At 36.6% G+C, this 59197-nt stretch overlaps 1 protein-coding gene across 3 annotated transcripts; it reads right to left on the reverse strand.

Moving 5' to 3' along the window:
- Positions 1-6821: 6821 nt before the first annotated feature.
- Cep70 (centrosomal protein 70) lies at positions 6822-57753 on the reverse strand. Of its 3 annotated transcripts, none has more exons than XM_026385046.2 (18): positions 57675-57753; positions 55804-55906; positions 49618-49740; positions 45828-45918; positions 45590-45690; positions 45017-45197; positions 39064-39233; positions 34062-34118; positions 31822-31909; positions 31546-31634; positions 29409-29483; positions 23285-23390; positions 17365-17535; positions 12460-12606; positions 12179-12347; positions 11903-12017; positions 10535-10614; positions 6822-7505 (listed from the first exon to the last, which is right to left on the reverse strand). In XM_026385046.2, the coding sequence occupies exons 4-18, from the start codon at positions 45870-45872 to the stop codon at positions 7444-7446; spliced, it is 1656 nt and encodes a 551-aa protein (XP_026240831.2). In that variant the 5' UTR covers positions 45873-45918; positions 49618-49740; positions 55804-55906; positions 57675-57753; the 3' UTR covers positions 6822-7443. The 3 variants fall into 3 exon arrangements, with proteins under 3 accessions (XP_026240831.2, XP_026240828.2, XP_077649785.1); XM_026385043.2 differs by having other exon boundaries at positions 45590-45713; XM_077793659.1 differs by lacking the exon at positions 57675-57753 and adding an exon at positions 57493-57647 and having other exon boundaries at positions 45590-45713.
- Positions 57754-59197: the final 1444 nt, after the last annotated feature.

Below are 59197 nucleotides of genomic sequence, written 5' to 3' on the forward strand. Positions count from 1 at the left end.
GGAGCTTTTTGTATCTCAGACAAGTTTGGGAATTCTGTTCCACCATTCCAAGAGATGGGGAGTTTACTTAAATAACATATTAAAAGCAAAATATGTAAATTGTCTACTTAAACAAGTACCTCTTATGCATTTCAAACTCTGTAAGACCACATAGACTTGCCCTGATATTCTTAGAGCAGTTGTCAAGGTCACATCCTCTTCTCTGTTAACTCAGGCAATGTTCTAAACAGGAGGTCACATAATTTATAAGTAATATGATAAACTATTTTTTATAAAAATCAAAGCCTACCCCTTAATTTGCCTTTTAAACCTAATCTGATTTCAGCTACATTATCCTGAGCAGATGGTCTGTTAACTGAGTCATCCAAACACTATGCCCCTCAAACTTCTCTCCTCCACTAAGCCAGCCCATGCTGAAAGGGCCTCTTACCATTTTTCATTGTAACAGTAAACTAAAAATGTTTACTAAGTATCTTATTAAGCAACTGTCAGTGAAACTGTTTCAGTTTCATTGAAACTGAACTTTAAGCTACTTGGTTTTTCACCCTCTTCTTAAGACTGTTAAGTAGATATACAATAAAAATTGGTTTCCGCTGAGATTTCTATTTTTGAATGACAGATTTTCATAATGAGAAACGATGTCGATGCTGTCTACTTCATGACATTGTAATTGTTCCCTAAATAAACAAGCATCTTGAAAATGGTAAAGCACCAAGTCGTATAAGGGAATGTATCATTACATGTTAAATATTAGAATCACTAAAGCAACTACTGATCAAGGTGGCAGAGAAATGAAAGCTTACTCTTCTTCCTAACAGGTAAAATTCCGCATGATGATCAGAAAAGCAAAGCAGTACAGAATCAATGATGAGTTAAAGGAAACCAGAATTGTTAGCTTATGTCAGACAGGAGGCAAGTCTATGGGCCCTATGTGAGAGGGTAAAGAGCCTGAAAAGTTATGTCTCATCAGAAGACAGAGGCCAATTAGCACAGGAACTTGGTGTAGAAATCCCCAAGACTAAAAAATTGGTTTAGAACCTGGAGTCCTGATAAGATCATATTAAGTCAACCACAAAACTGGTCCTTAAGGTTGCCCTTCACTTCCAGGGAGACTGATACAGCAGATTTGTCACTAAAAGGAAGCTCACAAGCAAAAATTATGAAACAAAACATGGATAAAACTAGTAACTGGACACAAGAAGGAAAATGTCATTAGGGCAGAAGTGGCTATAGGGGAGCAAAAATACCTGAAGTTGGTAAACATAAGTCTTGATTACTTTTTTTTTTTAAAAAGTGTTAATCAGCTCTTAAAAAGCTCATCTAGGCACAGAGCTGGGGTTTCAGCCCATGATTGCCCAGTGGAGCATGTGGCCAAGCCACTCACTTCATTGTTTGGACATGATAATAAGAGGCTGGGGTCTCAGTACCCCCTTCAAGGACACATTCCCAAACTGGAAGACTAAGAGGTAGAGCCCAGTGGGAAATTCCAGCATCTCCCAAATAGTGCCACAGGCCTGGGACCACACCTTTTACACGTGGACCTTTGGGACTTTTATACAAACTATAGCAGTAAGCAACCAAAGACTTTTTTTTTAGTTCCACTGTTTTCTAACACCTGGCTGGTAATTTAGTGTCCAAATCCTTATTTAGGGAGCTAAAGGGATTTATAATTGGTTCTAAAAATATAAAACCAAGTGTGGGTTAGATACTGACTTATTACCTTCAGCTTCAAATCAAAGTCTCTGTCCAGGGTCTTTCTGCTGGGCTTTTCCAAAAGCAATGGAAGGACACTGTGAGGCTGGAGCAGCTCCTCTGCCGAGGTAGGTTCTCCAGGGTTCTGCCGACCTAGGAGCATGTTCTCGTTCACCTCATTACCCCTCACAGTTCAGCCCTGGTTCCTGCCCTCATGTTCCACCACCACTTGCAAGTTTCTTGGCCAAGAGGGCTACATGCTCCTGTGACAGCTCCACCTCTCCGCTGTGGTTTAAACTGGCCTGGTGAGGAGGTGCTTATCCTTTTTTTTGTACCCTCTCCCTTGGCCCTATGGAGTGGTCTACTTTCCAAAGATGCTACAGTGTGTCCAAGAGTATTCTCTTACCTCTTTTTAAATAGTTAGCCACCTTTTAGTAAATTTTTCATGTTTAGTTACCTGTGCAATGTGGTTTCTCTCAACTGACAATATGTTAAAATTTTTAACCAAGAACATAAAGTAACAGAAAACCCACCAAGTTAAAATATAAAACTTCCAAATCAATAGTGAAAAAGCAAAATTAACCCCCTCCCCAATAGTGGGGAGGAAAGCACAGAAAATGTGAGAGAATATAAAAAAGATGGCCAAAGGGCTTCTATAAATATCTGTAATCACAATACACTGTTAAAATCTAGAATATCGGGGGCTGGGGTTGTGGCTCAGTGGTAGAGCACTTACCTAGCATGTCAGAGGCACTGGGTTTGATTCTCAGCACCACATAAATAAAATATTGTGTCCTAAAACTAAAAAAAACAAAAAACATTTTTTATAAAATCTAGAATACCAAAGAGCATGAAAGTAAAAGGCATAGCTATATATGCTGTTTCCAAAAGCTCAAACATACAAATGTATAAGTAAAAAGATACACCCAAGAATACTTACTGTTCATATAAACAGAAATCTTAACAAATATTACATTAAGAAAAAGCTGCTTCCTATCACTTCAACACTATTGTAGCCCATGTTAAAAAAAAGTCAAAACTGTTAAATATTTGTATTTAAATATTGCCAAATCACATCACCAACAAGGCTTGTTCAGTGCCCAGCCCATGTGGCTACACAGGCCTTTCCCCCTCTGATCCAGCAATTTAAATTCTAAAAACTCTAGAAAAGTTACATATAAATACAGGTGATGATATGAACATTAGATGCAAAATAAATTGCTAGAATTAGAATTCTTTTTTTAAGCAAGGTTGATGGATACAAATTTTTTTTAAATCAATTTTAGTTCTCTATTCCCTCACCAATGAAAAAATGAAAATGGTAATTTATAAATGCATAAGACTTCAAGTACTATTCATATAACCACCTCTATATGAAAATTATGCAACTTTTAAAATAAATTCAGAGACTAAACAAATGGAAAGCTATGCCATGTTTGAAGACCCAACAGTGTAGATGCCTATTCTCCCATGCTAATTTGTTTTTAATGAAAGCTCATTAAAAATCCAAAAGGTTGTATGTGGGTAGCTTTGTAGATTCAATGTACATAGAAATCCAAGGGCTGGGAAGTCTTCAGCAGTATGACAAAGTTTACTTTAAAGCCATATAATAACTAAAACAAGGTGGTAGTAGTACAGGAAGACACAAATGGACCAAAACAACAGAAAAGCCCAATAACAGTAGTTGTAGTAGTAGTAGTCTATGACAGAGGCACCACTATGAACAATGGGAAAGGTCAGACTTGTCACTAAATGGTGCTGGCACAACTGGATATGCATTTGGTAAAATATGAACTAGTCTTTTACTCTTGCCACATTCAAATATTAATCAACTTTAGGTTTAAATGTGAAAGGAAAACTTATGCTGTAATATGGAAGAATAACTTCACAATTTAAGACCAGGGCAAATTTTCATAAGCCACAAAGAACACTACCTATAAAGACCATATCTTTCTCTACATTAAAATTAATGTTGCTGAGTACTCCTAAGTTCAATTCCCAGTATCGCCTACTCCCCAAATTGTTATTCTGTGCATTGAAAGAAACCAGAAATGAAAAGACAGGCCTCAGAATGGAAGAAGACATTTATACACACATAACTGCCTGATGGCTCATGTCCAGAATAATAGCTCTTTACAATTTACTCAGAAAAACATAATCTAATAGTTAAATGGGCTAAAGGCACAAATGCTTCGAAAAGAAATAGAAATGTCCAATAAGTAAATAAAAGATACTCAACTTCTAATCAGGGATACAAAAATACAATAGTTCTCCAACTATACTGGCAAAAAGGATGTTGAAAATAGGGATTTTCATACATTGCTCATGAGGAGTATAAATTGGTACAATCACTTTGGAAAACAGTTTGGCATTTTCTTCTAAAGTTACACCTTCTCTATCAAAGTCATCTTCTATAACTCTAAAGACTCCATTCATATTGATATCCACAGAAATGGTATTGCCTCAGGTTATACAGTACTTAGCACATGTGGCTACACATTACAAGCAATTTCCCCCAAGATCCCAGCAATTTTAGTTGGATGTATACTCTAGAAAGCTTGCATAAAAGGGTACAAGGATGTAGACTCATAGCAGCACTGCTCAGAATAGCTAAGAAGTGGAAACCACCAAAAGTCAACCACCAGTATAACAGAAAAATGAGTCAGAGAATACTCATAGGTAGAATAATTCTATAGCAATCAAAACACGACTGAACCTAGCATACAACACAGATGCACTGTACAATCATAATACTGAAGAAATATTAAGAGGACAATTGTGATTTTTATAAAAACTAAATTACATTGATTTAGGTATCACATAGAAATGGTAAAACTAGTTTTATAAGACCAAAGAGGTGATTAACATTAAAGTCAGGATAATGGTGATCTCCATAGGAAGGGACATTTAAGGTGGGTTGAGAGGGCTATCTGGAGTGCTAGAGCTGTTTTACTTTTTGGTTGTCATATGGGTATTCACTTTATATCATTCATTATCCTTGACATTTATGATATTTTATAATTAAAAAGGTCAGTAAAAATGAAAAGGAAGATAAAGGAGAAGAAATACCTAGTAAGAAAAAATATATATTCAAGGCAATAAACATGAGTAGCAACAGGAGGTATATTAGGATGATAAAATAATTTAACAAGTTTATAGACATTTTAGTAACTCCTAGAAGCTAACAAACCAGACCAAAAAAAAACTGTTAGAAATGTAGTAAATATCACAATAGCACAACATGTATATAACAGATTAGATTTTTTTTTAAAGAATATATGGAGCATTATGAAAATCTGTCTAAAGTCAAAAACCTCAAATCCTAAAAATTTAATACCAAAAAGATATTCTGACTATAATGCAGTAAAATCGGGGGGGGGGGTCTGGGTAGATTCAGTGGTAGAAACCATGCTTATTATGTGCAAGGTGCTAGATTTGATCCCTAGCATCAAAATAAAAATAAAAACTTTTAAGAACAACCCTAGAAATTCTACATATTTTCAGACTTCAAGTTATACTTCCAACTTCTGCTTCTAGCCAGGATGGAGTAATATAAACCAAATTTACCTTTCTACCTACAATAACCAAACCCAAACAAAATATATGAAAAAGCATTGAATGTCAGGAATATGTCCATATGAACATGAATGTTCACAGCAGTTTTATATTAGTAGTCAAAAATTGGAAATAACCCAAATTTCCATCATTAAGTGAATGAACAAATGGTTGACAGAATACTACATAGTGATAAGGAATGAACTACTAATATAAGCAAAAAAAAAAATCTCAAAATAATTATGCTGAAAGATGCCAGACTAAGAGTATGTAAGATTCTATTTATATAAAAATCTATAAAATGCAAACTCATTTATAGTGATGGAAAGCTGACCAACTAATTCCTGGAGATTGGAGGAATTGGGAAGGATTAGCAAGGATAGTAAGAAAATTTTGGAGTGCTAGGTATATATATCATTTTGATTGTGGTGGTGATTTCACAAATATATATGCACATCAAAACTTGCCAAATTTACACTTTAAAGTTTCTACCACTGAGGCTCTGGGTTCAATCCCCAGGACCACATAAAAAAACTAAATAAAGGTACTGTGAACATCTACAACTAAAAATTTTTTTAAAAAACAGTTTATATGTCAATTACACATCAATAAAACTTAAAATCAATTTTGGTATTTTAAAGTTTATATTTAAATATTGCTAAATAATTAACTTTGCTATTTATAGTTTAAATAATTAAAAAATGGATAAAGTAGATACAATAAGAGAGGGCCTAAAACTATTCCTATTAGTGTCACTATCCCTTCCCAGTGGTCCTTGAGGCACTTCCAAATAAAAACCATAGGCTTCTAGAGAAAATTTTGAAAACTTATGTTTTAAACTAAGTTATTCACAGGCTCTTAAATCAGGTGCCAGATTAAAATGATTTATTATCCTGGCATGGTGGTACACACCAGTAATCCCAGCTTCTCAGGAGGTTGGAGTAGGAGAATGGCAAATTAGAAGACAGTCTAGGCAACTTAGTGAGAAACAAACAAAAAAATGGCTCATGGCAATTTCTTTGAATAATCAATTCAGAGTATTTATATCATTGAATATCCAAATACTTTTCTACTTAGCCTCAAGACATGTTCTACGAATTCTGGATAGTTTTAATTTTAGAAGAATCTAAGTTATTGTCTATGCCTGACCCCTAAGCCTAATGTCACAACACCAGGGATTTGGATGCTGTCTATGGACATTTTCTCTCCATTCCACTCTGCTGCTTCCTGAATATGTTTTATAATAATATACCAAGCAACAAAAATAACAGAAATCCTCCTAGGCCTGCTGCTTGTGGAGAGGAGATGGAGGGTAAGTGGAAGTGGCCCACACTCATGGATGTGATGCAGAACACTGGCCCCTGAAGCAAAGCAGGTTGAAAGTTGGGAATAGAGAATAAGCAGAAAGCACAAGAACAATACTCTTATGTAAAATGCAGCAAAGGTGAAGGAGTTGCCCAAGGAAGGCTGAGCTTATGAAAATGAATGACTCATTATTTGTGAGTAATACAAATAAGTCACTGAGGACACTTATGTTTGGAAATTCTTTACAAAAATTTTATTTGAGATCTCATGTCCTTATAAAAAGTACATTACATTAAAATTTTAAAAAATACTTTTTTAAAAAAATGTGAGGGACTTCTATTGACTCACCTATTTTATTTTACCCCCATGATTTACTTCCTATTCTAACACTGAGATATAACATTTTTTTCTTCCTTTTCTTCCTCCTGCTTTGAAAGGGCAACTATCATGAGGGATATCTTAGTAAAATGCAAATTAATCATTTCCAGGAGAGCAGTAGCTTCCTACTGGCTGGCCTTAGAAAGCAAATGGTATTCCTTTTGCCCTCAACCAAAGGTCATTAAACCTTCAACTTAATTGAAACTTTTCTATTTGCAATTTCTCTTCCTGGGTGTCTCTTTTACTTACAAACTCTACCTTAAAATAACCTTAAATTTTAAGCATCAAGTGTTTCTAAGAAATGATTAAAGGATCTCAAATTAAGTTACTGCTTTAATAACTTAGCAGCTATTTTCTATGAAAGAATCTTAGTACTGGAGAATGACCCAATATTAAGATGATTTCTGAGAGCAAATACATTTTATAACCCTTATGACAAAATAAGATCAATTCTACAAAATACTTAGAATGCTAAGAATGCAATTTACACAGTAAAAATGATTTGATTTGTTTTCAGTAAGAAAGTACTTTTAATTTCTTTACTGCAGGTACAATGGCATCCAAGTCATCAATTTCTGTAACAGAAAAACAATAATAATAAAAAAGCAGAGTAACTTTCTAGTGATCAGTTCAGGGGAAATGAGAACTCTATGCAGAAACAAACCTCAAGCAAAAAGACAATACTGGTGCTTTCATGCACATCATGGTGACACATTATCACTGATTCAGAGACAGATGCTAAACAGTGCATCTGTTTATAAAAGCTACCACATGCTCACTCTCTGACTCTGGCTCTTGCTAACACATCCAACTGGTCACATTTATGATGTGTAGTGCCTCTTTAGACCTAATTACACAGTGAAATCCCAGGTAGCAGCATTTCTGTACTAGGGTCTTCATCTGAAGTCCTAGGAAATTCTTCTCATAAAACACAGTGCCCTTGGGCTAAGGTTGTGGCTCAGTGGGATAGCACTAGCCTAGTAGTTGTGAGGTACTGAATTCAAGTCTCAGCACCACATAAAAAATAAAGATATTGTGTCCATTTATAATTAAAGATATTAAACACACACACACACAGAGACACAATGTTCCTCTGATTCTCTTAGGAAGAGCTCTCATTAGTGGATCACTCATAGGCCTACCTTTTGAGCTGAACGGGTGTGCCTAATAAGAGGTGTGAAGGTCCAGAGAGAGAGAACCTCAGGTGCCAGGTGTGGGAGTCCTTAGCTGGTCTGGCTTCCCAGATAAACCAGTTCAGTTTCTTCTCTGACAGATTTTTCTAAATTTGATTCCTCTTTCTTAACCTATATTATTCCAGCCAGCTGAAGTTAGAATTCATTCTCTTAAGCTCCTAGCTATGGAGAAAGCAAAGTCCCTTTTTCTCATTATCCAGACTTCAGCCTTCCTTAAAGTAAGCCCTAACGGCAGGTTTATAGATACCCACTACTTTTTTCTGACTTATTCTGCCATGAATTCTTGGAATCCAACTCTCTTTCTCTCCATTGTTTAGCTAGATTTTGGTTGCTCTTGCTTTAGCCTTAACACCTGACCCATGCTGACCCACTGTCATGAGTTCCATAAGCTTCTGACTTCAGTCAGAATCCCTGTCTGGGCTCACAAAGCATCAAGCATACAGGAAGGGGGACAGTGTAATCCAGCCTGCTGCAGAGAATTTGATTCACACCTTACATTGTGGTAAATAAAGGTCCAAAAATCAAGTTATTCCCATCCATTCTGAAATCATCTCTCTTTTCTCATTAAATGAGAAACCTGCCTTATAAATGAACCTCATAGACAAAGACCTTGGTTGATATGGAAATTTTCTCAGCCAATTATACCACTTACATAAGCATAGAAACTAAAATTTATTGAAGGGTAGTCTCCCTATCTGATATCCAATATACCACATACTTAATGACATTTAGTAATTTAAAATCCAGTCACATTTTGCCAAACTTCCCCAATGTTAAATATTTAACTCCAGAATTTCAACTTCAAACCAAATACAAAATTCCTCTGCAAGAACCTTGAACTTTCTTGCAAATATATGTACTATGTTAAATGTAATAACATCTGAGACAAAGGTAATAAAGGGTCTTATTTCAAGTGTTGCAAGCACACCCACTAAAATATTTATTAATTTGCAAAGTAGTACTTATTAATTAATAAGAACATCACTGTTGAATTTAATGGCCCTCCTGAAGCAAGTAGAATCATTGCAGGAAACCAGTCTCTTCAGGATTCTAGACAACACACTTGTACAATTTCATAACCCATCTTTTAAAAAATTTTTTTTAGTTGTAAATGGACACAATATTTTTATTTTATTTTATTTATTTTTATGTGGTGCTGAGGATTGAACCCAGTGTACCTTAAGCATGCTAGACGAGTGCTTTACCACTGAGCCATAACCTCATCCTCATGACTCATCTGAAGTTTAGCTTTCAAGTAATATTTTCACTTGCTAGGAGCTTCAAAGCATATAGAGAATGCCTAAAGGACACTCATTCTTTGTTTCCCTTGAGTCCACAGTCCACATAATACCATTCACAAAACTTCCTTTATGTTCTCTAGGCTACACACTGCAGTAAGATATTTCTTTTATTTATTCATTTTCTTACCAAATCTGAATTTAATCATTTCCTAATCTTCCTACCAAGTCTCATTTCTGCTTCTGAAAATTGAGGAATCATTCTTTAAAATCCTTTCAAATGAGCTAAACAAAAAATCTGCTAGTGAATAAATCACTTTAAACTTTGAAAATTGTTAAGATAAATTAACTTTACAGCCATGTTAAAATAAGAGTCTCTTTTGCCTATGATCCCTAAACAAATACATTTTTTCCCCTTTAACAGATACTGCTACTAATGAAGCTCTCAATCTGACCAACAGTACAGATGTCGTACTTAAGTCTCTTCCTTTCTATAGATGTTCACTACTTTACATTACTTCATATCATCTGAGAAGAAAACTTTGTGTACTCTTAACACACAATAGGCTGTGCCACCTTTAAAACAAACAAAAAGAGGGGGAGGAGGAAAGGCCTTTCAAGATCATAAATTCTGCCATATGCAGTGGTGCACACCTGTAATCCCAGTGACTTGGGAGGCTGAGGCAGGAGGACCATGAGTTCAAAGCCAGCCTCGGCAACTCAGCAAGGCCCTAAGCAACTTAGCGAGACCCCCATCTCAAAATAAAAATTAAAAAGGGCTGGGGATGTGGCTCAGTGTTTAAGCATCCCTGGGTTCAATCCCCTGTGAGGGGCGGGGGGGAAATAATAAATTCTGCTAAGATTTCTTATTAGGCAATGGCAGAGCCAGGGTTAAACTGGGCCTGGCCAGAGTAATGCCATTTTTTATAACATCCCAAAACAAGGCAGTTCTAATCTCCTTAAATGCTCTGTGCTGCTCTATTCTGTGGACTAATTCCAACTGACTCTAACTTCAAGTAAGGAACATGTTTCCACAACTATTAGTGGTTTACAGACACTTCTATCAAACATTCAAGGTAAAAACACCAATCCAGTAACTAAGGAACACTTTTCTCTCAAACCCACTGACATCTTAAAGACTCAAAATGTAACTATTACCAACGGAGTTCTTACCTAGGATTTCAAGTAGATCATTAGTAAATGCCTGAAATGCTGGGAAAAATTCCTCATGTTCTTCCAATTTGTTGATAATGCTGTTTAAAAAATGCAAAGTTATGTCAAATTTCCAACTTTGGGTTCTTAACATCTGATTGCAAGCCAATGGTTGCAAAAAGAACATCTTCAAAGTGGAAAGAGACTATCCTAATTTAAATATAAACTTAATAATCATTCACTACAATATTTTCTATTTTTGCTTTTCGTTGACCTAATATCAATGTCCTTTAAGAAAACATCATCTGTTTAATTACATCATATTCTTGACATGGCAAACTTTCCATTTAGCTCAAGCCTTCTTTAGAGAACCATGCTTTTATTGCATTTTCTAACAGGTTTTTATGCTCAGTATCCTATTAAACATGAAGATAAAAGTATCAGTAGTGAGTAAAACCATGGGTAGAGAGAAAAAGACAAATAATGGGATATATGTTCCTTTTAAAAGCATTAAATATCAAAAACTCAAGTGTCAGATTTTATAAGGGTTCTTCCTGGAAAACATACAGGACATAAGAAATACGTGGAATATGTTGTTTCCTTTTCAATCTGTTGCAGTTTAAAATTGGGGGTGAAGGCTAGGAAAAGTTGTCTTAAGCTACATCTCAATTTTGGAGGGGTATTATTGGGGATTAACCCAGGGTCTCATGCATGCTAAGCACACAACCCACCACTGAGCTACATCCCCAATCCCTCAGTATTTTTTAAAAACAGTAGGTTTTATATTAGCAATGCCCAGTCTTTTAAAAAAATACTTCACATTTACTGTCTAATCAAATAATTAATAAATAACCTGTTAGTAATTATTTGGTGGTATTTGGTAGTATCCTAAAAACAAGACTTGTTGATATGATCTAACTATGATCATGGTAGAACTCACTGGATCTATCATAAACAATAGGTATTCAACTTTAAAACCTTCATTTTCATCTGCTTCTTTAAATTAAGCCAAGACATCAATTCTGTAGGCAGTATTCAAGAATTTACACAAATCCTTTATAACAAAAGAAACTACATGGTATTACAGATTTTAATAGTTTCTACAGTGGCTAAAACGGTTTGAATTTTTCCACATACAACTTTCCCTGGGAACAGGCTTATGCTGAAGAGTTTCTTACCCAACCTATGTAAACTTACAGGCCCAGCAACTTATTTCTGTCTTGAAAATACTTGGCATTTTCTCCATCCCTAAAGGTGTGGGCTATTTTAGGTTGTCAAGTTACTTAACAAGTGCCATTCCAAATAGGGAAGGTAAATAAGTTAGGAACTTTTGAATGTCTTTAATTTCATCACTCCAAGAATTCTGGATGATACTCCTCAAAGAAATACCTTTGGAAGTCTTCAGGTCCTAACACCTGCTTAACCTGCTCATTCACATCCTCATTAATCATCCTGCACAATTTTTCAACTGTGCTCACCAGCACATACATTGAGGATGAACTGTCTGCAAAGAGAAAAACATAGGATATATAAAAAGAGGTTTTCCAAAATCATTACATCCATCAAATATTTTATACTTTAGTTATCCTTGATTCTTTAACCTATTTTTTAATTTCTTAGGAAAAAATTATCAAGTAGGGGCCAAAAGTGAAAAAGGGTCATCACCTAATTCTAAGAGTTCCTGGAGGTTTCTCATAGCGTTGTTCATTTCTCCAAGCCTACTATAAACTTCATTCATTCGGGGATAAACTCCATTTAAAGAAGGCACATCAAATAATTTTTGGAAGTGAGCAACGATAGCTTGCAAAGTTTGCAAGTTTGGCATATTGCTGTCCTGTCCAAAAGAAGGTGTGGAAAAGATCATTCATGTCTGGAAATATTCTAAATATTTAATAAAAAAAATTAAAAACTTAAAAATGTGAACATTTATATAAGTTAAGCATTACCTTTTCCTTATTTTCCACTTCTTCCAACATTGTATCCACCATAAACAACAGATCTTCAACTTTAATACTTTCATTTTCATCCTGTTTCTTTAAATTATGCCAAGGTATCAATTCTGTAGATAGCATTTTCAAGGACTTATACAAATCCTTTATGACAAAAGAAACGACATGGTAGTATTGATTTCAATAATTTCTACAATAACACTAATAAAACAATCCAGGCAGTTTAAAAAATAGACATGTAACCATCATCAGTATTTAGAAATAATTTTAAAAATTTTGTTAAAATTAAGTTTCTCCAGAAAAATGTAGGATTTATTTAATAAAAACAAAGTACACACTGATTATTCCAAATATGGATGCCCTAAGCAATTATATGTTATTTATGATCACTATATTTTTACATGGTTACCTTGAATTACTGGTACATAAAACCCGAATATAAGGATAAACGTATTCTTTGAGTCCCACTCCCCACCAGTGCTGGTGACTGAATCCAGGGCTTTATGTATGCTAGGAAGCACTCTACCACCAACTTATATCCCCAGCCCACATTCTGAATTTTTATAATAGCTTTGAGATGAATTAATATACCAAAAATTAATCAAGTATACAATCAGTTTTAGTATTTTCAGAAATATACAAACCTCACCACTATCTAACTTCAGAACTTGTTTATCATCCCAAAAGTAATCCCATATCCACTCATAGTCCTTCCCCATGCTCCCCTGCCCCCCAGCCTCCAGGAACCACTAAACCACTTTGTTTCTTTGATCTGCCATTTCACCAAACAGAACCACACAAATGACCATTTGGGACTGATTTCTTACATTAAGTATATCGTTTCTGAGACTCATCCATATTGTAATGTATGTCTCCAGATAAGAGTTCCTCTGACATTAAAAACTTGATTCTACTTCATCTTAATAACACCTTAACTTTCTTGGTATAGACATATTGCCCTAGTCTATTTACACTATGCACAAAACGCAAAGCCACTGGAAGTTTAGAGCTCTACGACTGACCAACTGACAAATATTTACCAAGTATCTAGTTTGTGCACAACATAATGCTTGACCCTTTAGAACAATGCTTTATGGGAAAAAAAATGAGCAAGAGTAATTTTAATCGTCTGGCAATCATATTAAGGAAAGTAAAAAGAAACGGGTAACACTAACTTTAGTTAATATATTTCTATAATGGTAGAATGCTTGTCTATAATGCATAAGGCCCTGGGTTTGATCCTCAGCACAATGTATTTAATTCAGTATATCCCCAAAATAATATGTAATATTTTCGAATTTTTTCCATAATCTTCTATATCTGGTGTGCATTTTACACTTTTCAATGGGGGAACTACCCACATTTCAATTGATCAACAACCACATGTGGCTACCATATTGAAGAGTGAAGTTCTAGAATACACAAGTACAAGAAATTCCTCCTTTTTCTTATTTCTTATTCTAGTCCTCCACTTATTTAGCACTCCTCCATTAAGATACAGACCTCACATACCGTTACTTTTCATTTTGCAGTATGGCAGCTATCTATTTTAGCAATTCACAGCAATAAATTCAGTGTCAAATGAATGTTTTAAGTAAGAAGTGCCACTAAAATTTGAAAAAAAATCAGCAAGTAGCAACATAATGATAATGGGATAATTCAGTTAACAGGTACATTTATGAAGAAGCAGTTTATGATAAAAAGAATACCCAATTTAAAAATTTCTGTTTGAGAATAAACTAGTTTTACAAAACTAAGATGATGCTCTGGTCTCCTTTGCAGTCATTATGAATAGTTGTAGCATAGTTCGTCAAGTAAGCCAGGAAAAAATACTAAGAGGAACTCCTAGGTTCTTTGCTTAGCTATAGGATGTAGAAATACTTCAAGGTCTTGCCCGTCATGTATGACTAGCTTCTTGAATCACTGAGGAATGGGAAACTAACAGCACACAAGTATTCTGGGTGAGAAAAGCTACTGCGCCTGGAGCTCCCTTTTTCAGAGAGGTAAGAAGTAAAAGACAGGAAGAGGCAGTAGCTGGCCCGGTGTGTTTCCCAGCTTGCCCACCCACTCCTGCTCCAGCTGTTAACATGTACTTTTTAAAAATTGTGGTAAGACATACATGCATAATGTTTAATATCTTAGCCACTTTCAACATTAAGTTTAATGTTATTAAATACATTGTACAACCATCACCTCTGTCCATCCCCACAACTCCTTTCATCTTGTAAAACAAACTATTCCATTCCATAACTCCCCATTCTGCCATCCCAAAGCAATCATCATTGTTTTCTGTCTCTGTGATTTTGACTAAGTATCTCATATAAATAGATTCATACAGTATTTGTCTTTTCATAACTAGCTTCTTCTATAATATCTTCATAATACTCATGTTGTGGTATGAATTTCTTTGCTTTTTATGACTGAATACTTAATGGATTAGTAAGAAAACCCACTAAGAAAAAGAAACTGTTATACATGGTTGATGGAAATGTAATATAATACCGCCATTATGGAGACGATTAAAAAAAACTAGCAATATTAACTGTTGTATATAATGAAACTGGAAACCTTATGTTAAGTGAGATAAGCCAGCCACAGAAAGAAAAATACTGCATGTTCTTGTTGATCAACAAGTAGAATCTAAAATGTCATCTCACAGAAACACAATGGTGGTTACCAGAGCCTGGGAAGGGTCTGGAGAGGGTATGGAGAAAGGATGGTTAACAGAAACAGAGGGTGCAGTTGGATAGGAGGATAACTTCTAATGCTGTCTAGCACAGGAGGATAACTAAGTTGACAACAATTAATAGTATATTTTAAAATGGCTAGTAGAGAGGATTTTGTATGTTCCTAAAAACAAAAATTTTAAGTGGTTGATGTGATGGATATACCAGTTACCTTAATCTGAATGCTACACATTGTATACATGTACTGAAATATCACCCTATATCCGATACATAGGTATAGCTATGTGTCAGTTAAAAATAAAACAAAAATTATATTCTCTAGTAATATATAACACATTTGTCTTATCCATTTATCCCTCAAACCATGCTTCTCTTTTAAGCCAATCAAGCCCAAGGATAAAAACCAATCTGGGAAGATTGTTTCCCAAACTAAGAGATTGCTACATTATAAAGAACTCTTCACATGAGGCCTCAAAGAATCTCACGTAGTTTCTCAATTTGGGTACTTGAACCAAGTAAAAAATGTCAGAAGCACTGCCTAAAAAATCTATGAATTACTTCAATGTCAGAAGTAACAATTCTAGCCAACTGCCTCTTGGGTGTCCTCAGAGTATTCAATTTATAAAACTAATTCTTGCTCCTTCCACTGGAAAAACTGGAATAATAAGAACGTGTTACCACTGCAAAGGCTTTCTTGGGTGCTGGCTGCAGTCAGAGTGATCTCCTCATTCTCTGGACTCCAGAGTACAAGTCACGTGTATTATTCACGTGCACTTTGCCATCTGTCTTTACAGCATACTTTTCTTCTAATGACACCATGAATGGTTATTTAAATCTCAGATTTTTGAGTATATTTTCTCTCTCCAACTTGTCTGAATCTCATATTCACCTTTTCTAATAACTCCAACAATGCTCTGGACATTAAATAATCAATATATGTCTCTTAATTTGATCCCTTTGCCTCCTTTCTTGTTTTCTCCCTTTGCTGGAAAGGCTGAGGCTTTTTCTACTCCATTTCTGTTGAGGAGCTGGCACTGTTATATGCTATTGGGAAGTCCATCTGATGGGCAATGACTGGGAAGTGCCATGGTGTTCACAGTTTATCACTAATTATTTCACCCTCTTATGAGAAACAGACTAGATGCATATAAAGTAAGCATATTAACCCAGTACAGGATATCCTTAACCAAAACATTTATGTGTTGTATAGTTCTGAGCTGAAAGGGAAAAAGAAATTGGGCTGAATGTGAAAATTCTTTTATCAGTTATATATAGGCATATTTTTATTAAAAATTTTTAATATTTACTACTGTCACCCTCCATACATATTGTTGTCTTGGAATATATTCAGCTTTATTATTCGGATAAATATTAATTGAGCACTCATTATGTGTCATGAGGATCCTTGGGCAATATCAAGAAACAAATAAGAAAACTTTCTGTTCTCATGAAGCTTACACATACTTAACACATATTTTCTGCATTATTTATACTTCATGGTATTAAGGCTTCTGCTGACAAATACCGTGAAGCATATCTTCATTTCCCGAGGGAGTGCTATGTATGATATTAGTTAATGAGAAATCTAAATTTAAAGGGCACAGAAATTAAATACTAGTAACTTCAAGGCCATTCACCTTTCAATAAAAATCAAAACTGGAAATACCTCAAATTATGCAATAAAGAATACACAAATACTATGAAGTGAATATATTTTAATCTTCATGGATCATCAGAACAGCTGAGAGGAGGGCTGGCTGCTAGTTGACTATTACCTGCTCTAGAGAATAAATCAAAGATAAGCTAGCTCTGAGAAAAGGAAAAAAATTATGAAGAGAAGGAAAATATTTTCAACTAAAATGCAATTAAGACATTACATTTGAAGACAAATAGGCCAAGAAAATCTGTAATGTAGAGATACCAACAAGAGGGAGATGAGGGTGGAACAAGAAAGGAAGATCCAGAAATGATCCACGATCTTCAATGAGGCAATGGGCCTAAAAATCTTTGGTAGAACTTTAGAGGAAGAAAACATAACAGTAGTGACATCATCAAATTGATAGTACTTAAAATAACTTTGTAGATAGTAAAATTCCAGTATTAGATAAGCTTTTCCAGATTTATTGTTAAATTAACATCAAAAGCCAAGTCTGATTAATAAATCTATAAAGTCCCATCGATTTTACAAGCACACAAAAAACATTCAACCCCTTACCTTTAGAGATGTCAGTTCATCAGCCCACATTTCTATTATAGGAACAAGATGCTCAAATCCACAATCTTGAATAAGATCTTTATTAAAATTTTGGGCTCCTCCTTTGCTCTGTTTATAAATTATTACTGGAGTTCTTGGATTGTGAATAATTGAATTGATGCTACACAACACCTTTTTTTAAAATAAAAAGTGTTTTTAGTCATACAAAAGGGTAAAGGGGTACCTTATATGCCAATGTAACGTGATTTTTCAGAGCTAATTTTACGTATTATAAAAATCTTTAGTGAGATTGACACTTGCAAAATTTTGGTTATATGATTAATCATGATAATGAGATTACTGTATAAGTTGTGAGGAGAACCAAAAACTTCACAGAAAAACAAGAATAAATTTTAAAATGAATAAGACTTGAAAAGAATTATAAATGAACCTAGATGCCCTTCAATGGATGAATGGATTAAAAAAATGTGGCATTTATACACAATGGAATATTACTCAGCAGTAAAAAATAACAAAATCATGGCATTTGCAGGGAAATGGATGGCATTAGAACAGATTATGCTAAGTGAAGTTAGCCAATCCCTAAAAAACAAAGGCCGAATGTCTTCTCTGATATAAGGGGGGGTGACTCAAAATGGGATAGGGAGGAAGAGCATGAGAAGATTACCACTAAATAAGGAAGAGAGCTGGGAGGGAAAGGGAGGGAGAAGGGGAATTGCACGGAAGATGGAAGGAGACCTCATCATTATACAGATTACATATATGATGATGTGGGGGGGGGAAAGAAGTGTGTCACATTAAATTGGGTAGAGAGAAGTGATAGGAGGAGAGGGGAGGGGAAGGGGGGATAGCAAGGACAGCAGAATAAAATAGACACTAGTATTGCTGTACATATATACATGACTGTATAACCAATGTGATTCTGCAATCTGTACACTCAGAAAAATGAGAAATTAAACCCCATTTGATTCAAATGTATGATTGTACTGTCATGTGTAATTAATTAAAACAAATTTAAAAAAGAGTTATAAATGACTTCTTATAATCCACATAAAGAATAACCATCCAGACATCATTAGCTACCGCATCTACATTTCCCTATTTCTGTCTCCTATTTAAGCTAAGCAAGATGTTCAAAGAGGCTTTTCCTATTGCTTCAAAACTTCAGATAAATTCAAAATGAGACAGTCACATTCTAGACACACCATACACGTCTTGCTAAGACTCGATCAAAACCCTAGATAGTAACAAGCCTATCCAAGAAAACATGAGAAATTAGATAGGTCTTATTGTGAAATTAAAAGATTATGTCTTGTGTGAGTATGAATGTGTCACAATGATGCTTATTATGTGTCACAATGATGCTTATTATGAATAATTATAATTCAGGAATAAAAATTAAAATATGTAGAATGGGTAGCAGGTGCTATTTATTGTTCTTTTCTAGCCATAGGAAGCTACAATAAACAGGTTTTCTGAGAATTTGACTTCTGGTATTTATTTAAAAGAGCTTTATTTTATTACTTGAGGATAGTGTATTTCAATATTTCACTTTTGTTATATTTAAACTCATCAGAACATTCTAATTAAAAAAAATTAGCATTCTTCCACTAAATTATTTTTCATATTTTTTTAGTTGTCGATAGAACTTTATATGTGGTGCTGAGAATTGAACCCAGTGCCTCACACATGCTAAGCAAATGCTCTACCACTGAACTACAACCACAGCTTCTCGTCCACTAAATTATTAATGAGAGAAGGACTTGTTTCTATTTCTCCTCTCTCATACCACAGATCAGGAAGGCTGTCGCCTTGGGAGTTGAACTCCCAAAAGAGATCGGGGAGCAGATACTACCTGAACCTCAGCATACATACTTTATCTCAAATTGTTGAAAAAATGACAATATCTCTTTTCTGTATATTTTTGCAGTTCTCCCATCAGAAAGTGGAGTCTGTTTTCTACCCCTTGAATTTGGGCTGGTCTTGGGCCTTGCCTTGACCCACAGATGTACTGAGGAAAAATGTTATGCCAATTCAGAGCCCATTTTTTTTTTTTAAAGAGAGGAGAGGGGGAGAGGGAGAGGGAGAGGGAGAGAGAGAGAGAGAGAGAGAGAGAGAGAGAGAGAGAGAGAGAATTTATTTATTTATTTTAGTTTTTTTCGGCGGACACAACATCTCTGTTTGTACGTGGTGCTGAGGATCGAACCCGGGCCGCACGCATGCCAGGCGAGCTCGCTACCGCTTGAGCCACATCCCCAGCCCCAGAGCCCATTTTTAAGAGGCATAGTTTTGCCTGTTTGCTCTGTTTGCATTCTGCTACTGCCATATAGCCAAGTCCAGGCAGGGCCAATAGATAATGACCAACACATGGCCCAGTCATCCTCATTACTAAGACAACATTCTCTGAACTCCCAGAAGCAGAACTGCTGTATTGGCTTGTATTTCACAGCAGATGCATAGCCAGTATCATTTATATATTCATATATATATATATATATATATATATATATACACACACACACACACATATACATACATTATATATATATATATATATATATATATATATACACACACACATATGTGCACAGTCTTCATATAAATTTGGTTCATTACATATAGTTTACATATACACACACATATATTCACTGTAATAAGATTTATTTGTAAGGAATTGGGTCATAGGATTATTAAGTCTGATAAATTCCAAGATAGGTACTTAGCAAGTAGAAACTCAGAAGTGCTAAGGTGCAGCTGCAGTCCCTAGTAATTGCAGAGGTGATGTTTCAGGTCAAGTACAAAGCAGGGGGAACAATATGATGCCCACTCACATCATAAAGGACAATCTGCTTTACTTGGTCTACCAATTCAAATGTTAATCTTATCAAGAAATACACTCAACAGACACACAAAAATGTTTAACCAAATATCTGGGTGCCTTGTTGCCCAGTCAAGTTGACATAGAAAAACTAACCTTCACAGTCACCCACAAAATCACTTCCTAGGTTCAATGATGTTAACATCAATTTGCCATATTTGCTCACTATTTTAAGATGAACGATTTAAAGAAAAAACAGACATTATAACTCTTCACCTCAAATAATAAAGCATGAGTCTCTTAAAGTAGGCATATTCTACAAAACTGTGGTACTATTTATCATATCTAAGAAAATTAACAATTCCCTAATATTACTGATGCCTATATTGAATTGTAAATATCTTATTGTACCTACTATTTGACCATACCCTCTCCCCATAAATGATAAATTCTACCTTAAATATCATACAAGAGGAGGCAAGGGAGACTTCCAAACAGCATATTTAAAAAGCTAGACAGGTGTTGTAACACTGAGGATGGAGCTCAGTGTTACAGCACCTGTCTAGCATGTGTGAAGCCTTAAGGTTCAATCCCTAGCAACACATACACAGGTAAGCAAAGAAATCACTTTCCTTAGACGTGTTCAAGCTACAAATAATAGGTATCCTGATAATATGACTTCAGAGGCTTATTTTAAAGTTTCTTTATAGTTAAAGATAGTGTTTTTAAATTTTTCACTTTTATTATATTTAGATTTTCATTTTAATAGAAAAATATATTAATTTCTCTCCACTGAATTTTTATAGACGCACATTCTTTCTTATGACTTAACACCTTCTGATGATTGGCAGCAAAAGATACGTTAACAATGAGGAAACCGCAAACTGGCAATTCCCATTTCCAGAGATGAGAATTTTTTTTTCCCCTTATAGTATTGGGAATTATCCCAAGGGACTCCACCACTGAGCTACATCCCATCCTTTTTTGGGGGGTGGGGAACATGGTCTCAGGAGCTTGCTGAGGCTGGCCTCAACTTTCCAATCCATCCTGCCTTAGCCTCCCACGTTGCTGGGATTGCAGGCTTGTGCCACCATACCCAGCTACAGAGATGAGAATTTTAAAAAGAAAATCAATATAGGTGTTACATTCTTCAGAGTTTGCAGCTACTGATAAGCTCTTGATATTGATTGTTTTACATTGATTTTTTTTAAAAAAAACTTTAAGGGTAATCATTAAAGAAAGAAAGAATCAGCATAATAAACTTCCTAATTACTTGAAGGTAAATAACAAAGAAATTTCAACCAATCTAGTAAATACTAGGAAAAGGAAACAAACCAAAAAAATAGAACCAAAATCCAAGTAAACAGAAAAGCATCAAGAATAAAAGCAAAAATATGAATTCATCTCAATGCCCATGAATAATTTAACTGCCCTTTTCTTTTAAATATTTTTTAATTACACATTGACACAATATATTTTGTTTATTTATTTTTATGTGTGCTGAGGATAGAACCCAGGGTCTCTCACATGTGGGGCAAGAACTCTACCACTAAGCCACAACCCCAGCCCCTGCCTTTTTCTTAAAAAAAAAAAAATCCTCTCAAATTAAATCTAAGGGACAAACGAAAGAAATCCAGTTATTGGCTGATAGCAATATCTAAAATAAAACAGTTTTCAGAAATATGCTTGGATCCCATTTACAATAGCAATAAAGTTATTAAACCCAGATCATAAACCTAATAAAAAATACACAAGTATATGAAATTTAAAGTATATAAAACTTTATTGAAGGTTGAAAAGGAAAACGAAAATGAAATTAGAGACATATTTCTGAATGGGATAATTCAAAACTGTAAAGGTATCATTTCTCCAAACATTAATCCAATTTCAGCTCATCCCAATAGGATTTTTTAATCTGAAAAACTGTTCATTCAGAAAGGCAATGTGCTAAATTTTTATATAGCCAAGAAAATTTGGGGGGCAGGTGGGGAGATGATGACGGGATGCTTTCCCCCCAAAATTTCAAGACACTATAAAATATAAAAATTAAAAGAATATGGAGGGGCTGGGGTTGTGGCTCGCAGTAGAGCACTTGCCTAGCACATGAAAGGCCCTGGGTTTGATCCTCAGCACCACATAAAAATAAATACATAAATAAAATAAAGGTATTGTGTCCAACTATAACTAAAAAATAAAATATTTTTTAAAAAGAATATGAAAGTAGTATAGGAATGAAATAGATCAGAGAATCTAAAAATCTATGCATATACATCAATATATTATAAGCATCAATAAAGCAGAGAAAAAAAAAAGTTGCCTATCAAAAGACTGTGAAGTCAAATGCCCACAGAAGCCAAGTAGCAGCATAAATGAGTCAAACAAGGAAGAGTGGGAACTGTGGATAACAGAAGAGCATATGTCCACATCTGACAGGGAAAAGACATAATTCTTCAGATAATGTACATTAAAAATCTCTTAATGTATGAAATATTGGTAATTAATTCAAAATTTTAAAACCCTATGTTGGCCCAATAAAATAAAAGTACAGACCCAGTTCTGTCAATAAAATAAAACAGATTTAATTGTTCATCTATTCAATAATGATCTATAGAACCAGTAAAATGAGATTCCCTACATCATATCAATAGAAAATTAAATTTCATGTGAACTAAATATCCAAAACAAAACCACACAAGGACCTTACCCTAAGGAAATAAATTACCTATGTAAGAATAAAAGCAACAAAAATAAAAATTGCTTAAAGTGTGAGAGCAAAGGATTATAAAATCTTTTAAAAGTCTTAATTGATGTTTTTGTCCTTATTCCTTAAACAGTGCAGTATAACAACTATTTACCTTGATTACATTGTATTAGGTATTATAAGTAATGGATAGAAAACATGCATAGGTTATATACAAATAATATGCTATCTTAAGAGCCTTAGCATCTGCTCATTTTGATATCCATAGGTATCCTGGAATGAATCCCCATGGATACCACAAGATGACTATACAAGTATTCATATCAAGTGATCATTTATTACTCTGCAACTGAAACCAAGGTTCATTACAAACATCAGTCTTTTTGTTAGCTATGCAATACCTGAAAGTATCTCTGGTCAATTAGGGCCTGTTGATGGTTTTCTTTGATGGGTTCATCTTTTTTCTCTGTGTCCTCAGAGTTTTTAGGACTGATAACCTCCTGTAATCTAAAGAGAGAAAATAATCAAGATAATACAAAATGCCTTCCTGGACATTAGATTAAGACAACAATGATCCATCCAACTGGCTTGTCAAAGTCTTACATCATTTTACTTATATGTGATGTATGCATGTGCGTGTGTACATTGAAGTTTTTAAAAACTTAAGTCATGTTGCCATTGGAAAATGAGAAGGTCCTCCCAACAGAACACAAATTAGAAGGAATCCCTGCATGTGCATGTGTACATTGAAGTTTTTAAAAACTTAAGTCATGTTGCCATTGGAAAATGAGAAGGTCCTCCAACAGAACACAAATTAGAAGGAATCCCTGAAAATAGAAGGGATCCGACTGAAGAAGAAAATTCTAATCACTCTCCCAACACAAATAAAAAACACCAGGGGAAAAAACTACAGCAAAAGATGAAAGCAATTTCCATCCAAGGTGCTCCAAAATTAGAGGCCATAGGTAGAGAAATCAGTCTGAGTAGGCAATTGGTTTGGGCACAGAGCAGGAACATCTAGACAATTTGGCCCCTCTCTACATGTTCCACTTGTGCTAAAGAACAGACAGTAGTGATGCTCAGGCCTGGAAAGAGCATGGAGACCTAAGAGACAGATGGCTACAAGATCTCTGGGGAAAGGAGAGACTGACTAGGAACCTCACCAGTCACAAACCTTTTCCCTTCTTAAAATATCTACAAAGGCCAGCTGAGGTAGATATTGCTTCTCATCCCCCATCATGCCTTTGAAAATAGTAGTTTCTTACCAGATCTGCTTCAAATCAATCTTTTCAATTTGAATATGCTATCAGTTTCCTGCTGGGATCCCAAACCATTAAATTAATTCTATGGCTTATTAACAAATTCTGACCTGCTATTTGTACAAAATAGTCAAATTCTATTTTGTGCTTTGTGAACTAAATCTAATCTCTTTGGTTTAGCATTCAAAATTCCTCATGCTCTGAAGTTTTAACCCAGTATTCCTGACTCTCTGATGATTTTACTTCTCCCCTACAATTTCCTACTCCAGTGACATGTAACACCCATGATCTTTACTCAGTTGCTATTCTCTGCTCAATGATGAATAGATGCCCAAACCAAATATACAGAATTAGCTCTAATAGTTGGCCACCTTCCCTACCACATACCAGGCTCTCACAGTCCACTTTCCATCCGACTCCACCTCTAATTATCACATTCACACAGTCTGCAGTTCTGACTAAAGGCAGTGCAATGAGCACAGTATCTAGAATACAAAAAGATACAGAAAAGCTAATATGTCCTCTACAGGAAAGACAAGTAAACTATCTGAATTTAAATGTTAAGCTGAACATTGTCATCTGAGTGTAGGGTTATGAAATTGTATGCAAATCTGATAAATAACTACTACACTATGAATATACAACATTATAGCTGTCAATGCAGCGACCAAAATACGTAAATGAGTGTTTAAAAAACAAAAGAAAAAGTGGGTCACTACAACATGGCACCACTGCCAAACTCTGAAGGCAACTGTTTCTTTGGTGAGGAGCCCAAATCAGGCCCAGACCCAAATACTATGTGTTATCTTTAGGCCCAGCAATAAGCAATCACAAAGGCTTTGCCTGGAGGCCTCATGAGGAACAGCAAGTTTCCTCACACCAGACCAGCTGCACACTGAAATCTGTGGAGGCAGTTACTTTTAAGGACTAACCCCCTCCCTCTAATGCTAGCCATATTCACATGCATTTCTGCTTTCTTAGCCCAGCACCCATGTTAGGGGCCCCTTTACTGCGAGGACTTTACTGAGGCATTTTTCAGGTGCTTTTTCCATCATCTCCTTACTGGTGAGGGGCCTTATCTAAACATCCCCCCCCAATACTTTTACCCTCCCTGCCCCATAAAACATCAGGGTTCTTGGCAGTGAGATAGTTAGGCCCCATCTGGCTGCATGTCACTAACCAACCCACCCAGTACATTTCATAAGGAAAACAAAAAAAGAACATTGGGGAGCCAGCCTTTTTCTTTTGGCCTCTTGCTTCTATCACAGGATGGGCACTACCTTAATTGTTAATTTCAGTGTGCCTCACCAGCGACCACTCTGATGTCTGTCAATGCTAGACTAGCTAGGGGGAAACGGTCAGAATACAGCTAAACAAACTAGGTATTGAAAAATAAAGGAAATTAGTGTAGTACATCTGGTTGTCTTGCTCTGGTAGACCTATTTCATCCCTTAAGGAACATAATTTTAAAACAAACTGTCCATAATATTAACTCTCCTGTAAGAAGAAATCATGTTCTCCCATGTTAGATTGTTAAACTAACCTTCAATATCAAATGGAGGTGTTAAGAGTAACTACAACTCTTAAAAATACAAAAGAAAAAAAACACAACTGAAATATTCTGTGCTCATGAAAGGGAAAAGACTCCTCTATTCCTTTTTCTCATAGCACTTCCTTTGGAAAACTTGTAATTATGTTTTCTCTGTCTCTTTAAGATGTATTTAAATCTTTTCCAGAGCTAAATAAACCTTTTCCCAGTTCTGTATCTCCAGGTTTTTTTTTTTTTTTTTTTTTTTAAGGAACCCTGGAACCATGCTGAAAATGTGACTATCAAGGAAGATGGTCACATCTTCTAACACTATCAGAATTTAGTCTAGGGCACTGGTGCCAAGCTGTTAACCTCTTGATTGTCATAAGAACACCAGAAATTTTATTTTTCCCTTGGTTAAAGATAGCATGTATGTAATGAATTCTACCTGTCTGGCTATATAGGAGGATTTCTTTCTGTCTGTAAACCTGTTTAGCACACTGCCTATAATGCACATCCCTGTCTGGCTGAAAGCTTACCCAGTAATAAAACTGTCTTTTGTACATCTGTGGAAGGAATTCACTAGGTTGACAGCAGACTATTATTTCCCAAATATTAATAGTACTTTGAAATAATTCTACCTTTGGCACAACAGAAAATAAAAATCTTTTCATGAGCTGGGTATTTGCCTAACATGGTAGGGCACTTGCCTAACATGCATGGGACCCTGGGTTCAAGCCCTGGGTTCAATCCCTAGTACTACAAAAACAAAATCAAAAGATTTTCTTTATTTAGCTTGGTTCTAATTATTAGTGTGGTGATTCAAGAGTGAGACCTGGAGAAAGAATGATTAAGGATACGATTTCTCTTTTTTTGCCTACCATCTGTGTAATGTGGGCAAATTATCTAACACTCCCAATTCTCTGTATCGACATCTAGATAAAAAGTTCCAAACTAAAATATTTTTAAAATATTATAAAAATCCCTAAACATTTCTTCAAAATTCAACCAAAAAATATAGCAGGAATTAGTTCTGAATCCTAATTCTTAAAATAATTTTTATTTATTTATTTTTAATTTGTTCTACTTAGTTGTACATGACAGCAAAATGCATTTCAATTCATCATACACAAATGGAGCTCAACATTTCAATTCTCTGGTTATACATGATATAGAGACACAACATTTGTGCAATCATACATGAACCTAGGGTAATGATGTCCATCTCATTCCACCATCTTTCCTATCCTTACAACTGAATCATAATTATAAAAGACAAAAAATGGTAAGTCAATCTAAAGACCAGAACCCAAGTGAACAACAAAAATATATATAGTTGATTCTCATTATTTGGGGCAGTTATGGTCTATAAAATCACTGTGAATACTGAATTAGAGTACTAAACCACTGCTCCTAGGGGAAATACACTGTCATGCTTCTGGCAAGTCTCTAGTCACATTTTCCTCACTGTTCCATTTTGTCTCACTGTCCCAGATATGAAACATATATAAAATATACAATATATAATTATGACATTATATAAGAATATAATTTAAATTATCATGTCAACATATAATATCCAGATTATGGTTTCCAACCTGTTTTAATGTACTTGTGTCGATTTCATTGAAATATCTGCAGAACTGAAAACTAGGGACATAATAGGTCAACAGATCAATATATAACCATGTTTTATGCGAGTCTCTACTTAAAGACACTTTGAAGTACACTGCTGATTCACTAATGAACTTGTCAATAGTACTCCTTAACTCCTGCCTTGAACAAAACTTAACGTGTATTTTTTTCATAAGGCATACCACAGCCTTCCTGGGTACAGGAGCGCTATGCTTGGTGAGGTACCTTAGAGAAATCACCAACAAAAAGCATAAATATGGGGGGGGGTACTAAACAGCAAAAGACCCTTCTTTTCAGTATGGGGGTTGAAACAAGAGGAGAGAGCATCAACTTGGTCAATAGTTGAGAATATATGTTGATTCAAAATTTCTTGCCATTGAGCATGCCCATGTGCGACTGAAATGCCGTGAGGACTGATCCGAGGTTATAATTTTGGCAGGCAAATTCACACATGAAATCTGAATAATGAGGACTGATCTTTATGTACACATAAAAACATGTATGTTTATGTTTATCTTCACTAATATGATTGCTTTGGAGTCAATAGGTTTCCTCATTCTGACTTTATCTCCTACAGCTTCCCCTTTCCCAGTTGTTTGTCTCCTAATTTCCTCACCACTTAATGGCACTAACAACTAACTAGTTATTCAGGCCTAAAACTTAGAAGACTTTTGCTTCTTCTCTTTTCCTGCTCAACGCCTTATATCCCATCCATCACTAAGTTGTCAGTTCTACTTTCAATATTCTCCAATTCCAAAACTTCTCAGCACTTCCACCACTGACCATGTCACCACAACCACCACCTGTCCAAACTCACACAACAGCTACACTCCCACTATCTTACATGTAAGTATTTATATTGAAATTGTCATATTTATTTCATTAATCATCTCCCTTTATGTCATCTCCACAAGGGCAGGGATATTCTTCCATTTGGTTTACCACAGCAACCCGAGACTAGAATGCCAAGCAAATAATAGGAAATACTATAGGCACCTGAAATGTCAAGCAATGGTAGGAAGGAAATGAATATGCATTAAATAATGAAGGCATTCTTTCCAAACCTTCCACTTCTCTTTTAGTTTTGCTTCACTACTATCTTAATTTTAACTCAATATGTAATTCCTGGATGCATGTGCTTTCCTTTTACGGTGATGTTTGTTGCCACAGAAGAAAAAATAGTTGTCAGTAAAAATTAAATCAACACTTGCTAACACAACTAACTTAATACATTTGATGAATATATTCAACTCAGTTTTCAAAATATTTCTTATATATAGATTTCTTCTCCTCCAACAAAATGTGTCCCAAACTACTTTCTCAATCCCTTGACTCAAAGGGTACTGATGGACAAGCTTCAGAAAATACCATTACTCTTTAAAATCAGATATTAAAATACCTCTGAGTTCTTGCTTTTCAAAGCTAGAGTGGGTAAGAATGGCTTACTGCATGCCTTTTGGTACTTTTAAAGTGATAACACTCCCTTTAAATTTTTCAGATCATGACTAGTAATAACAAAAATCAGGAACTTGTCATCTCTACTTTTATTGATTCTCTAGCAATTCTTCCATTTCTGAAGACAATATTCTATTTACAATCTTTGTACTTTATTACATTAGGCAACTTACCTTTTTACTTTTTATCACATAAGATGGATATACAGCTAAATCCAATATAGGAGAAATTGCTTTTGAACTGTGGAACCAGAAAAGCTTTTTTTGGTAGGGGTAGTGGGGAGGGGTTACCAGGGATTGAACCCAGGGATACTTTACCACTGAGCCACATCCTTAGTCCTTTTTTTGAGACAGATACTATGTTGCTTACAGTCTCTTTAAATTGCTGAGACTGGCCTCGAACTTGCAATCCTCATGCCTCAGCCTCGCAAGTTGTTTAAATTGTTAACTTTAAACAAATCCCAAGCTACTAGGATTCCAGGTATGTGCCTCCATGTGGAAATATGCATTTTTAAGTATCATGTCCCCCATAAGCCTGGTAATTCCAACCCAAGGCCACATGAAGTAATAATGAGATAAGTAACATAGATAAATAGGAACAAAATACAAAACCCTAATAAAAGCTATAATTTTGGTGAAATATAATTACTTGATGCTTTTCTTAAGGGCTTTTTCCAGTTTCTTCACTTGCTGTTTTTGAAGTTTTAATTCCTCTTGTGTGGGCCTGTTGAAAATAAATCACGTTGAATGCATTCAATTAAGTGAATAAAACAATAAAAGTACTTAACAATAGAGGATATCCTGTTACTTGTCACAAGTTCATGAAAATTCTTTAAATATTCTGACTGCTAATAAGGTGTTTAGTGGACATGTGGATTTCTTCTATATAATTCCTATTCAAAACCATTTACTTGTTTAATTTATTGTTTTTGTAGTGAAATATTTCAAATATACAGATGTTAGAGATTACAACAAATCCTAGTATATTCACCAGCTTTACCAAATTTGAATATTAGTATATTTATTCCAAATCATTAAAAATGTATTTAAGAATTCCATGCGTCCCTCATTAATGTCATTCTTCTTCCCACACCACTATCCTAAATTTACTGTTCCTTATTCCAAAGCATTATTCTTAAAATCTTTACTATATATTTATGTAACCATAAATATACGTATTACCTAGCAGTTTTTCAGACTTTATATAAATGACTTACATGTAAACCATTAATAGTTTTTCTCCATTAAAGTTTAAGCTTTAAAGTTTGGCAATGAAGCTCAGAGATAAGATACTTTGCCTAGCATGCACAAGGCCTGGGTTTCATCCCCAGCACTGCAATAAATCAAGTGTAAGCTTTATGAGATCAAGGGATTTGTTTGGTCATTGTTTAATCCCAGAGCTTGGAGAATTGCCTAACTTATTAAGAGTATTCAACAAATATTTGCTGAATAAAAATAGAGTGTCAACAATGTTCACTCTGTATAACTGTCAACAGATGGTGGTTTCTCTTTGTAATTATACTGCATATAGCTTTCTGTTGTGATACAAGAACTATTTACTTTTCTTCTCTTTCCACAATAAGAAATCACAAGATATTCAAGTAATTTGGGAATGAGAAACCCACTGGTATAAAACTTTGAACATTTCAAAATCACTAAGTTAAAATGTTTTCACTATATATATATAATACACACACACACACACACACACACACACAGTGTAAGTATTTGAGGTGATGGATAGGTTAGCTTCTACCTTGTATTCATAAAAATCACATTACTTTGTACCCCAAAGATAAATACAACTATAATTTGTCAGTTAATAATTTAAACAATTTAAAAATGTGAAAAATCATGCTCACTGGAAGATAAAAAGAAGAATATTATATGGCTCCATTTACAGAATGTTAGGAAATATAAACATATGGGGGAAGTAAGAAAATGGGAAGCTGACATCATGTCAGAATATGAAATTCAGAGAGGTCTCCACTTATGATGATTGTTTCACAAAAATACATGTAACCCAAAACCCCATTCCCACCTCCTCCAGCCACAGCCTACCACTTCAGTTACTACTCAGGTAATCCTATCAGGGGATTAATTCACTGATTGTGCAACCCAATCAGTTCTTCTCTGAACCTGTCTTGCATTGTCTCACATGTGAGCTTTGGGGGGACACCTCATCTAAACATAACAGGGACACAAATAACCATGAATATGAGTGTGAAGCACTGTTATGGTTTAGATGAGGTGTCCCCCCAAAGCTCACATGTGAGACAATGCAAGAAGGTTCAGAGAAGAACTGATTGGGTTGCACAATCAGTGAATTAATCCCCTGATAGGGATTACCTGAGTAGTAACTGAAGTGGTAGGCTGTGGCTGGAGGAGGTGGGAATTGGGGTTTTGGGTTACATGTATTTTTGTCTGACAAGTGGAGACCTCTCTGCTTCCTGACATGATGTCAGCTTCCCTCCACCACATTCTCCCACCATGATGCTCTGCATCACCTCGGTCTCTGAGGAATGGAGCCAGCTTTCTATGGACTAAGACCTCTGAAACTGTGAGCCCCTTAAACAAACTTTCCTCCTCTACAATTGTCAGTTGGGTTCTTTAATCACAGAAGCAAAAAAAGCTGCCTAAAATAAGCACTCAGGATTGGTTGTAGGGTAAAGGGGTTAGAATCGTTTAACATAACAAGTTCCAGTATGTATTTACTTGTTAAAGGATAAAGAAACATTGCTTTAAAAAAAAATTTAAAAAAGAAACATTACTTGAGTTTCTCTCACCTGCCTTCCAAATCTTTTTGGAGATTCAGCTTTTCACTTGTAAGTGCATCAATCTTAGATTTTGCATCCTGGAGTTGATTCTGTAATGACTGCAACACATTTCATACAAAAATAATTAACTTTCGGGTGATTATTTTACTTTATAAGAAAATATTTGGGGCTGGATATCTAGCTCAATTGGTAGAGTGCTTGCCTCACATTACAAGGCCATGGGTTCAATCCCCAGCACCACAAAAAAAAATTTTTTTAAGTATTTATTAGTTATAGTCCCCATACCACTAGAAGACATTTATAAGGCGGTGATGCACCCATATTTTGATAATCATTTTCTTCACTTGACTGACTTTCATCTTCTTTATAGTGCCTGTGAAAAGATACATGTATATTTTTTATGAAAAAATCTTAAAAACATTTTGCTAATAAAAATTAAACCAATCTAATAAGAGCTTAATAATCTAACCATGATTTAATCCAAATTTCCTATTTGTTCACATAAGGAATGGCATTAGAACACATTACTTATGAACATAATAGTACATATCTATTAATTATCCCTTTACTTAGAGTATATGAGAACCAGAACTTTTTATTGTTTACCACTGGATCTCACTGCCTAGAAGATTATGGGACAAAAGAAGAGCTGAAAAGACACTTATTGAATGAATAAACAAAACAATGCAGAACATTAAAGAAATGTTCTTCTTTAAAATGCATTCTCCACATACTCTTTTTATCTTTCTAGTACCTGAAGCTCAAATAATCTACCTTAAAAAACAACAACATAGAACACAGATGGACAAGACCAGACTTTAGTCTTGATTCAAACCTCGGCACTATTATTAACCAATAGTTTCATCTGAATAGATCAATCTCTCAGAATTTAGTCTTATCTGTAAAAAAGGAAGTTGTCATATCTACCTCAAGATTAATGTGAATACAAGATATTAAAACGCAAATAAAATGTACTAAAGCATTCTATGATCCACAAAGTGCTAACAAATCACTAACAATCTTGATGAGCTAATACTGTACTCTCCTATAAAGTAACCTCTAGCTAACATGTGGCCAATGAGCACTTGAAATATTGCTAGTTGAAGTGAAAAACTAATTTTCATTACACTTTAAATTAAAAAACTGAATCAGTGTATTTTTCTGTAAAATACAACTTCATTGTTTAGGACAAGATTTCACTTTAACTGTCTACTTCCAGTCTGCATTTGGCCTCAAGAATGAAATACTGATTCATTCCAGAGTCTCCAGCCTCCCAGTCTGCCTTGAAAATTTCAAATATGCCAGTATCATAATTGTGTGGGTTGTGCTGGAGTTAAAGGGTAGGTAAGATTTAGAAAAGCACAAAGAAAAAAGGTAAAGGCATTTTAGACTGTTTGGATTCTATGAGTAAAAAGGGTATAAATGTAAACCACATCTGCTTTGGAAAGGCTTCTCTGGTCACTCCAATCAAAATTGATTCTGCTCCTAAATTCCTATAGTACTTACTGTCTATACAACCTTTAGAAATTATTCATTATGACATTATGTATTAGTGCTTAAGTCTCATGTTATTTTCATTAGAGTTTACATTTTATCTTCCTTATTAGACTGTAAACTCTAGAAGGACCATTATAAAAAACTGTCCAATCTCTGTAAAATCTATACAACACTGTGTCTACCACTGAAATGACGAAGTCAGAAATCCCTGAGCACTTGACAAGATATTTTCTGACTAGAGTGATTCACTTTTAGCCTTAGTTGCTTTTATCCTTCTCTTCTTCGATTGTTCCTTTCTTCTTTCTTTTCCCTTTCTTCCACTGCCCCCAGCTATTTCTGAAAAGTCATTCTTAGGGCAAGAATAGTCAAGTATATGCTTCATGGAAGCAAAAAATGTATCTGATTTGTTATCCTGGGATCCTAAGTGCCTAAAATAGAACATGACACCAAGTGGATGCTCAAGTAAATGTCTATTTGTTGAAAGAACTGCTCCATTTATAAACAATGAACAGAATAGCTACTGTTCATTAAAGCATTTTAGATTACATGGTCTTAGATATTCTTCAGCTATTTTAGGTTAACCAAAGACTATTTACTCTTACTTCTTTATTCAGAAGTGACGTGTGCTTTAATCTATATGGTTTTCACTGACATTTTTTACCTTTATCTCATAAATGTGATCCTAATTAGGTTACATTTTGGTAGGCGGCTCATTTACTTCTATGTATTTTATGAATATACTGGTAACTTTTGAGTGAGCTAGGTGACGTCAATAGAACAAATTATAATACTGCGACAAAATAAGAGGAAATGCCATTTCTGCTGTTAACTAATACTTTGATGGTTATTGAATATATGTATATTAATATATTTTAACATAGGTAGTAAAATACAATATTTAAAAAAACTTCTTAGTGACATTAGGTAGATTTCTGTAGGATATTTAAAGTTTCAAAAGGCTATAGAAACTTTTGGTATGATTCATTACTGGAGAGTAACTTCAAAAGTTGTAACAGGATTATTCATACCTTCGTGTATAGATTTTTCTTATTTTAGATTCATAGTAGTCAATTAGGCAAAGCAACCTAGAAAATAAAATCTATATTGAATTATTTTCAAAATGCAGTATGATATCTACTATTTTCAACATAATTTCAAATTACAGTGATAAAATAAATACAGATTATCTGGCAGGATTTTAAGTTTAAATGACTCCTGTCAGAATCAAATATTATTCTAAGTCATATTTTATATTAATTTTAATAGATGTTTAAATAGCCATAAATAGTATACTTTAACCTATTAAATTATATTCTCCTTGTTCTAACAAGTCTACCTCTAGCAATCTTGCCCACAAAACATTTGCCCAAGGATGCAACTCAGCATGAACAAAGTTATCCACTATATGATTTATAAGAGTGAAAAAAAGAAAATCTACTAGGCCTTCAACAGGAAAAAGATTAAACAGTGGCACATCCATACTATAAGAAATAATGTGGCACTGGGAGTAATGATGTAAATTTGCATCATGTCCTAATAAGAACTGATGAGGGAAAAATATTGTACAACCAAATGTATAATATTACTCTATTTGGTCTAGAAAATAGAGAAAGAAATTATATATAAATTTATGCATGTCGGGGCTGGGGATGAGGCTCAAGTGGTAGCGCTCTCGCCTGGCATGTGTGCGGCCCGGGTTCGATCCTCAGCACCACATACAAACAAAGATGTTGTGTCTGCCAAAAACTAAAAAAAATAAATATTAAAAAATTCTCTCTCTCTCTTTCTTAAGAAAAAATTATGCATGTATTGAAAAAAGAACTCTGGGTCCTTTATTGGGAGATGATATTGCAAGCCAGGGGACTTACTGGTTTTCACATCAAAAAGCTGGAGAGGGATTGGAATGCTAATAGTTCATCCATTAACACGACAATACTACACAATGATCAACACATATCATGTTCACCATGCTTGAGACCTCTTACATTACTTGCCATTTCCAAGTAAATTCACTTTCCTTCTTGTGTATTACTCTAACTGAAAAATCCTTTCTCTTACCTCTATTAAAATTCTACAGTTCCTAATTGTCTAGCTGCAAGCCGGCCATCTTCATGAAGCCTCTCTGGGGCCTCTACCTTTTACTCCTCTCTGTCACACTCAGCATCCCATTTGCCCCACACATATAGTACCTACCACTGTCTGCCTTATATTTACTTACATACCTATCTACTCAACTAGACCATTGGCTCACTGAATGCAGAAATCATGGCTTCATTCATCTGTGTTTGCTCTATGTTAGACTAGTGCCTTTATACCTTTTGACAATAGCAATATTTTTAATAAGGTTAACTCAATTTTTAATTTCAATGTCTCAAACTGAAGATTTGCTTCATTAAAAGTCAAACATAAGGCTGGGAGTGTAGAGTTCTGGGGTAGAACATTTACCCAGCATGCAAAAGGCCCCAAGTCTAATCCCTAGCACCACAAAAATAAATGAGCAGAAAAAATCTCTGGCCCATTAGACAAATCCATACCTGGATCAGCCCAACTTTATGTGGCAATAACAAGTTCCCTCAGTCTCTCTCTCACCCATATTGGCTGTTCTGGGGGTTCATTTTGTCGTTGCTTTTGTTTCGCCTTCATTGCTCTATCCTTTCCTCCCACTGTAACTCCCTCTGCCTGTCCTTTTTAATCTTCTTTACTTTTATTTTCTCTCCTTGCTTTCTTCTTCTTTCCATTTATTCACACCTACCGCTAACTACATTTTATTATGAATCAAAGTGTTTATCCTTCCTTTTTCTTCAAAAGGATGAAAATTATGTAGATCATAGATGTATTCTCAAATCTCCAAACTTATATAACTTCATTTTTATGCACAATAGAAACACCTAATATAGTTGATTCTCAATCCTATTACATAAATACATAAGGCTAGTTTAAATGCAATCAGTTCATATTGATTAGTAAAAAACACAAAGAGCTACCTTTCATTCAAAGGAGAATGCAAATATAATACCAATACAGCTTATATTGCTAAAAATACTAAGCATTTAAAACCAATTCCTACAAGGCGGGGAGTAAGTCTAAGGTGGTATAAAAGGGAAGAAATGGAAATAAGAATAATTATAGTTTTGACTTTGGAATTATGTAACTCTTTTAAGTAAATAAAAAAAGTCAATTCCTAAGAATTAAAAAAACAAGTTAAACCCAAATGTTTACTAATTTGGTGACACAAACACACAGAAAAGTGGTATTTCAAGATAAACCACATTTTGACTGCATCTATGATAGAATATATAACACTAAAGAAATGGAAATTTAATTCAATAGGCTTATTGTTAGTAATTCTGGGATTACTTTAGAATATTTTAACACATTAAAGGATAAATTAGTTATATTGATCCTGGATTCATCCACAGCACCACAAAAAGAACAAAAACTTTAAAAAGAGTTACAAAATAAAAAAAAAAGAGTTTAATTAAAAATACTGTAACATTAACTTCAGCTGGGAAAAAAAGAAAAGATTTCTTTCCCCCCAGAAACACAGTTCCTAGCTCTTTTCACTGAAAAGTCTTAAGTCAAAGAAAACTTGATAACTACAAGCAATCTCAACATCTATACAGTAGTATCTTACTAAAAGTAATCAGTTCTTTTGATAAATGTCTGATAGGTTAACCAGGAGTTTTAAGGTTAACCAGGAGTTTTAAGGAGCTGGAAGAATTGGACGTTTGCATGCAGAAGAATAAAAAAAACTAGACCTCTCTCTCGGTTACAAAACTAACTCAAAATAGATTAAAAACTTTCACATAAGGTTAAATCTAGGAAACTACTAGAAGAAAACAGAAAATGATTCAGGATATTGAAATGAGCAAGATGTTTTGAAGAAGACCCTAAAGGCCCAAGAAACAAAACTAAAAAAGAAAAATATGATTACATCAAACTAAAAACCTCTGCATAGCTAAGGAAAGGATCAAAAGAGTGAAGAGACAACCGATAAAAGAAATAATTGCGAGACAAGATAATACAAATGGAAGAAATGATTTACAGTAGAAGGGGTAGAGAGAGAAAAGGGGAGGGGAGGGGAGGGGAGGGGGGATAGTAGAGAATAGGACAGACAGCAGAATACATCAGACACGAGAAAGGCAATATGTCAATCAAGGGAAGGGTAACTGATGTGATACAGCAATCTGTATACGGAGTAAAATTGGGAGTTCATAACCCACCTGAATCAAACTGTGAAATATGATGTATTAAGAACTATGTAATGTTTTGAACGACCAACAATAAATAATAAATAAAAAAAAAAGAAATAATTGCAAGCCATACATCTGGGGGTTGATATTCAGGATACAAAACGAACTCCACATACACAATACCAAAAACCAAATAAACCAATTTAAAAATTGGCAAGAGGCCTCAAGAAACAATTCTCCAAAGACAACATAAATGACCGATAGGTATATGAAAAAATGTTCAACATCACTAATAATCAGGGAAATGGAAATCAAAACCATGAAAAATCACCTCATTCCAATAAGAATGGCTATAATCAAAAAGATTAAAGATAATGAGTACTGGCAAGATTGTGGAGAAAAGGGAACTATGTATGCTGTCAATCAGAATATAAATTAGTACAGCCATTGTGGAAAACAGTAAAGAGCTTCCTCAAAAATTTTAAATACAATTGCTATGTGATTCAGCAATTCTACTGGGTATGTACATCCAGAGGAAAAAAAAACAGTAATGTCAAAAATACTGCTGCACTCCCATGTTCAAAAGCAGCATTATTTACAATAGCCAAGAAATAGCAATAACTTGAATGTTCATAAATTGATGAATGAATGTGATATATATATACACATACATATGCAATAGAATATTATTCAGTCATTAAAAATGATGAAATCCTATTACAAAAACACATAAATGGAACCAGATATTTTACTCATATGTAGAATCTAAAAAAAGGTGATTTCATCAAAGTTGAAAACGTGGGGGGCTGAGGTTGTAGCTCAGTGGTAGAGTACATGCCTAGCACATGTGAGCACTGTGTTCAATCCTCAGCACCACTTAAAAATAACAAAGGTATTATGCTCATAAAAAAAAAAGTGGTTCTGGAATATTTGGGGGAGAAGCAAGGGATAGAGAAAGATTGATCAATGGGTACTAAGTTACAGTTAGATTGGAACAAGTTCTGAGGTGCTAAAAGTGATGATAGGTAACAATAATGAACTGCATATTTCAAAAAGCTAGAAAAAAGGATTTTTAGAATTTTTACCCTGAAGAAATATAAATGTTCAAGAAAACAGAAAAGTTTGACCTAATTTAAATATAATGAATACATGCAACAAAACATCATATTATCCCACTAGTATGTACAATTTGTATGTATTTATCAGTTAATAAAAATTAAAACAGCTTTATAAATTAACAGGGAACTCAATTGTTAACTTTAAATATTTGTTATTTTTAACAAATATCTAATTTCATTCCTCAAAGAGCTCTAGGGCACTAGAGCATATAAATAAATATAAATAAAATAAATATAAATGTATTTATATTTATTTTATTTATTTATATGCACCACATATAAATAAATAAAATAAAACTTAAAAAGTAAAGAATGAAGAAGGAAAAAAGCAGAAGAGAGGGAGAGAGTCTCCTCTGAGAAATATAACCACTCCTATCTCCCATGAAAAACTCAATTTTTTAAAAAATATTTTTTGGGGGCTGGGGCTGGGGCTGGGGCTCAGCAGTAGTGCACTTGCGTGGCATGTGTGAAGCACTGTGTTCGATTCTCAGCACCACTAATAAATAAATGAAATAAAACTTAAAAAAAATATTTTTTAGTTGTAAATGGACACAACACCTTTATTTTTTATTTATGTATTTTTATGTGGTACTAAAGATCGAACCCAGTGCCTCACACATGCTAGGCAAGCGCTCTACCACTGAGCCACAACCCTTAGCCCAATAAACTTATTTTTGAAAAATGACTTTAGCTACATTATCTTATGGGGTGAACATTACTGTCTATCCAGGACGGTATGAGGAACTCTTTTGCAGAGATAGGCAAACACTCTGTTTTGAGTGATGATGCGTTCTTCTTCCTCCTTTGTTAATCTACAGATATCCTTTTGCAGAGAAGCAATAATCTCTTGTTGCTCCATTCGTTTTTTCTTGTAATGTTGGCATCTGATCTGTAAGAAATTTTTTAAAAACATGATTATGATATGTACCTCTAAGACATGCTGTCTTAATACTTTACCCAAAGTCATATTTAGTTTCTATTGAAATAATAAATATGATGGCATCAAATTAAAAAGCTTATGTGCAGCAAAGAAAACAAGAATGCAAAGAGAACCTACAGAACAGGAGAAAATCTTTGTTACTCTTCTCACAGAGGACTAATATCCAAAACATATAAAGAATTCAAAGCCAGATATGTAGGTACACGGCTATAATCCCAGTGACTTGGAAGATTGAGGATTGCAAGTTCAATGCCAGCCTCAGCAACTTAGCAAGGCCCTAAGCAACTTAGTATAAGGCCTTGTCTCATTATTTAAAAAAAAAAAAAAAAAAAAGCTAGAGATGTGGTTCAGTCATTAAGCATGGGTTCCATCCCTAGTACCAAAAAAAAAAAAAAAACAATAAAAACAAAAAGAACTCAAACAACCCAATTGATAAATAAGAAAATAAACTTGGCAGACATTTCTCAAAAGAATACAAATAGCCAGCCAGGTGTGGTGGTGCATGCCTATAATCCCAGCAGCTCAGCAGGCTGAGGTAGAAAGATTGTGAATTCAAAGCTAGCCTCAGCAATTTAGTGAAGCCCCATGCAACTCAGCAAGAACCTGGCTCTATATAAAAACAGGCTGGGGATGTGGCTCAGTGGTCAAGTGCCCCTGAGTTCAATTCCCAGTACCACACAAATATATATATTTTTTTCATTATTGGTGGAATTGCAAATTAATATAACCACTATGGAAACCAATATGAGATTTCCTCAAAAGACTACAAACAGAACTACCTTATGACCCAGCTATACCAATCCTTGGTATTTATCCTGAAGAATTAGAACCTTCAAATTATAGTAATACATGCATACCTGTTTATAACAGTACAATTCACAATAGCCAAACTATGGAACCAGTCTAGTTGTCCATCAATAGATGAATGGATAAAGAAAATGTGGCATATATAAACAGTGAAATTTTAACCAGTCAAGTCATATGTTTTCTCTCATATATGGAAGCTAGAGGAAAAGGGAAAAGAAAGATGGAGAGGACACACAGGGGAAGGGGAATACTGGGGAATGATATTGGTTAAATTATTATATCATAAACTTCCACAAATATGAATCTCACCACTATGTACAATTATAATGCATCAATAAAATACGAAAAAAGCTCAGCATGCAATAATACTAATAAGGCATGCCAGAGAACAAGAAAACACAAATAGAAACCTAAACACAAAAAAATGATCTAATTAGAACCAGGTAACCGAATTATCAGATTTAAACGGAGATAAAATTCACACCACATAAAATTAACCATTTTAAAGTGAACAATTCACTAACATCTAATACTCTTGTAATACTGTAATCTTGCTCCAAAATTGAACAGATTCTAAAATAAATTAACTTAGTATGTTCAAAACAATTTCAGAAAATTAAAAACCAAAGAACAGAAATTCTAAAACAAAAAAATCCAATAATCCACAGAAAATATCTAGAATAAAGTATCAAAAGACAAAAAGATCAAGATTAAAAAACATAAAAAGACATGGGGATTCAATGATAAACTCTAACAGAACTGAAATCCTGGAAAAACTGAAAAGAGAATGTGATAGATGCAATATTTGAAGATATAATGGTTATGAATTTACTAAAACTGATGTATAATATCAAGCTACCAATTCAAGAAGTGCTACAAAATCTGAGAAGGATAACTCAAAAGTAAACTTGACTAGACACAAGGTAAAACTATTTTAAAACAAAAGAAGAGAGAAAAATATTAAAAGGAAGCCAAAGAAATGGTAGAATGTCTTCAAAGGAGTGACAAAGACACTGACAAGTGAACCCTCAGCAGAAACAATGGAATCCAGGAGAAAATGGAAATATGGAAAGGAAATAGCTTCCAAATTAAAATTATATATCCAATGAAAATACTCATCAAAATTGAAGTGTTCGATCTTCAATTTTTGATTGAAGGGTTGGTGAGGATATGAAGAAATTAGAACTTTCATACCCTATCAGGAATGTGAAATGATAGAGCACCTTTGGAAAAGCCTAGCAATTTCTTAAAAAGTTAACATGTATTTATTGTATGACTCAGCAATTCAAGTTCTAGATATCTACCAAAGAGAAATGAGAGCATATGTCTACACAAAACCTTGAACAGAAATATTTACATGAGGTCAGTTTCAAATAGCCAGAAACTGAAAACAACTCAAAATGTTCATCAACAGGTGAATGAATAAGCAAATAGTGGTATATCCACACAGTGAAATACTTCTCAGCATAAAAAGGAACAGACCACTGACACAGCTATTAGCTAGCTTTGCATTCCTGTAATGAAATATCAGAGGCAATGAAATATCAGAGGCAATTAACTTATAAAAAGCAAAAGGTTGTTTTAGCTCACAGTTCTTGACATTTCAGTCTAAGAACAAGTAGTTCCACTTTTGGGGAATAAGAGACCCAGAATGGCCAAAGCAGTTCTAAAAAACAACAATGCAGGAGGCATCACAATACCTGATCTGAAATCATGCTGCAGAACTGTACTAACAAAAACACCATGGTATTGGCATCAAAAGAGACATGAAAACCAATAGAATAGAAGACACAGAGACAATTGTTGAGAGCCATCCATAGGCTGAGTGTGAACTAAAAATCAGCATCATAGCCAGTGAACAGGAGAATCTGGTGTCTGGGGACTTCCAGTAGAAATTTCCTCTGGCCTAGAACGCCCAGACACCTGTGAGCCCTGTTCAGCTGTGCCTGGTCCAACACAAGCACTGGTGATGGGGTGACCTGCTGCAGCCACACAGCCTCCCAGAGATGGGCATAACCCACCCAGATGCCAGTCAACATGCTGACCCCAAGATATCCCAAATCAAGATTCCACCCTGAAACCTTATTCCTGTCTTTGATGTACCCACTTAAATCAACCACGGAAGCCATTTTCTAATTGTTTAGCTCCAGCTTCTGGGTGGGCTGGACCTATCTGGTGCCCTACTTCAAAACTCTTTCCAACTCTTGTCTTATTTCTGCACTAATTTTTTCTGAGGTATTATCTTCTCTGGTGGCTTATATCCTCCTGGGCATGAAAAAGGACCCCCTGTCTATGGCCACCTCCCCATAGACAATGCCACATATTTACAGCCATCTGATACTTGACAAAGGTGCCAAAAATATGTTGGGAGAAAAGACAGCCTTTTAAACAAATGTTTCTGGGAAAACTGGATATCCATATGTAGAAGAATGAAACTGGACACCTATATCTCACTCTCCACAAAAGTTAAATCAAAATGGACCAAAGACTTAGGAATTAGACCAGAAACTGTTCAATTGCTAGAATAAAACAGAGTCAACACTCCATTCCCATAGGTACAGGCACTGACTTCCTCAACAAGACCCCTAAAGCTCAAGACATAAAATGGGGAATCAATAAGTGGGATACCATCAAATTAAAAAGCTTCTGCACAGCAAAGGAAACAATTAAGAGAGTGTAGAGAGAGACTGAAGAATGGGAGAAAATCTCCCAGCTGCTCTTCTGATGGAATTAATAGATAAACAACTAAAAAATCTTAATGCAGGATGGGGGAGAGTGTTGAGGCGGGGATTTGAATAAATGGGCACAACAACTAAACAAATATATGAAAAAAGTGTTCAATATATCTAGCAATCAGAGAAATGAAAATCAAAACTAAGATTTCATCTCACTCTAGTCAGAATGGCAATAATCAAGAACATATAATATGCTGGTGAGGATATGAGGGAAAAAGTATACTGATACATTGTTGGTAGGGCTGTACATGTAGCACATCCACTCTGGAAAGCAGTATGGAGATTCCTCAAAACTAGAAATGGAACCACCATATGACCCTAGCTATCTCTCGCCTGGGTATTTATCCTAAAGATCTAAAACTCAGCATACTATAGTGATAACAGCCACTTCGATGTTTATAAAAGCACAATTCACATTAGCCAAATTAAGGAATCAGCCCAATGCCCATCAATAATGGCTAAAGAAAATGTGGTTCATATACACAATGCAGTTTTATTCAGTCATAAGCAAGAATGAAATCATGGCATTTGCCAATAAATGAATGGAAATGAAGATCAGGCTGAGTCAAATAAGCCAGACTCAGAAAACTTTTCTTTCATTGGAAGCTAGAGTGAAATAAAGAAAAGGTGGGGGCAGTGATCAGATATCATAAAAATATAGAGAAGATCAGTGGAGCAGAAGAATGATGAGAGGGGGGTAGGAATGATTGGAAAGGGAAGGAAATATAGAACAAGTTTAACAAAATTATGTTACATGCATAGAAAAACATACCAAAAGGAATTTCTTCATGTATATGCAGAAAGTACCAGTCAAAAAATAAATGAGGGACTGGGGTTGTGGCTCGGTGGTAAAGTGCTTGCCTAGCATGTGTGAGGCACTGGGTTTGATTCACAGCACTGTGTGAAAAAATAATAAAAGGCATGTTGTCCATCTACAACTACCAATAAATAAATAAATAAATAAGCAAACAAATCAGTAGAGAAAGAAGAATAAAAGGAGGGAGAGGTGAGGGAAGCAGGAGGAATGGGGATTGACATAAGATTCCTTATGTGTATGATTTTGTCTAATATTTAATCAAATAATACTATAATAATACTATAATTTTTAAAAAGGAGAAAACAGAATGAATTATTCCATTTTTTGGGTCACAAGTGAAGATGACACATCACAGCAGGAGAACATGGCAGAGCAAACTCACTTACATTATAAGTCAGGAAGCAAAGAAAAGACTTAGGAGGAGGGTTCCGATGGGAGGTCCTAAAAGTTCCATTTCTTCCCAATAATGATACCCTGAGGATGAAGCCTTTAGCACATGAACCTTTAAGGAAGACTCATCTAAATCACAGCATACTGCCACATGAATAAAATCTCAAAACAATTATGCTAAATGAGAATAGATATAAATATAATCCTCTATGTCACATAAGTTGTCTTTTCTCCAATTTTTCACTATACCTACATTTATTGATCTCCTTCACTTCTTTGCCAAACATACAAAAACCAATGTTTCCTTGCTCCAAATTACAAAATATGCAGCATGAAACCAGTCTAAAATTGAAAACAAGTGTACACTAAAAATAGAAGAATGTCCCTTAAACTATAAAATAATTATACTCCAGGAGTACTTTTATCTTCCCTAATTTGCTATCAACACAAAAGATTCATTTCCTTTTTACATTAAAATGTAGATGTTTCACAAAACATCTACATTTTAATGTAAATATTTTTTATACTAGGAAACTCAGCATTCATTGTTGTAACACTACCCTTTCTATAAAAAGAACTCAGTTTTACACATAAAAAAGTTCTAGGTGCTTATTAGACATCCAATAGAGATTTTAAAGCTGGCTATCAGTATAGAATTAGAGGACGGTCTGGGCTATACATAAAAATTGAGGAGCCATGAATCAGATTGAGGTCAAGAGAGTTAGGGTATGTAAAAAAAAAAAAAAAAGACAAGATATTAAGGACCAAGCACTGGAGAATTCCAACACCAAGAGGTTAGGAAGGAGAGAAGAACCAGCAGCAAAGGAACTATAGAATGTCCAGTGAGGTGAGGGAAATAGGATGTTCTGGAAAAGGAAACAGTGATAGGTCAAGGAAGGTAAAAATCACCAAGTTAAGCAACATGGAAGTCGATGATAAGCTGTTCTAGTACTAATCGACTAAGAAAACACATAACTCAGTACCTGTAAAGTTTTCTGCTCCTTTTGAAGATCTTTTATTTTAGTTTGTTGCTGGCAAACCCTATTTAGGGATTCATCCTCCAATTCACCAATTTTGGCTTTCACACTCTCCATAATTTGTTCCAACTCATTAGCTCGCTGTTCCTGATGGGCTGCTCGGTTTTGTTCTAGCTGAAGTTCATTTCTAATTTAATAAAACACACAATTCCTTCCCTTAGTACTAAAAATAAATAAAATCACCAAACATACCCAATTTATTGACTTTGTAAAATTTATCTGCATTCTGTTTTTGGTGCAGGGATTGAACTCAGGGCCTCACACATTAAGCAGGTGGTGTGCCATGAAGCTACACCCCTAGCCACAGCATTTCTATCTTATTACAGAAACAAAAACATACATAGTACCATTACATATCTATGGTAAACTATTACCAAAAGATCTTTTTTAAATTTACCTATAAATTTTTTTAAATTTAATATTTAGTTAAAATAAAAATTTTAATTGCAGAATCATTTTCATGGTCATTACTTATAGAATACGTACAAATAATTTAAAGGAGACTTTGCATTTTCTTACTTAAGTTTCTGGTTGTTTTCTATAAGCTCCTGTATCATGTTCTGTTGACGAACTGTTTCTTCCATCAATGTTTTCAAATTCTGTCTCATCCTTTGTGATGACTGTTTGTCAAAAAGGATGAGATCTACATTTTAAAAAATATAATACAGATAGTAATAATCAAGTAAAACATTTTAGGATTAAAAAACTTTTTAAGGAAAAAATTTTTTACCTTAAACAAAAAATAGGATCTGATTACCTTTAATATCTGGTCTTTTGACCAAGCACAAAGATTGTAAGCCATGATTCATCAACAGCACATTTATACTTTCCCATTCTGCTTCTTCCTGCTACAATGACAAGGAGAGAGAAAAGGATCAACCTTAAGATATGAAGAAAAATTCTTAATACAATTTCCTATTTTTTCAAAATAACAGCTTCTTCAAAAAATTTTCAAACATGAATTTTTAAGCATATCTGATTAAAATTGAATACATTTATTATTTCTAACAAAATCAGCAACAGACAAGAAGCATGAAAATAAGCACAAATTATCACATCAAGTAGAATGTTCATTTGTAGGCCTTAGTGGACAAATTAAAAAATAATAATTACAACACTTCATAATTCCAGTGAGCCAAACAGATTTCATGAACTAGACCAGGCTCCACTCAAAAACCAGTGCAAACTAGGTAATATTAATTGAATAGTAAGGAAAAGATCAGTCGTTCAAACACACCTAACTAGTTGGAGCCAAATGAGTAGTCCCAAAAATATCAAGACACACTTAACTAGATGGAGCCAAAAACTTGGACCTAGTGCATCACACAGAAGCATGTCCACCTTGACCAACAATTCCAGTAGAATCACCTGAAGGACACTCTGAAATCTTATAATTGATTCTGATTTTGTATTTGCATCCTAAACTTGAGACAGGAATTCTAGCTCTCTTGAGTAAATGAATAAAAACATTAGAATGGGAAGAAATAAAAAATAAAGGACTGAAAGAGATTATTTTTTAGAATAACACATTTAGAGGTTGGATTTAACACACAAGAGACCCTGGATTTAATCCCCAGCACACATACAAAGATTATAAAACAATTTAATATCGTGTATTTAAATGTCTTGGGGGTTATTTTTCAATTGGTTGTTTTTCAGCACTGGGGATTGAGTTTCCAGAGCCTCAGCTCTACCACTAAACTCTATTCCTAGCTGTAAACTCCTGTTTTTGTTTGGTTTTTGGTGAGAAAGGATCTCACTAAGTTGCTTAGGTCTGGCTTTGAACTTGTGGTCCTCCTGCCTCAGCCTCTGGAACCACTAGCTTATAGGGATATGCCACCGTGCCTGGCCATATAATCCATTGTTAATGCAAGTACAATGATTGATTCTGAAATAACTGTGTGAGGTGCTTTTTAAGTTTAAAGGATATCTGTGAAAAGGTTGAGAGAAGTTTCAATGTTTAAATGCTTTTTATATATAACACAAAAGTTTTTTATTAATATAGTGCATAACTTAAAACAGTTTATCAACAAAAAAAGAAACAAATTACCCTAATGGTTCTTTTATACTATCATGACTCATAGTGCCACCCCTAACCTGCACAGGCAGCTGAACTTAAGGTCGCTCGTGTGAATTTCCTGGGACACCAAATAAAACACAGATACACACTTTACCTTTAAATCAAGCTTCAGGATGGCTCCTCTGCTCTCAGCCTCAAGCTCCCCAAATGGGAAAGCAAGGAAAATCATGAGGCTGGTGAGAGCGCGAGCACATTTGAAAGTGAGCTTTTAGTGGGGGGACCCTCATTCTTCAAAAAAGGTCAGGAGGGGCAGGGTTACAAGGACAGGTGAGTGTAATTCAACCTAAGGGACTGCAGAATGGCACGCCTACGTCTGAAGACACGACCTCAACCTCCAGGACCAGGGCAATGTCCAGGTCACTAGGAGAGTGATGGTCAGAGCCCCTCTGTTCAAGGGGAAGAGAATGCAAATCATTCAGCAAGACTGCCTCCCACATCATAGTGAAACCCTTGTTGTTGTATGGTATAGAGACATAACCCAGGGAATGGTGTATACTAGGCAAGCATCCTACCACTCAGATATATTCTTAGCCCAAAATATATCTTTCTTTTTGACTGCTAACATTTTCCTCCCCTTTACTTTTTATATACTTCTCTCACACACAACTTTTTTTTTTAATTTATTTTTTTAATGTTGGTTGTTCAAGACATTACATAGTTCTTGATATATCATATTTCACATTTTGATTCAAGCAGGTTATGAACTCCCATTTTACCCCGTATACAGCTTGCAGAATCACATCAGTTACACTTCATTGCTTTACATATTGATAAACTCATGTCTGTTGTATTCTGCTGCCTTTCCTATCCTCTACTATCCCCCCTCCCCTCCCCTCCCCTCCCCTCTTCTCTCTCTACCCCCACTACTGTAATTCATTCCTCCCCCTTGTACTGTTTTTCCCTTTCCCCTCACTTCCTCTTGTATGTAATTTTGTATAACCCTGAGGGTCTCCTTCCATTTCCATGCAATTTCCCTTCTCTCTCCCTTTCCCTCCCACCTCTCATCCTTGTTTAATGTTGGTCTTCTTCTCCTGCTCTTCTTCCCTAGTCTGTTCTTAGTTACTCTCCTTATATCAAAGGAGACATTTGGCATTTGTTTTTTAGGGCTTGGCTAGCTTCGCTTAGCATAATCTGCTCTAATGCCATCCATTTCCCACCAAATTCTATGATTTTGTCATTTTTTACTGCAGAGTAATACTCCATTGTGTATAAATGCCACATTTTTTTTATCCATTCGTCTATTGAAGGGCATCTAGGTCGATTCCACAGTCTTGCTATTGTGAATTGTGCTGCTATGAACATCGATGTAGCAGTGTCCCTGTAGCATGCTCTTTTTAGGTCTTTAGGGAATAGACCCAGAAGGGGAATGGCTGGGTCAAATGGTGGTTCCATTCCCAGCTTTCCAAGAAATCTCCATACCGCTTTCCAAATTGGCTGCATCAATTTGCAGTCCCACCAACAATGTACAAGTGTACCCTTTTCCCCACAACCTCGCCAGCACTTATTGTTGTTCGACTTCATAATGGCTGCCAATCTTACTGGAGTGAGATGGTATCTTAGGGTGGTTTTGATTTGCATTTCTCTGACTGCTAGAGATGGTGAGCATTTTTTCATGTACTTATTGATTGATTGTATGTCCTCCTCTGAGAAGTGTCTATTCAAGTCCTTGGCCCATTTGTTGATTGGGTTATTTGTTATCTTATTGTCTAATTTTCTGAGTTCTTTATATATTCTGGATATTAGGGCTCTATCTGAAGTGTGAGGAGTAAAGATTTGTTCCCATGATCACACACAACTTTTCCCTCACTTATGCCTTAGGCCATTTGATCACAGAACTGAACAACTTGATGGATTCAGGATTAAAATTATCACTGATGTTTGTTTTAGGGACCAAAATTTCTAAGTGGGTATCAATGGATACTCATTGTAATTATTTAATTACTGTAATTCATTAAAAACAAAATGTTCTCTGGGCTGGGGATGTGGCTCAAGCGGTAGCGCACTTGCCTGGTATGCGTGTGGCCCAGGTTTGATCCTCAGCACCACATACAAATAAAGATGTTGTGCCTGCTGAAAACTAAAAAATATTTAAAAAATTCTCCCCCTCTCTCAAAAAAAAAATGCTCTGTATATAATAAGGTTACACATTTTCAATTATAAAGTTATACATATTGTTACCTGATACTTCATATACTAAAAAAAAGTATGAATTCTGAAATAACAGGGAATAGCATTTTCCAAAATAGGTGCTGCAGAACACAAGTCTAATGAAATATTCAAACTAGTGATCAAAGGAAAATGACATATATTAAATTGTCCTTTGGAGACTGATGTGTCAGTAAAACTACTTAGTAATATTTACCCCAGAATTCCCAAAATTATTTGATCAAGGAAATCTTCCAAAGTCAGATTTTATTTTATTTTATTTTGCACATATTTTGAAAAACTTTAAAATATTTCAATTTACCTGTTTTTCAAGCATGAGTTTGTTTGATAATTGAACGGACTCCTGAGTTTTAGGGGCTGCTGGAGACATAGTTTCTTTTGTAGAGTCCAAAGTCAAGCCTGGTAATAAGAAAATTTGAGTTGCCTAAACAAAAAAAAATAAGAGTTAAAGGAAATTATAACTTAAAAGAATCCATGACTCTTGCAAAGCAAATCAGGCCATGTCTATGTTGAAACAGCTATTTTCCTAGATAGCTGACTGTATAAATCATTTGAATATGCCCTAAATTATATTTTTTTTCTGGGAATATAATTCTGAATTCCTCAGCAGTACAGAAAAAAAAAATTCTGGGCTCTCTCATATGCATGCGTGCTTGTGCAAGCTCTCTCACACACAGAGAGAGAGAGAGAGAGAGAGAGAGAGAGAGAGAGAGAAGGGGGGAGGGGGAGGGGGAGATAGGGAGGGGGAGAGATAGGGAGGGGGAGAGGGAGGGGGGAGAGAGAGGGAGGGGGGAAGAGAGAGGGAGGGGGGAAGAGGGGGGGGGGGAAGAGAGGGGGAGGGGGGAAGAGAGGGGGAGGGGGGAAGAGAGGGGGAGGGGGGAAGAGAGAGGGAGGGGGGAAGAGAGAGGGAGGGGGAAGAGAGAGGGAGGGGGGAGAGAGGGAGGGGGGAGAGAGGGAGGGGGGAGAGAGGGGGGGAGAGAGGGGGGGGAGAGGGGGGGGAGGGGGGGGAGAGGGAGGGGGGAGAGAGGGAGGGGGGAGAGGGAGGGGAGAGAGAGGGGGGAGAGGGAGGGGAGAGAGAGGGAGGGGGGAGAGAGGGAGGGGGAGAGAGGGAGGGGGAGAGAGGGAGGGGGAGAGAGAGGGAGGGGGGAGAGAGAGGGAGGGGGGAGAGAGAGGGAGGGGGAGAGAGAGGGAGGGGGGAGAGAGAGGGAGGGGGGAGAGAGAGGGAGGGGAGAGAGGGAGGGGAGAGAGAGGGAGGGGGGAGAGAGAGGGAGGGGGGAGAGAGAGGGAGGGGGGAGAGAGAGGGAGGGGGGAGAGAGAGGGAGGGGGGAGAGAGAGGGAGGGGGGAGAGAGGGAGGGGGGAGAGAGGGAGGGGGGAGAGAGGGAGGGGGAGAGAGGGAGGGGGAGAGAGGGAGGGGGAGAGAGAGGGAGGGGGTAGAGAGAGGGAGGGGGTAGAGAGAGGGAGGGGGGAGAGAGAGGGAGGGGGGAGAGAGAGGGAGGGGTGAGAGAGAGGGAGGGGTGAGAGAGAGGGAGGGGTGAGAGAGGGAGGGGGGAGAGAGGGAGGGGGGAGAGAGGGAGGGGGGAGAGAGGGAGGGGGGAGAGAGGGAGGGGGGAGAGAGGGAGGGGGGAGAGAGGGAGGGGGGAGAGAGGGAGGGGGGAGAGAGGGAGGGGAGAGAGAGGGAGGGGGGAGAGAGAGGGAGGGGGGAGAGAGAGGGAGGGGGGGAGAGAGAGGGAGGGGGGAGAGAGAGGGAGGGGGGGAGAGAGAGGGAGGGGGGGAGAGAGGGAGGGGGGAGAGAGAGGGAGGGGGGAGAGAGAGGGAGGGGGAGAGAGAGGAGGGGGGAGAGAGAGGGAGGGGGGAGAGAGAGGGAGGGGGGAGAGAGAGGGAGGGGGGAGAGAGAGGGAGGGGGGAGAGAGAGGGAGGGGGGAGAGAGAGGGGGGAGAGAGAGGGAGGGGGAGAGAGAGGGAGGGGGGAGAGAGAGGGAGGGGGGAGAGAGAGGGAGGGGGGAGAGAGAGGGAGGGGAGAGGGAGGGGGGAGAGGGAGGGGAGAGAGGGAGGGGGAGAGAGAGGGAGGGGGAGAGAGAGGGAGGGGGAGAGAGAGAGGGAGGGGGAGAGAGAGGGAGGGGAGAGAGAGGGAGGGGAGAGAGAGAGGGAGGGGGAGAGAGGGAGGGGGAGAGAGGGAGGGGGGAGAGAGAGGGGGGGAGAGAGAGGGAGGGGAGAGAGGGAAGGGGGAGAGAGGGAGGGGGGAGAGAGAGGGAGGGGGGAGAGAGAGGGGGGAGAGAGAGGGAGGGGGGAGGGAGAGAGAGGGAGGGGGGAGAGGGAGGGAGGGGGGAGAGAGAGGGAGGGGGGAGAGAGAGGGAGGGGGGAGAGAGAGGGAGGGGGAGATAATGAAAATGAGAAAGGAACTATTTATTTTAACTAGAGAAGGTGAAAATGATGCAACACTAATGAACTTATCTTTGGGAAGCTGCTACCCAAAAATCTAAAAGAACCATGTCTGGGCCTACAGTTACAGGCCAGTCTAACAATTCACTGAACGCCAAGGATAAATGAAATGACATTTACTTAGATAGTCTTTATTTCTAAATAGAACAGAAACTAGCAACAAGGATTCTGTTGGTCACCAAAAAACATTTAGTCTACCCTACCCATCATTTGTTCTTGTTATCTAAAACTGCCATATGAGAGGAAAAACTTTCCTTAGGTCTCTGACATACAGATATAATTCCTTCTTTCTTAAAGTAAAATCGTTAGAAAAGAATGTAGGAAGAATTGACCAATTCAGAAAAGACTGGTCTCAGGGAAATAGAGGAAGATACCAAGGAAGAAGTGATAATTATACTTATCCATAGCAACTCACAGTAGTCACAGCTATGACTTTGGAAGACATAGTGATGCTGACACTGCCAGAGCAGGCTGCATCAGGCTCCTGAATAGCCAAGTCTATGGAGTTTAAAACTTATGCAGATTAGGCATGTAGCTGCTAAAGAATCTCATGAAGAGATTCATCAACTGACTTTCCCCAAAGGCATCTGCCAATTCCACAGAGCAGTGAAAATAAATGCTAAAGATCAAAGCCACTCTAACTTAAAGTTATAACCTAGAGGGGCTAAACTCTCAGGATAAGGGTGAATCAGAAGTAAACTAGCTCTCCCATCAACCTCAAACCTGGCTTTCCCTCTTCTTTGTTGTTCTAGTACTTCAAGATCATCGTAGGTTAACAGGATGATCCTGAAGAAGCGGAAAATGCAAATGAAATCCTCTCTGAAAAAAGGCTTCAAATCACTCCCAGAAAAATGTCCCATACACAACATCCAACAAACTTTCAAAGATAAACAAGGCATACAGGAAAAAAGAGAATGAAATTTTAAAAACCAACAAAGAAAGACTTCTGATATTGTAGCTATTAAGTCCATACCATAAAATAACTATGCTTATGACGTTCAATTCTAGTAATTCATGTTGATTATATATATAATTTTTTTTGTGGTGCTGGGGATTGAACCCAGGGCCTTGTGCATGTGAGGCAAGCACTCTACCAGCTGAGCTATATCCCCAACCCCCTGATATATATTCTTATTAAGTCAATTAGTTAATGAGAGGTACAAAATGTTCTCAATCAATACCTGAGAATCAGGTACATCTGTAGCTTAAAAGCAAAACTTCTTAAAACAGATTTTTAGCAGCTCCAAGCCCATAAATTCAGCCAATGAACGGTAGAACTAATAGCATTAATGGGAGGATAAAAAATGAAAAATTAAAAATAAAAAATGTAGAAACCCAAGGTCAAAGAAAAAGTAAGGGGATTGGTCAAATGGTAAAATTGAGGCCCTTTGTTTTTTTATGTCGTAAAAATAGTTTAGGATTTAAATCACTAAGTTAAATATCCTTGCTAAATGGACATGTCATTTTGTTCTAAGAATGATTTTTTTTTAAGGTCTTTCCACTTCACTCATTTATCACCAATATATATCTCTATACAAGAACAAGAGGAAAACATCAATTTTAAGCATAACCTTGCAACAGGGTCTAACAGACACCACTGCTCTGTGACACCCTTAAATATCTGTTGTCCATGCAACTATAGGCCCAAAGTCTCCTACGTATTACCCACTCCCAAAATAAGTGCATTTTCCCCATGTTTTATACTGTCAACTGCACTATCTTTTCTTTAATTTTTTGATGCACTTTTCCATGATACTGAGCAAATAGTTCTGTTTTAAAATATGTTTCTGTTACATGGCTATCTTTTAGTTCTGGGACAGAAATTGTTATCAGATAACAAGGAAGCTATCAAATTATTACTAAAGTTAGGCTTAGCCAAGCCCAGAGCACAAATGTGTAATCCCGGTGACTCTGGAAGCTAAAGTAGGAAGATCATAAGTTCAAGGCCCTGAGATGGGGAAACCCCCATCTTAAAAAATTATATTTTTTTAATGGGTTGGCAATGCAGATCAATGGGAGAGTGCCCCTGGGTTCAACTCCAGTACCACCAAAAAATTAAAAAGATAGGTTTAAGCTGCTGGGCATGCACCTGTAATTCCAGCAGCTTGGGGGACTGAGGAAAGAGGATCACAAGTTCAAATTATGCCTCAGCAACTCAGCAAGGCCTTAAACAACCTAGTGAGATCCTATCTCAAAATAAAAAATAAGAAGGGCTGTGGGTGTGGCTCGTGGTTAAGAGCCCTTGGGTTCAATCCCTGTAACAACAACAAAAAAAAGGCTTGACTAGGTTCCCACAAGCCAAAGATGAGACAAGATGAGCTTTAATAAAGATAATAATTACAATGAATTGCAACTTAAGAATTTGAGTTCGAGTTTATATTGATGTTAGATTTTTTTTAAGTCTTCAAAAAATAATGAATTATCTTGAAAATTAGTAAATAAAAAAGAAAGAATCAAGCATTTATCCTACCTTTCCTCTATGAATTTACTGCTGGGTATCCAAATAATGGATAAAGGGTCTAATATTTCAACTGAAAGAGATACTTAGACTATCCCCCTTTTGCAACCCTCAGTGAATGGATATAGTCACCAAGTATCAACACATGCTAAGATCAAAAGGAAAAAAGACAATGAGACATTATGTTTCTAACAAACACAACTCAAAAGAATCACCAAAGTTATACATATGACTACATGACCAGTAGTATTCTATATCATGTACAATCAGACAAATGAGAAATTATACTCCATTTATGTATGATGTATCATAGGGCATTCTACTGTCATATATAACTAATTAAAACAAATAATAAAAAAAAGAATCACTTGTGGTTCCAGTTACTCAGGAGGCTGAGGTAAGAGAATACCTTGAGCCCAGGAGTTCTAGGCCAGCCTATACAACAGGGCAAAATCCCATTAAAAAACAAAACAAAACAACAACAACAACAAAAAAAACCAACTACCAAAATTGTCAGCTTGGATCCAGCTGACAATGTATAAGAATTACTGAAGGCAGAGGAACATAATAAACTGTTGAGTTCACAATCAGCAAAATCTGACTAAAATTCAGGTTCTTAATCACACAAACTGTTAGGAAAAGAAAAGAATGGAGGAAAAAAAACACAGAGTAAATAGTTAAATTTTTTTAATGAAAAAGGCCACATTATAGAATACAAGCCTATATACTTTTGATAAAACTTTAAAAACACAGGGAAGGACTAGGGACATAGCTAAGGGGTAGAGTGATCCCTAGCACCAACCAAAACAAAACACTAACAAAGCTATTATTATAAAAATAATACCAACTAATAGAAGCACAGGAGTTCTGATTCAAATTAGGCAACTGAAGGGCTCTGGCCTAACTTTGTGGTATCATGTCATACTATTAAGTTATATACTTGGTATGTAGGGCTTTTGTTTTATTTAATAAATAATTTTTCAATTAAAGTTTTTTTTTTTTCTTTTTTGAGGAAGAGGGGTGGTTCTAGGGATTGAACCCAGGGTTGCTTACCCACTAAGCCACAACCACAGTCCTTTTTATTTTTTTATTTTGAGACAAGGTCTCACACTAAGTTGCTGAGGCTAGCGTTGAATTTTCAGTCTTCCTGCCTCAGCCTCCCAAGTTACTGGGATTACAGGCATGCCCCATTGCCCCTGGCTTATAACCAATATTTTGTTAAATAAAAAAGAAAAAAAAAAACAAGAATGCTGATATCACTCTGCAGCTAAACTACCTTGGTTCACATCACAGACTCTGCCACAAAACCAGAGTACTGATCTCTCTATGCTTCAATTTTCTCATCAAAAACTGATGATAGCTCAATGGGTCATTGTAAAGATTAGAAGAGCTAATATAAAAAGAACAAAGAGCAGTGCCCTGCTCACAGAATAGATGTCAAGTAGTTATATAACTTCTCTGAACCTCAGTTTCCTTATTGAGTTTAAAATGATAGCATTGTCAAAAGGAAATATGTTACAAATCTAGTACAGTATTCAATAAATATGAGACCCTTCCCATAATCTCACAAAATTGTCACATTAGACATACCTCAGTCATAGCACATTCCTCTTGCATTTGGTATCTAATCACTCAAGTTGATCTCAATGAAGTTATTTCTCAGTGAGTCTCATGTCTGAAACTGGATCTTCATCTAGGTTCAAAAATATACAGACCAAAATCTTGAAATGTTCAACCTATTACTAAGAAGGGTCTTGCATAGTTATTTCCAGGACAGGGACCCCTTGTACTCAGAACTGCTAACCAAAGGCTAAACAAATGCAGTAACTGTCCCAGGGTTCCATGGTTCACCACCATGACTCCTCCATTTTTTCTCCCCTTTCATACCTTTCTTCATCCTGCTTTGTTGAAACATTTTGATTTCTGGCTTCAAAAGAAATGGATAGGATGTTCTCACTTGCAAGCAAATTAAAAGGAAGCATTCTCAAACAACCAGTGATCACAAAAGCAAATGCAAGAAAAAAACTACTCCTCATTTGCACCTGTGCTCAGTCCGCCTTTTCAGAAGTCTATTCTTTTCAGAAGTCTATTCTGAATAATATTTTACAGTAGCCTTTTCCCCTCTTAAGGCTATAATAGGACACAGATTTGGAACTGAAAGTCACAGGAAGAAACCAAATGCTTCCCAGGGCCAAGGTAGAAGCTGTAAGCTTTCATCAGTGTGACACACCTAAAGACTCTCAGAGTAAGGGATTGTGGGGTAGAAGTTGGTTTGTACATGATATGTAAGTGTAGGGAAGCAAAAAAATGTATATCATGGTACTGCCCATGCTTCCCAAGAGCATTTGGTTAAACTACTTTTAAATATCTGAAGCCCCTGTAACATTTTGGAGGCAAAAGGACGGAAATAAGCCTGATCAGTAACCGTTCTTTCTTAAATCATAAATCTATAAACTTTCTCAAAAGTATATATTTATTTGAAATTACTGCATAAATGAAAGTTATGTTTTTAAAATCTCTATTCTCTATATACAAAAACTATTCCAAAAATATGCCAACTTGCTGTTTAACTCGCAAATAAGGAAAGAGTGAGGACTGGATATCATCTCATTCTGTCCCAGAACATGTTCTAGAAAGGGTTAGAACTGGCCTCTTCTACTGTGAGGCAAAAATAAAATTAAAAACACTCTGTAAAACTCCAAGTCAGTTAATTCTTAAAAGATGGGGCAGAACTCCAAGTCAGTTAATTCTTAAAAGATGGGGCAGAGGTAGCACACGTCTACTTGGCAATATTCAAAGTAAAATAAACAAAAAAACTAACATGGAGGATTGAAATCGATATGGGTATTGTCTGCAGGGTTAAAAATCATGATGATTAAAAACGAAATGAAACTCCCCAAACCCCTTCTGGTTGGTCTGTTAGGGGTCTCTCTCGGCCTTTTGACTCCCCCCTCCCCACATCCAAACAAAACAGACTCCCAATAAAGTCTGCGTTCCCCGGAATCCGGGATGAGCCTAAAAAGCAGGAGAGAGGATGCTCCGCTTCCCGGATTCCTGCGACCGTCCCGGAGGCCCGGCCGTCACAGCTCCCGACACTAACGCGGGGCCGGACCAGCCGGGACCCACCCGGGCCAGGTGCGATTCTGAACTTCACTGAATTCTCACAATCGCCACCTAAGAAGGACCACTTTTATGCTACAAAGAAAGGCGTTAAGTACGAAGCCAAAGGCACAAAAGCTGGGGAGCCGGGGCTCAGCCAGGTCCGCGCGGCCCCCAGACCTTCACACCGGTGTTCATTAGCGCGAACCACCCTCAGCGGCGGCTCCCGGGCCCTGAGGAGCGGGCTCTGCCGGACCGACCACCTAGGGCCCGGGCAAGGCCAGGTCTGAGGGCTCTCTAGCAGAGGGCTCTCTGGCAAAGGGCTCCAGCAGACACCTTCCGCCGCCCCACGCGCCACTCACCTTCAGCTGCCGCCTCCCACCAGCAGCCCAGCCCCGCCCGGCCGGCCCAGCCCAGCCGACTCGGGCCCGCCTCCCAGACCGTTACCGCCGCCGAGGGGAGGCCAATCGAGCCCGAGCGCGTCGAGGGCCCGCCCACTCTCGGCCTGTGAGCAACCGTAGCGATTCTCTCCGGCCCACCAGGGACTGACTCCGCCCCGCGACCGCTGATTGGCTCTGCTGATGGCGGCGGGGCTTACCACCCCTAGGCGGGAGCTTGGCTGCGCAGTTCAGGGCTTGCTGTCACCGCTACTGCTTTCCCAGCCCACGCTTGCGGCATTAGGTGAGAGGTCTCAAGTGGAACCTCATTTACCCTGGAGATATGGGAAATACACAATTATTGATGCAATGACCGGAGAGTGAGACCTGGCCACCTCAGACTCTCCCCTCTGCACCATCCCACTCTCGCATGACCAAGAGCTCTTGCTGGGTAGCTGTTCCCGACTCTTCACTTGACTGAGCCAAGCAGCAACTGGCATTTGGAGGATCCCAAAGAATGTTATCACCCTCCCATACAGCATTTACCAAATGACTACAAAATGCAAGGCCCTACATTGGGCTTCAGGAGTGCAGACATGATCAGAAGAGGGTGGGCAGGTCACAGAACGGAAAGAAGGATTACGTAAGGATGTCGACGAAATCTTCTATAGCCAGCGGGGCTCAACCCTGGACGCGCATTACAATCACCTGGGGAGTTTCGTGCAGGCCCCTAGCCAATTATATCAATCTCTGGGCTCCCCCCCCCGCCAGGTGATGCCAATGTGCAGTCATGAGGGAGAACTGCAAACCTGGAGAATAAGAATGTTTCTGAATAGCAAGTAACAGTTCTCAGCAATAGGAGGAAAGATTTAGAGAAAACTTATGCAAGTCACAATTGTTCCAAATCACTTTAATGTAATGCCTATCTCATACTTGCTCAGTAAACCATTTTATTTTTAAAATTTTTTTGTTGTCATTAAATTTGGTCCTTTTTGGTACAGTTTATATCCATCCTCCCCAAAAGCACCAATCCAAATCCCAAAACATTTACAAATACAATAGAACTTACTGAAAACTTCTGGAGAAATTTGAGTTTGTTGCATCATTGAAGAAGCAGAAAGAGAAATAATAAAGAGATATAATAAGGTGCAGGAAATTTACCCAGGAGGTTATGGGGAACCACTGACAGGCTTTGGGGGGGGCATATAAAACGGAAAGACATTGTTTTGACATCTTCAAACCTAAATTTCTTGCACCCTAACATAATAGGTAAAAAATAGATCATATGTTCACAGCTTTCTATTTTCCACCAAAAGAAATGGTCCAATCTTCAATTTTCCAGCTTAATGAATTCAGAATTTAAAACTAGGGTCACTAATCACTGTTTTAAAAAATCTTTGGGGGGTGCCTACTTGATCAAAATATTTAAAGGGGAAAATCTGAAGTCCCAGGGATCTACCATTGGATTGCATTTCATGCCTACATGGTGTGTCACCTTTCTTTTCCCG

Source organism: Urocitellus parryii, chromosome 2 (assembly GCF_045843805.1).
Source record: "Urocitellus parryii isolate mUroPar1 chromosome 2, mUroPar1.hap1, whole genome shotgun sequence".
In the NCBI taxonomy this organism is placed as follows: domain Eukaryota; kingdom Metazoa; phylum Chordata; class Mammalia; order Rodentia; family Sciuridae; genus Urocitellus; species Urocitellus parryii.

Coding starts and splice junctions, on each gene's coding strand:
- Cep70 (XM_026385043.2), bottom strand. CDS start 55,830: ATGCAAGAGGAATGTGCTATGACTGAG. Junction 45,198..45,589: donor GAAAACAACCAGAAACTTAA/GTAAGAAAATGC, acceptor TTATTAAATTAG/AAATGAACTTCAGCTAGAAC. Junction 23,391..29,408: donor GCCCTTAAGAAAAGCATCAA/GTAATTATATTT, acceptor TTCTCTCTTTAG/ATTACAGGAGGTTATCAGTC.